Source organism: Neovison vison, chromosome 11 (assembly GCF_020171115.1).
Source record: "Neovison vison isolate M4711 chromosome 11, ASM_NN_V1, whole genome shotgun sequence".
Taxonomy (NCBI): domain Eukaryota; kingdom Metazoa; phylum Chordata; class Mammalia; order Carnivora; family Mustelidae; genus Neogale; species Neogale vison.
In genome coordinates, this window is record NC_058101.1 from 70,785,118 (window position 1) to 70,857,206 (window position 72,089).

At 39.8% G+C, this 72,089-nt stretch overlaps 1 pseudogene; it reads left to right on the forward strand.

Annotated features, from left to right (window-relative positions):
* Positions 1-17,110: 17,110 nt before the first annotated feature.
* On the forward strand, positions 17,111-39,907 carry LOC122890247 (annotated as a pseudogene).
* Positions 39,908-72,089: the final 32,182 nt, after the last annotated feature.

Below are 72,089 nucleotides of genomic sequence, written 5' to 3' on the forward strand. Positions count from 1 at the left end.
ATGACATTTATCCCATGAGCTTTATTTTCCCAAACAGATAAGAAGTAATAAAAAAAATTTAAGTCTTCTTTTCAAAGACATTTAGATAATGTCTTCTTGTTTGACAAGCTCTGAGTTGTTAAAAGCTTTTCTCTAAGCCATCTAATTGCCATAAAATAGCTCTATTTGAATTACTTTTCCTGGAAAGCCAAGGCCTAGTTCCAAGGCCATGGGAAAGTCAGATTCCTTAATGTGAAGTTAAAAAATAGTAAGAAACAATTACAAACAATATGACAAATTTTCTTCTAAGGTACATATGCGCTTCATCTATTTCTGTGAATATTTTTTTTTCCTTACTCTCCTTCAGTCAATAGTACATTCTATTTTGAAAAAAAAAAAATAGGGAAATAACAAGAAATGGAAGAAGGAATGTTCAAGCTATCCCTGTTGGCTTCTATTCTGGGTTGTAAGGTCTTAATTATTAGAAGACAAGTGATGGAAAATATACCAGACATCAGAGGTTCTTTGAAAAACAGCCAGAATTTTAGTATTCTTTTAAATTAGACTAAGTTCAATTAATTCATGAACCTATAATATAAATTCAACCATCTAAGATGTTACCTGGCAAAAGTAAGGAGAAAACCCCCCCAAAGACTGTCAACATCTTATTTAAAGGACCATTGTCTATATATTCCCATGCTCTTAACTTTTCAGTTAATTTTAAGAATAGGATAAAAGTCTTTATGTTTTGAAGACTATCGCTAGATGTTGTTAAGGGGAAAAAATGAAGTTAAGAGGAAAAATACAGGATAGAAAACTATATAAAATATGATCAAAATTTTGCTTTTGAAAATCAAAATATAGAGAGAAAGAAAGAAGAAATCAGTTTAACTAAATATACAGTAGTAACAAATGAGCCTATAGTCTTAGGACCCTACAACAAGAAAAAGTTTATTTCTTAATCATGTTATCTATCTTTTACAGCTCATGATTATTGATCATAACTATTACAGGTCTTTTTTGTCCTGGGACATCAGCTGATACTAAGACGGTCAGGGGAGAGACTGAATCATGAATGGCCTCTCATTTCGACTCACATTTTCTTGTCCTAATTAAGTAATGTGCCCAACCCTGACATAAATGGAATGCAGAGACAAAATCCTCCCACAGGGAAGCAATGAATATTTGAGGACAATAATACAATCTACCATAGTTTCCCCTTTTGGTCACAAATGTAACTTTCCATATGCAAAATGCATTCATCCTCTCTCTCATGAAGAACCACATGATCAAAGTCTAGAACCTCGTGAATGTGTCCACAAGTGTGCAGATGTGGCTCCTCTTGAACTGGAAACTTAGGAGCTAGCCAAATTATAAGTTATGTAAGCCAGACATAGTCAACATACAATGTGTAGAATTCAGCCAGAATCATGCCTTTAATGTTCACATCTGAAAAGAATCGTGGAAAGAAGGAAGCAAACACTGGTCTTTAGCAACTCTAACATCTTCCTGGGCGTATACTGTGACTTCTCCATTGTCCACATTTTCTATGGCTCTTGACTCCACTTCAGGATGTCCATCCTCTTCCCTTATCTCCCTTAATCACCTTGGAAGAGATCATTGGGAAATGCTTTCATTAGGCTGTGAGCAGATTTCCTCACATACTTCCATCTTGTAGAAGACCAGGAACCAACCATCATTTTATATCTTGACCAGCTAGGGATTATGTATTTGTCTGTTTTATAGTCCAGGTTGCTAACTCCTTGGAACCAAAACAATTGGTTTATCTATTTGTAATCTTGGAAAATTCAGGGGACAAGAAGAGAATAATCCAAGTTTCCACTAATTCTCTTGCCAATTTAACTCATATCCAAAGGTATTCTTTGAATCCACACACACAACACACATACACACACAGTATCATGAAATGTTAACAGTTGTTACCTCTGGATGGTGTAATTCATCTTTATTTTCTTTTATTGTTATATATTTTTGAAATTTTCCAAAATAAATCTATATTATTATTATATTCAGAAAAAAACTGCTATTTAATGACTAGAATGATTCTGTTAAGTAATTACCCCACATGGAAGAATAACCCAAAGTTTTGGGATCTAAAAGGTAGTAGGTTATAATTCTGTTTTATACGAACATATTCAGAGCCTGTTCAAGACCAATTAACTTTTTCAAGTTTTATCCTTTTCAGGTTATACTTTTGAGAGAACTACTGTGATTACACACAGTATGAAGATTACATAGAGATGTTGGAAATCTGCAACATCCAAGCTTCACCTTACCATCTTCAGTGTAAATCACATTAACTGAGACACTGCTGCACATGAAAATCAGGAAGGGTTGAAACTCTGATAGGTAAAATAATTGCCACTAAAGGTTGAAACTCTGAAGTTGCCTACATTGTTAGTGATCCTCTTCTTTCCATGCAGGACATTATTCCTTATTTTAAGTGTCTTTTGCTCTCTCCAGGTACTCACTCCCCACCCACCTTTCTACAAAGGAACAGAGCTCCTAATAATTCACAAGCAACCTGCTGAGAGCTGACTACCACCATTCTGTAACTATTAGGCATAGAAAACACAAAATTTGCCTCTCATTTGGAATTGCAGAGAGCAACACCTTTGTGTAGGCAAAAAGTTTTAGAAAGCAGCCCTCTCATCACTCTTAAAATTATATTTACAGGAGATGGCCATATCTGCCCTTCTCTAAGAGGGACCTCAAATACTTGATTCAAATTTCAGATTCAATGTCCTGTCTTATCATAGCCCCACAAAGCAATTTACACCGCTATGTAGGAGCCAAGGACTCAAGCCTGTAAGCATTTTGCTTCTCCTATTAAAAAAAATAACTCCTTTAATTCTTCCTCCTTGAGAATCACCACCCAGATTGTTTGGTAGACTATTAGAAGGCTTATAACCTATTCCCACAATTCTATATCCTTTGTATTCCTAAGTTATTTTAGACTTGTATAAAATACAATTATTTATCTTTAAGGACCCCCTTTAGTTCAGACCAAATTTATCTAAAATTGCCCTTAATGGACTGAACAAATTTAGTGTTTACCAATCTATGGTTAAAATTATTTAGAAGAGCACTATATAGGAAGAACGATATTAACGATAAAAATTTTAGCTATTAAAACAAAACCTCTTCTACATAATGTGAACCTCAAGCACCTACTTTCATATAAACCTGAAAGTCATGAAACTGCATTTCTTTGAAAACATCTTGTAATTCAGAATCCGACTTTTCTTGATCATTATTTTTTTTTAAATCAATGAGATTTTACAGCACTGGTTCAGTGCATATTTTTATGTGATTGCCTATTTGCATGAGGAACTCCTGAAAGATGTGCTAAGGTCTATTTAACTCACTATATTGACTAATCGGACTGTAGCTTAATATATGTTGTGGATAACAAAGTAAATACAAGAGATTAAAGTGATTAAGCTACCCAACTAAATAGGTAATTGATCCCCAATCTTACTAATATTTGTTTTTTTAACATCTCTCACATTATGCCCTAGTATTCCTTCTGCGGCACACCCAGTCAAGGCTCGCATTAGTCCTATAAGACTTCACACTACATCCCCTTAAATAAACCCTCCTGCACAGCTTCTAGGATCAACCTGAATCTATACTGTGTAATTGTCTTCCACAATATTATTCCCTTTGTAGTCATCTTCAGTTGCTCTTCATGGCCTATAGGATACATTCAGGCCCCTGAGTCTAGCATCTCTGGTCCTCAATTATTGATGCCGCAATCTACATTCCTAACTTTATCTCACTGCTACAGATGTGACTCAGCTGGTTCCTGGGTTACAGCACCTTGCGAATAGATCAAAAGCACTGCCTGTGACACTACAGGATTTCAGCCCTTCTTCTGACTAAGGTCTTTATGAATGTCCCTGTTTTTTGGTTGAAAAGAGTGGGGAGGAGCGCAGAACGGCTTCACCTGTAATTTGTGCTGCTACTTGTAACTCTGGCATCCCCAACCATCCAATATTGCATTTGTTATCTCTCTAAATCATACTCCACAATCTCTCACCTCCATCTGCTGAAAGGTTCAGACCCACCAGACTGCTGGTCAGACCCACAGCCCACTTTCTGTGCGGGCTTCCTACACTTGGGACTGACCTGCTTTTAATCACCAATAACACTGTAGCATCAGACCACTCTGCCACAATTCCCTCGAGCTCCTCAACATCCCCTGTATTTGTGTCCCTGATCAGAAGAAAAATTCCTCACCTTCTATGCACCCCATTCTTTCACTGGCAAACAGAGAAAAAGATTCTCAGTAGAATCATTGGAAGATATATTTTGTCCAGTTTTACAATAGTATCCAGGAAGCACAGGCCAGTGTCAGGGTAGGATCAAGTACAAACTTGTGTTATGCTTTGAATGACTATGCCAGCCTCCTTTCTTATGATGAATTTGTATCTCTCATGGGCCACATAGCTCCTCCTTGCTTCTCCTTGAGCCCACCAATCCATACACACAACACTTCTGTCATTAAATCAATAAATTAAATCCTGGAACTCTAATTTAAAATGGTATGACAACTTGATTTGCAGAAAGAAAAAAATCTAAAGACATTCTTCAGTCTTACTACATAATGAGTTAGACCTTCAACACAATTCTGTAGATGTGTCCTTAATGTTGCCCTTTGTTTTCATTTGTGTTCTTTGGTTTTGTGGTTCCAAGGAACAGAAACTCACTCAAATATCAGAAAGCCCATACATCAGGCCCCAGAAAAGACAGGAAAGGATGATGGGATGGTTTCGGACTCAAGGTGGCTCCAAAGGCTTTAGCAAAAGCTACTCACCAATCTTCATTAAAACTCAGCCACTGGTATGACTCTGCACTTCTCCAGCTGCTTCCCTCTTCCTATATCCTGACCCACCCACTACTTCTAATCCAGTGCTTTGCAAACTATCTGTGGTCCAGGAATGCTTCCCCCCACCACTCCCCTTAGCTTCTTCTTTTTTCTTCAGCTTATTGGAATGGTAAATAACAGCACACAGACCAGTACTGATGCTCATATCGCTCTTCTAGCAGCACTGCACCCATGTGCTTTCTCTTAGTTTCTGACTTCTCATGCTGTTGGGTTACAAGTGGCCATCAATGTCTCCTCACCCTTTCTTACTTTCCAACTCTTAAATTCTGTCCCTCCTGCACCTCTTAACTGCCCTCCTTCTCTCAGATGACATTCTAAAGAAAGGAAATTGTATTGGCTCATCTTTTCTGTTGTGCCTATGGCTGCTCCAGGTTCACTAGCCTACCCTTAGCCAATAACTTGGGAATGGATAAGTGGCATCAGATGGTATGACGCATGGATGACCAAGAAGCAGGGACACAGACATGGTATGGCTACCCTGATTGGCACATCATTTTTAGAGTTTTTTTAAATTAGTGGAGTTTCTTTTAAGAGAAAAATAAAGAACAATACAAAATATCTGCATGACCAGACTGAGTTCTAGTTAAGTAATAAATGTAATTTTTCTCTCTTTGAAAGAGCTAACAGTTCAGCGCCTTCCCCAGGCAGGCGGGGATGCTGAGCTGCTGTGGTCAGTGACTGTCAGAGCAGTGTTCACATGCAACTCCTAGTGTTCACCTTAATTGGATATTCCATTAATCTCTGCTCACTAATACGACCTGAATTCAGGAATGAGTAAACACATTCTTCCCAGAGAGCACAATAATTTTTTAATCTACTTTCTCTGGGGTAGGTTCCAGAGAGACTGCTTTAGAATTAAGTTTCTCATAAGAAAACAATAAGTAAAACTGGTCTCAAGAATTTTCCTCTTACTTGCCCCCTTCTGGTCTGTAGAGTCATGGAAGGAAAGAGAGGGTGGCAAGAAAGCTCAGAAAAAGCAGTGGAAAGTGCTTACTAAGGACAAAACATCCAGAATTTAGAAACTCACCCACAGTCAACTATTGGGTCCAGGGTCTAGAAGACCTGAGGCTCTATTAGACACAATGCAAAAGTCTTCAATAAGATTGCAGTGACTCACAAGCAAGTTGCTCACTGGAATCACCCCCCGCCCAAGCCTATTAAGTCAGAATTTCTAGGAATGTGTAGGGAGAAATACATTCCATATTCCCTGGGGAAAGTCCCATTTGACAACTTTTACGGAACTCTGGATGCCTTGTCGCTATTTCCAGGTCTTTCTTCTAGGCTTTAAGCTTGCTAATTTGGATAATAAATCATATGGTCATCTTGATGTGAGCACTGTATTTTTCTGGATACTTGCCAGGTGATCTTCAGCTTACAAACCACTGATTTAGTCCAAATTTCTTACCTTGTTGAAGGAAAAAGCAATAGTATCCAGGATTTTTTAAATCTGACTACAAAGTCACCAGGCAGTTAGCGCCTCATATTCTAATATCATATTTGCCTGACAGATTCTACCTTCCCCCCTCCCCAGGATGACACTGATAATTCCCCAAGGAGCAAAGAAAATTTCCTCTACTACCTCCTTCTTCCTGACCTCTCTTCTCTGTCTGGGTATAAAATCAGCCAGCTAGCTCCAGAGCAGTTGCCAATAGATAGGTGGAAGGAAACTAATATTGGCTGTGTCCATGTGCTAGACACTAGTCACTTTAAATGCAGACCACTGAGGCTAAGCTCAGGGTACATCCCAACCATCACACACTTCCCCCAGCCCCCATTTCTCCCTCCCTAGTCTTTATTTGTATGCTAGGGCCAATTATCCTCCAGGGCAAAGAACCTGTATAGCATTCCACCATGTTTGTCTGTTCTACTGAAACAAGCCAGTTTAGTTGCAAGAGGAGATGAACTTCTAAATGAATTCACATTTAGGGGAAAAGGAAATCAGGCAAATGGGTAGGACTCGACAACAAAGTGAGTACAGAAGGAGGAGTGAAAGGTGCCCTGGAAGGTGCTATGAGAAACCTGAGCTCAACAAGCTGTTTTGCTACCTACACCTTCTGTCGGTTTTTATGAGGTTAGAACAGCTGACCCCATTATGTGCCCCTGGTAAAGGAGCACTTGCATGGAAAATGGTTTTATTCTCTTTGGCGTGGCACTGGCAAAAAAAAATCAAACACCTTGGCCTCATAAGATTCCTCCATACGTATTCAGTGTTATTGCCACAGCATACCCTTTGCCAGGAAAACTAGATGGCAGGGTTTCAGCCTGTGCCATATACTAGACAAAATTTCTAAGGGTGATCCAGGCCAGCAGTTGGGCCTCCCCTGCACTAAATGATAGTTCCCTTCTGAGATATTAGGAATCTGTCTGCAAAAAGGGGTTAGTCATGACTATATAATCCATTATTCAGGCAGGCTTTAGTTATACAGAAATGTCTAATAACTCACACTGAAGAATCTTAATTCTCTTCCTCAAGGGAGATGCCTAGGTCAGTGTAAACATGCCCAATTCCTACTCAGCCACCTTCTCTGCTTACCACAGGTCTTGAGAGAAGTGGCCTTTGACAAGCCATAAAAAAATTCCTATGAAACTCTGTGCCCACAGTGCTGGTTCCTACTCCCCTTTTCTTTATACCTGATTATCTAAAGGGGGCTGATCAAACATCACTGTGCAAAAAAACAAAAACAAAATAACATCAACAAATGTCCACAGCAAAACTCAGAAGGCTTTAAGTAACAGCTTCCTCCATTAAAGTTCTAACTAAATAAAGGTTGCAAGATAAAATGCAGTATGGAGGTTCCTCAAAGAGTTGAAAATAGAGCTAACCTATGGCCCAGCAATTGCCCTACTGGGTATTTACCCCAAAGATACAAATGTAGTGATCTGAAGGGGCATGTACACCCAAATGTTTACAGCAGAAATGTTCACAATAGCTAATGGAAGGAGCCCAGATGTCCATCAACAGGTGAATAAATAAGATGTGGTGTATATATACAATGTGATACACACACCCACACATACACACACACACAGAGGAATATTACACAGTCATCAAAAATGAATCTTGCCACTTGCAATAATGTGGATGGAACTAGAGGGTATCATGCCAAGTGAAATAAGTCAATCAGAGAAAGGCGATTATATGATCTCACTGATATGCAAAATTTAAGAAAAAAGGCAGAGGATAAGGGAAGAGAGAAAAATATTAAACAAGACAAAACCATAATGGAGGTAGACAAACCATAAGAGAGTCTTTATCTTAGGAAACAAAATGAGGGTTGCTGGAGGGGAGGGAGGTGAGGAGGATGAGGTGGCTGAGTGATGGACATTGGGGAGGATATGTCTTATGGTGAGTGCCGGGTATTGTGTAAGACTGATGAATCACAGACCTGTACCTCTGAAACAAATAATTCATTATACGTTAATTAAAAAAATACAAGGGGCTCAGTTAACTTGAAGTGCAGATACATAAGAAAAATTTTTTACTGCAATATTTGAGACATACTCTACTAAACAAAGCATTTGTTATTTCTCTAACATTTGAATTGAACTGGGTGTTGTGTATTTTTATTTGCTGAATCTGGCAATCATAAACTAACTGATAGTTCCACCACCACATACACTCCCCAACACCATCCTTTCGTACTGGTCCAAGTAATTTGAACAAGTTCAAGTTCAGATGGCAAACTGTTCTCCTCTGACTTCTGGACTGTGGTTTGAAGACTTCTGTTATGAAGAAGATGAAGAGGACCATGTGTAGGGGCAAGGGAATGTCACTTTGAAAGGTTTGCCTGGGTGCATGAGCACACCCCAAATTCATGATTTTCACCCTAAATTCTACCTTTGGCTTCCCCATAGTAAGTTCCCACTGAAATCCTCCCTCAGTGGAATATCCTCCATTGAGGTATTATTTTATGCAACAGTCTACTACCAACCTCTACCTAGGCAAACAAAATAAAACAAAGCTAAGTGAATCTATCTTATGCTTCATAAAACATAGTGATAAATATTTTAATAATACTATTTTAAGGGTGGAACCTCATAAAAGCACATCTGATACAATTAATAGTTACAGTATTTGAAAATTTAATTTAAACAACGCAACTTGATGTTATACTCTGTTTTTGTATGAAGGCACATGTGTGCACACCCACATAAACATGTAATTGCTGATCTTTGTAGCCCTGAAACCAAATCTTCAGGTTTCACTTAAATTGTGAATTGCACCAAACTGTGCTCAATGGATATCTTTAAAAAGTGTTCAGATCAGGACTTGGATTCATATAGAGCATATGCACACATAGCATGTGGACAGCTCTGACTTGCTGCCTGCCATTATTCAGGAATATCCTGGATCACATCCCAGATGCTGGCCTTTACCTTGATGGGTGCTCTGGTTCTAATTGCACAACATAATGTAATCTCCAGTCCATTTCACAAACTCATCACATTCATGTGTTCTTAGGTAACTGTCAAATATTGGATAACATGTTCAGGCTTGTATTCCCAGACTTTGTTATAACCCAAATCCTTCTAATTAGAGATAGAGGACTTGTTAATAATCACTTCTAAATTAAATTTGTCATTATTAAAATTGCAGTAAACTATGTTATATTCTTTTTTTATTTTTTTTTTTTGACAGACAGAGATCACAAGTAGGCAGAGAGGCAGGCAGAGAGACAGAGAGAGGGAAGCAGGCTCCCCGCTGAGCAGAGAGCCTGATGCGGGGCTCGATCCCAGGACCCTGAGATCATGACCCGAGCCGAAGGCAGCGGCCTAACCCACTGAGCCACCCAGGTACCCCAACTATGTTATATTCTTAGGGAGTAGAAGCTCATTCACTGAACAGAAAATTGCTCTCCTTGGGGCACCAAGGTGGCTCAGTCGGTTAAGCGTCTTGATTTCAGCTCAGCTGATGATCCCAGGGTTGTGGTATCAGGCCCCATGTCAGGCTCCATGCTCAGTGGGGAGCCTTCTAGGGATTCTCTCTCTCCTTTTCCCTATCCCTCTGCCCTACCCCTGCTCGAATGCTCTCTCTCTCCCTCAAATAAATAAATCTTTAAAAAATTGCTCACCTGTGGAAATGCACCAATTCCTTCATGCCATGAGAAGAATCCCTTCTCTCTCCCTATCCCTATACACACACACACACACACACACACACACACACATACATATATAATATACATATATGTAACTACATATATATATGATAAAGTAGTAAGTAAGTGGCACTTAACACCTGTGTGAAGCTCTTCGGTTTCCTGCAGAATACTCTTCTGAAAATCTGGTAAATACTGGCCTGCAGAAACTTCCAGGATGAATGGGGTTGGAGAACGCCCCCCCATACCTAGAGATACTACCTTCTCATCCCTGCTCAGGTTCATTGGGCTGCAAGAGCCTCTGTTCTCATGGCACATTATTCCTCAAAATCTGACATTCCCATTTCCAAGCAGAGGGAGCTGGGCGTGTAAACATCATGATTTTCATCAGCTAAAAACTGGCTCAATGTCCCCAAAACATCCAAATAATCTCCCACTCCTGTTAATGTTCCTTAAGTATAACCCAAAAGACAACTGTCCTTTTATCATCTTTAAGCTATGCTCAAGGAGCCTATTCAAATTTCCATGAAATCCATCTACCAAGCAGAGACTCTGTGGAGTGCCAGAGTACACTATGAGTGGGGATACAGGCTAGAATGTGTCTGGTTTGTTGGCATTGTTTCGCTAGCATCTACCATAGTTCCCAGCACATCGGTTCTCTAGGCACATTGAAGAAAAAAAGAAGAAACATATTTTTGGACCCTACACACATATATTCAAGTCAAACAAATTACCTTATTTCAACAATTACTATTACTATACTCTTCAGATAATCTTTAGAAATACACAGGTCTAGAAACACATTCTAATATCAATAATTCTGCAGAGTTCATAATAAAAGGTTTTTTTTAATCTCTCATTCTCTTTTCCTTTCTATATTCTGTTATTCATTTAACATTCATTGAATATTTACTATATATAAACAACACTGTACTAACTGCCCTAGATGCCTAGTTAATAAATTGCCCAAACATTCCAGTAAAGGCACTCTCTTTTCTTTGAGCAAACATGTTAAGCCACACTAAGAAGTTAGCCAATAACATTTACACAATTTTAATCTTTTCAGCTGCTAAATGCAAAATATTTCTAAGCTAATTTCATAGCCTACTACAGAAATTATTTTTCTGTACTAAAGGATAATGTTTCCCAATTATAATAAATTTAAGAGATTTTAGGGTAGAAACTATAAAAATACAGTTTATTTCAAGAAAAATTACATTTTTCCCATATTGGGTTGATATTGTATCTTTTGGCCACATTCTGGGACTAAAAACAGGAATATATTAGTAAGTTTCTAGGACATAGTCCCCAAGCAGTTTTACATAGAAGTTCACCTAATCCTAACTACAAATCTATCAAATAGGTAGATGGTATTAACAGAACACTGGGGGTATGGAAAACATGGTGCAGACATATTAAAGGTTTCTCCACCATCAACAGAAAAATAATGAAAAAACCTCTTTGGAAGGCAGCCTAATAACTGTGAAATAAGAATGGTTTGAGAGTCATAAAACCTGGGTTTAAAACTGTATGATTGGAGAAAACAACTTAATCTCTCTAGATACCAGCTTTTTCATTCCATAAAAACAGAATATTAGGTTGAATCATTTGAAATTACCAATATGCAGTCATTTTTTACCTACAAACATGACAACTTCATTTGGTCCAACCTCATAATAATGTTAACTTAAAACTTAAAAGAGTTGTTCTAAATATTAAATGCTATGTTCTATTTAAAGCACACCTACATGGAGTCTGGAACAGAGAAGTACTAGACAAGTGCAAATGTTCTTCGCCCTACCAGGGTCAGGCCTACAAGATCAGCACAATTCCCTCCCTCACGTACCAGCCATTCATCTCACCACATCATTTCTCTATCCCTTTTTAGCCTTTACACAAAGAAAAATACATTATCTAAATGTATTTCATAATATATTAGCTAAAATGTTAGCACACATTGAAATTTCAGAAGATAAGTCAAATAAAAATCAAATAGGATTATAATCATTACTGATTTTCCAGTTTCACTCAATGGCACAAGTTTTCCTTTTTACTCCTACTTCTAAATGAAGATTTTATGTTCTCCAAAATGAGCACATATATATTAAACAGGGTCATACCTGTTTGCAACTTACATATTCAGAATCCTTTAATTTGCCTTTAATTACAATTTCATATCTTTATGGATTGATGGTCAAAGCTTTGTTTGAAATATTCAATAAGAACTAGGCAGTATTGATACAGTAGCTGGGTCATTCAGTAATCTGACAATTTTAGATAAGCAGTGAAGGGGGTTGGAATAAAACACTGTAATGAGGAAGCTTTGAGGCTTCTTGATGAAGCTGATGCAGGTGTAGACAAACAGAACACCATAATTTTATCATATTCTTACTTTCTTCCTTCTCACACCAAATGATCCATAGAGAAAGGGACTCTAGACCAAGTTCTTCTCTGTCTGGTGACCTAGGGTTATTTAGACCAGAGGTTACTTAGATCAATGAGGAAAATAAGAGACTACCCAGGGAAATCAATCAAATCAGTGCTGATGATCAATAGGATAACAAGCTTTCTAACCACTCATATCCATAAAGGTAATTAGGAGTTTTGAGCATTTGGAAACACCACATTTTTTTAAGACATGTACAAGAATGTCTGTGTTAATTCATCTATAGCACTTCATTTTTATTTAAATTATTTCCATTTTTCTGTTAAGCTTTATCTCCCTTCTCAACAACCACTCATTCTTTTTTTTTTTTTAAGATTTTATTTATCAGAGAGAGAGAGGGGGAGAGAGCGAGCATAGGCAGACAGAATGGCAGGCAGAGGCAGAGGGAGAAGCAGTCTCCCCACCAAGCAAGGAGCCCGATGTGGGACTCAATCCCAGGACGCTGGGATCATGACCCGAGCCGAAGGCAGCTGCTTAACCAACTGAGCCACCCAGGCATCCCACAACCACTCATTCTTAATGACCTTCTACAGTGTAATAGTTGCAAAGCTAATCTGTCATTGGATAACTAATTATGGAATGCTAACATGTACTCAACACTGTATCAGAGGCCAGGCAGACATTAAAGAAAGCCTTTCTAATACTTTCTGAAGTCTTTTTCTTTCATTATTTCAAGAATCTCAATGTTTTACAAATTTCCAATGTCCTCTAATGACTCTTGCCTAATCACCTGTTGCCAAATCAAAGCTTAATTAAAATGCAGTCATGGTGTGATGACCTTTCCCTCAGCAGAAGCTTCATACTGCTCCATATTTGAAAAGGTGAGAGACACTACGATTTTATATGATGCCCATGCTCCATCCAAGCTCTATTCCTGAAACTTAGAATAAGTGATCCTCAAGGATTAGTAGGCACTCTCCTTGCTTACTTCTGTTCACACAGCCAAAGGATGTCGTCTTATCACATGAGAATGGCAAACAGCTATCTCTGAAGACCATGTGAAGTCAATTAGGAGAGGCTCATCTATGAGGGCCATAGTTATAAGCCTGCCTCTAAACTACTACCTATTCAGAACCTAAAAATGTAAGACTCAAATTGTGTGGTTTTGAACTGCATTAGTCTGAGCTGACTGTACCCATACATGTTCCGTACTGTGTAGAAGTTCATTTAAGCAGAGGAGAGTGGAGGACATATAGAGAGCAAAACCACCTAATTATTACAATACCACACTCTCAAGTAACCAGTTAGTATTGTATTTTTACCATGTATAAATTTCCCATCTATGCAAAGGACAATAGAACTCCCTTGTTTGACAAACCATTTACTCAGGATCATAGGTATCAACTTATAGTGAGTCAACAAGACTGCAGAGTTCACATTTCTCTTCCATTCAGCAGAAAACACTGTTTCCTTGGCAACTCAAAGTGTTTGGTTGGGCTTTTACTTTTCTTTCTGCTTCTGAAGTGCAAGCAAGAAAGGAGTCCCACGAGCTGAGATTTGGTTCAGAAACAGGTTTCTCTGCCTGGGGTAACTGAAATAACCCATTTGGTGCCTAAGCATAACTCTGTCCTTTATTAGATTTATTGTATCTTTACAGTCAAGTCTCAGGCAAATAATAGAAGGTAACTGAAATAGACAAGGTAGTTTTTTGTTGTTGTTGTTTTTGTTTTGTTTGTTTAAATATTTTATTTATTTATTAAGAGAAAGAGTGAGAGAGAACATGAGAGCTGAGAAGGTCAGAGGGAGAAGCGGACTCCCTATGGAGCTGGGAGCCCGATGCGGGACTCGATCCTAGGACTCCAAGATCATGATCTGAGCTTTATAAAGGCAGAAGCTCAACCAACTGAGCCACTCAGGTGCCCGACAAGGTAGTTTTTAATGTTTAAATTATTTCCTCATTAGGAAGCCCCTAAAATTCAAGCAACTAAAAGTTCTTACTCTTGGGAAACCTGGGTGGCTCAGTTAGTTGTCTAACTCCTGATTTAAACTGAGGTCATGACCTCAGGATTGTGAGATCCAGCCCTGCATCAGGATCCCTGCTGTGCATGAAGCCTACATCAGATTCTCTTTCTATTCTTCTAAGAAAAGATAAATAAATAAATAAATAATTCTTACTCTCTAGCCAACATTATCCTTTTTCTCTTTTTTTAAATTTTATTATTTATTTATTTCAGAGAGAGACAGAATGAGAGAGAAAGAACATGAGAGGGGAGAGGGTCAGAGTGAGAAGCAGACTCCCTGCTGAGCAGGGAGCCTGAAATAGGGCTTGATCCCAGGACTCTAGGATCATGACCTGAGCCAAAGGCAGAGGCTTAACCTACTGAGCCACCCAGGAGCCCCTATCCTTTATTTTTCAAATCTAATTACCTATGTATGTAATGAGACAATGGAGTAAATACCTTTTCTCTACTAGGTAGAGTTTTCTCAGCAGCTCTGGGGTTTTGAAAAGAACTCTAAGCTCAAGCAAAAGTCAGAGGATTCAAACTCCTTTTCTACATTAGCACAGGTGATTAGCGATCAGGGTGAGAGGACAGTGGCCAAGGTAGCATCATGAATGTTTACTTTTCTGGAGACAGAATGTCCAGTGCTGGGATTTGCACTGTCCTCACCACTTTGCTCTCTCCTACTTCAAGAACCCACCTCCTCCCAAGTCAGGTCCATGCAAGAGCTGAAGACGAGGCTTCCTCTGCTGGAGGAGAGGCAAATACAGCTCTTGACCTGAGGCTGTGGTTGAAGAGACGCTGCTTCAACCCGAGGTACTTGGAAAGGCATTATGCAAAGCAATAATATCCAACCACTTCGGTTTCCTTATATATTTGCTACAGAGAAGCAGATCAGGCTCTAAGCTTCCACTTTTATACTTGAAGAAAAAAATGGGCTCATTGTGAAATCGAGTGTCTTTTCTCCTCTAGCACTCCTCTTGAGCATTCCCTCACTGACACTATTATACTCCATACCTGAGATAACTCCTAAGCAAGTTTTGAAGGCACACTGGGTAGTCAAGTGTAGAGAGAGGATAAACCACGATTTCTAATATTCCTTCACTAGTACACTACTCAAATACCAACACTTACATACTTCTTAGTCCTGGGGGGGTTCAGTGTCTATACACTACATGCCCCCAATCCCTACTTACTAGATTGAATAGTATAGCTCCAAATTCATGTCCACCCAGAACCTCAGAATGTGACTATATTTGAAAACAGGATCTTTGCAGATGCAATCAGTTCAGTAAAAAGGAGATCATGGATTATAGTGGACTAATAAGGCCCTTGCAAGAGGAGAAACAGAGAAACAGAGACAAACAGGAAGAAGACCATGTAATGACAAGATTGAATGAAGCAGCTTCAAGCCAAGGAGTGCCAAGGACTGCCTGAAGCTGGGAAGAGTTAAGGAAGATTCTTCTCTAGTGTCTTCAGAGAGAGGATGGACCTGCTGACATCTTAATTTTGGATTTCTAATCTCCGGAATCATGAGAATAAATTTCTGTTGTTTCAGGCTACTTGGTTTGTGGCAATTTGTTACCAGCAGCCCCAGAAAACAAATTCATATACTTCAGGACACTATTTGCTAGACACGCCCAAGCCAGGTTCCTTGTTTTATATCACAGGGGAAAAAAAGATTTTTAAATAGAACAAATCCAGAAAGACAGAAATGAATCTTCTATAAAATTACTTTTCAGTATATTCTGGGTCAAAGAGGAAAATATATTTTTAAAAGAAATGATACAAGCTGCCTGAAGAATCTCCTAAAAGATCTTAACCATGACCACACACAATTTCACTACCTCTGAGGCATAGGATAGGAGTCATATGAGTAGGACAGACGTAATGAAGACTACAATAGAGAAGGGTTTTTAAACTATCCACAAAAGCAATTTTTATGAGAACTTTTCAAGGAGATTAAACACAGGCAAGTAACCTACAGAGAAAGATGGTAGAGAGACCTGAAACATATAGCATATGACATTATCCTCCAAAAGGAAAAAGAACAAAGAACAGATCATCAGTTGTGGAACAAGTAAAGGAAGCTTACCTCAAACAGTCCTTTAAAAAGTTCCTAACAGAAACAGAACAATTAGGGCTCCCAGAAGCAACACAGTGATTTCTCCTGACAACTGAGGAAGAGGGCAGCAGCAGGGGAAAAAGGGAATTCATGGAACCTCCATTGATATCCCCAACTTAGAACAAACTCACCTCAGTGGTACAGGGGCAGACGTATGGAATGTCCTTCTAAACACTCTTCTCCACTGCCTCTGACTAAAGAGTGACTCCTGGAAGCCAGAGGACCACCCGACTCACCCAACATATACACTCCCATTGCGGTGGAGAAGCATTCTCAAACTGAAAGTGTCCTTCACCAGAGAAGAAGAGCCCCCAGGTATGTCCTTTACAATAACTATGGAGGGGTGCCGGGGCAGCGCAGTTGGTTAAGCCTGACTCTTGGTGTCCACTCGGGTCCTGATCTCAGGGTGGTGAGATTCCCCTCCACCAGGCTCCACACTCAGTGCTGAGTCCGCTTCAGACTCTCCCTCCCTCTCCCTCTGTCCCTCCCTTTATGCTCACTCTCTCTCTCAAGTAAATGAATCTATGACTCAGTCAATCAATACTATGGAGAAGCGTCCACTTGTCGTCCTCCAGGCATCCTCATGCGGCCCTCAGCTCCATGGCCGCCATGGAAGGCTGCCAGGACACTTTCAGGCATATGGCGGGTCCCGCCTCACTACGGAGACCTGGCGCACTTCCAGGGCCAGGAGTTCCAGTACCTGATGAAGAAGCACTTGGTAATCATCAGGCGCAACTTGCTGCAGGGCTCAGTGGACGAGACCATAGGCCACTCGAGCTTCACCTCTCTGGGCCACCACCATTGCCTCACGCCCCCGCCGGCGGCAGACGCTTCCCACACCGCCTCAGCGAGAACAGCGCCTTCCCAGGCTACTTGCTCCAGAGGCGTCAGCGCCTGCCGGGGCAGCTATCACGCATGCGCGTTTAGGTGCCCAGGCACAAACACCGAGATCAGGTTCGCTGAGAAGAGGGAGTAGCAGGAGGCTCTGCTGTGGTGCCCGCCTACATCTTGCCCCTGAGCATCAACATTCCAGACACCGTGGCCCACTGCATCAGTCCCCTTCCCTTCCCCACAGAAGGCGTCAGTGCTGCAAGCGCCTGCTCATCCAGCCCTCGGGGAGCGGGCCCTTCGGGGTACAAAATGGGCTGTGTGATACCAGCCGACCTCAATTTAATGGCCGACAACTTGCAGCCAGAAAATGAAAAAGAAGTTCCGGTGGAGACAGCTTAGAAGAGGAGTCAAAGCCACCTTGTTCCTATGCACAATTGATCGTACAAGCAATTACAATGGTTCCTGATAAACAACTCACCCTAAATAGAATTTATACATCACTAAAAACTATCCATACTACAGAACTGTGGACAAGGATGGGGAGAATTCAATTTGCTGCAATCTCTCTGAATCGTTATTTCATCAAAATACCAGGTTCCTGGGAAGAACCAGACAAAGGCTTATTCTGGAGCCTCTGAAAGCAAATTAATAGAGCAGGCTTCTAAGAATAGACGGCCTAGGGGCGTGGCCTTGCTTCAAAACACCTGGGACCTCTCATCTAGAAGTGCCCCAGCCTCTCCCAATCACACTGGAGTGCTGTCTGCTCACTACAGTGGTGCCCAGACCCCTAAGAGCCTGTTAAAAGAAGGTTCACCAGCCACCCTGGAGCCTGAGTCCAAACTGGCTGTCATCCAAGAGGCCCTGTCTGCCCAGAGCACACTGGGCTGTCTAGCTAGCGCTTTTTAATTGCCATGCAGCAGCAGCTGCCACCAACCATCAGGCCTGTCACCTACACAGTCACAGCCCTGTGACCACCTCGGCCTCCTGGCAGCTTGTTGTGCAGAGTGCATGTCATCCATCAGATCCCAGCGGCATCTATCACCAGCAGGGCCAGCCTGGCCCCAGAGAACACACACACTGTTGCCAGCCAGGCAGTGGTCGCTCAGGCAGCCATGCTGGCCCCTCCTAAGGCAGAGGCACAAGAGAAGGGAGATCACAAAGAAGTAAAGGTGAAAGGAGAACCTATTCCTGCGATTAGCCATGTCATACCAGGCACTGCTGGCCAGATCAACCAGACATCACAGACCGCCCCTGTCCAGACAGTCACCGCAGCACAACAGGTGCCTCCAGGTCAGCACCAGTTGCCCATTAAAAACTGAAACACAAAACGGGACTCACATGGTGCCAGTCCCTGCTGCCATCCACGACCCAGTGAACAATGCAGTGTTGAGTCCTATGCACAAGCTGGCAACACGTGAATACGTGTTGGCCTCTTTGCCCACAGAGCACAGGAACAGCGACTAGAGTGGCCAGAGCAGAGACTGGTCAAGACGGAAGACAGCACAAACATCAACTTCACCCTGAGTGTGGACTGCAGCAGGCAGCAGGCAGGGAGAAGGACCTCCCAAAGGAGAAACTGAGACTATTCCCACTAAGAGAAACTGCACTGTGTGAACGGAGGTTGCAGTTCTTGGATTCCCCACAAAAGATTTACATGAGGACCCACGCTCCAAGAAAGACAGCCAGAAGGAAAGGAGCAAGCACAAAGCAGTTTCTTAAGGACAGTACATTCTCAAGAAGAGAGAGTGGGCAGGCCCAGAGGTAGCAATTGCCCTGAGGCTACAAGGGTACTTTGTTTTTATGGGGGTGAGAGAGTCTTGGGTGCTGGACAGGGTGATCTCTAATAGAGGCTGCTTCCAGTCATTTGGGGCACTCCTCCCACAGGTTGGGAGGGGGAGGTTTTGACCCTACCAGGTTTCTATGGGTACCTTCCAGGCAGCAGTCCCACAAGGTGGGGGAGCTAAAACCACAATGCAAATACAGTATAATGAGTCCGATTTACCGAAGGAGAGGCTTAAGAGAAGAGGCTTCCTCTGAACCAGGGCTCTTGGTATGTTAGCCCCAGGGTCTTGGAAGCTACAGAGTCAGGATGTTGTGTGCCCAGGGCTTCTAATGCGTAACCTATTAATTCTTGCCTCCAGTTCCCATGTAAGTGTCTACTCCATCAGGACAGTTTTTCTTACTTTTAGATTAACTCTGTGATGCCAAAATGAGACATTGTCTCTCACCTGCACTGGAAGCATGTTATCTCTGTGGGTAGAGGGCCATGTGGTTGGGGTTCACCTCAGCACCGAAATCACAAAAACACAGGTGGTCTTAAAATTCCTTAAAGAAGTCACACCTTTTTCAAAACACAAAACCACTTGCAACAAAGCCTGGTTCTGGAAAGTCTCCCCACTCCAAGCTTAGCTTGTTAACTCCAAGCAGAGGAGCTTAGAGACCTGTGGGCCTCCCTAAGGGAGGCACCAGGGGCAGGCAGAGCTGTAGGGACAGAATAATCTCCTTTTGACTGTCCTGTTGAAGTTCAGTTGGAGGGACTTGAGGACATCTCCAGGTCTCTCTGTGAGAGCAGGCCCCTAATACATATAGTGCACCTCGAGCTCAGTGTGTGGGATGGTTGCACAGACAGATGCCCACGTGGGGCTGTGGATAACCATGACCCAAAGAAGTGCTGGAGTCTTGGAGCTGCACTTAACTGGTTCTCTTTCCCGCTACATTTTGTGGTTTCTTTTTTTTTTTTTTTTTTAAGTATTCTTACTTTTTTTTTTTTTTGTAAGATTTTATTTATCAGAGAGAGAGAGAGCACGTGCAAGCAGGGGGAGCAGCAGGCAGAGGGAGAGGCAGGCTCCCCACAGAGCAAGGAGCCTGATGCAGGACTCCATCCCAAGACCCTGGGATCAAGACCAGAGCTAAAGGCAGATGCTTAACTGACTGAGCCACCCAGGCGTCCCTGTGTTTTTTTACTTTTTGTTGACTTTGTTCCTAGCATAATTTTCCACTTTAAGTAAAACAAGCCTCCTAAGTGTTGTGTGTGTTTAAAATGATAGAACTATTCTACCTCATGTGGAAAAAAGATTCAGTCTTACCACACAATGCTTTTAAAAAATAATAACTATGGAGAAAGAAATAGAGACATAAAATCGAGGTCTCTTGTAGGTATGAGTGTTCTTTCCAGCAACTATCCCCCAACTCTCAGAAACAGAAGGTGACATTACACCATCAACACCTTGCCTCAAGCTCACATTATAAGATGAGGGTGCAAAGAGGACCCAATGAGATTATGCTGAGTGAAATAAGTCAAGCAGAGAGAGTCAATTATTATATGGTTTCACTTACTTGTGGAGCATAAGAAATAACATGGAGAACATTGGGAGATGGAGAGAGAAGTGAGTTGGGGGAAATTGGAGGGGGAGACAAACCATGAGAGACTGTGGATGCTTGAGAAACAAACTGAGGGTTTTGGAGGGGAGGGGGGTGGGGGGTTAGGTGAGCCTGGTGGTTGGTATTATGGAGGGCACATATTGCATGGAGCACTGGGTGTGGTGCATAAGCAATGAATGCTGGAACACTGGGAAGAAATAAAATAAAATGGGGGGAAAAAAAACAGAAGGGAGCAAAATAGAAACCACTCAGCCAATTTGGGGAAATGAGAAGGCCTAAACAGCACCATCCCCTTTCTTTTTTTTTTTTTTTTTTTTTTTTAAAGATTTTATTTATTCATTTGACAGACAGAGATCACAAGGAGGCAGAGAGACAGGCAGAGAGAGAGGCAGAGAGAGAGGAGGAAGCAGGCTCCCTGTTGAGCAGAGAGCCCGACATGGGGCTCGATCCCAGCACCCTGGGATCATGACCGGAGCCGAAGGCAGTGGCTTAACCCACTGAGCCACCCAGGCGCCCCACCATCCCCTTTCAAAAATGAAAAGCATAAATACAAAGGCTCATCAACAACACAAAAATACTAAAGCAGGAAAAAAAGTTAAAAAATGGAATATGTTCTAAAAGATTTTCTAGAATAAGCATACTCAAAGGAATTAGACTTTAAGACTTTGCTTTAGACAGAAAATTATCTATGAGATAAGATGTGAGAGGAAAGATAAATGATAGAATAAAAAGTTTTAAAGGGAAAGGTAATGAAAAAAGCTGAAGACCACAAATAGCTAGGAAACAATAAATAAATATGAACCAGGAAGTAATGAAAATGAGGGAAAAATAACAGTGATATGTGGGGGATAGTTTTGAGAAACTTATATACCAAACACAGAGGAAGCAAATATAGGGAAATACTTAAAACAAAAATGATAGCAGGAGGACAAACACCAGCATTTCAACAAACAGATAAATGGTGCCCCTGAAATGTCAAATAGTAAATGAAATTGAGAAGATATGAAAAGGTAATACAGAAGAAAACTTACCCCAAATAAAGAAAGAGCCAACTTTGTAAGTCAAAAGACATAGTATGTTATTTTAAAAGAGAGTAATATAAAACCACTACAACTCATATGAATATGCTGAGAAAGTTTTTATACTTCAAGGATAAATATATTTTAAGTTTTCTCTGAGTATCCATGAGAAGAAGACAAACAACAACAAATTTAAAGTCACCTACAAGTGGCCAGACTACTTTGATTAAATCATTAAGTCAGACCCTGTCACTCCTCTAATAAAACCCATCCAGTGTTTTTACCTCTCGTTGTGATATAAATCAAATTTCTAAAATGTTCTATAAAGCTCAACCTGATCTTAACCTCAGTTAGCATTCTGACCTCATCTCTTCTATTCTTCTTTTCACCTCATTTGCTCCAGGTAAAGAGGCCTCCATACTTTTCCTCATATATGCCAGATATGGTTACCTCAGGGCCTTTGCACATGCTGTTCACCCTGCCTAGAATGTTCTTGATGCATTGGATATGAGGATGATGAGTCTTGATGAGGATATGAGTCGTGCTCACTCATGTCCTTCAAATGTCCACTTCTCATGGATTCTTTTCCTGACTGCCCCATTTAAAGTAACCCTCACTCTGGCACTCTATATCCCTTCTTTTCTTGTTAAATTATATTTATTTATCTATACAATATAGGTAATTTGTTATTTATTCATTCTGTTTATTGTGTGTGTCCTCCCACTAGAAGTTAAGCTCCAGGAGAGCAGAGATATTTGTATGTATGTTGTTTATTTCTGTACAATCAGTACCTAGAATAGTGTCTGTCCAATAGTAGAAGCTCAATAGATAGGTGTCAAATGAATGAATGAATGAATGAGGGAAAAAATCATCTATCTCAAAACTCTCCATAGGAACATTCAATTCCAGAAGACAGTAGATAAATAGAAATATGTGACTGAATAGTTTATCTTCACCTTGTTCATGTATAAAAGCAACAGAAGGGGATTGTTAGATGTAAATGATCTTGGAAAATATAACACGTGTGCCTATGTTTTGCAAACTTATTCAATAACACCATTTCATTAAACTAAGAGGTAGTACAAAATACACAATCTTTGGAATATAGAAGCTACTTTATGGAAAGATTAACAGTATGTATTAATTCCTTTTTAGTTATGACTAAGGGTTAAAAAAAGAACTATTAAAGTTGCTTTAATTAAAGTTAACAATTATTGGGCGCCTGGGTGGCTCAGTTGGTTAAGCGACTGCCTTTGGCTCAGGTCATGATCCCGGAGTCCCGGGATCGAGTCCCACATCGAGCTCCCGGCTCCATGGGGAGTCTGCTTCTCCCTCTGACCTTCTCCCCTCTCATGCTCTCTCTCTCTCACTCTCTCTCTCTCAAATAAATAAATAAAAAATCTTTTTAAAAAAAATTTAAAAAAATAAAAAATAAAGTTAACAATTATTTATAAAAAATCATGTAAACATCATAAATCCTAGGAAAACTGTACAACAGAAAAAACAACACCTATAATAAACTTACCTGTTGCTAGAACGAAATAGCAGAAATCAAAAGGAAGGGAGAAAGGTCATTAAAGTGAAATTGTCTAATGTTCCTAATTGGGAACTTCACTCTGGGAAAGTGAATTTTGTTGCCAAAACACTCTTATATACCACTTGTTGTGGTAAAAACAAATTAAATTGTGTGGGACGGCAATTTGGCAGTATCTATAAACTTTTTAAATATGTATAGAAATTGATTGCAAAAATTATCTTAATTTTCCACACCTTTGCCAATGCCCTCCCACTCATATCCCATAATCTCAGCCATGTAGCTTGCTTTGGCCAGCGGGATAAAAACAAGCTTGACGTAAGAGACTTGAAGAAATGTTTACATGCTTCCACTCCCTCTCATTGACCTGCCTTGCCGTGACAGAACTTGCCCAGATTAAGCTTCAAGGAAAAACACTGAGGCTATCAGACCAGACAATAGCTAGCCAACCCCGGACATGTGAGAGAGCCCCACCAAGATCAGCAGAACTCCCTAGCCAACTCACAGCTGACTGCAGGCATATGACTTGTTTTAGCCAAGAACTGCAAAACCAATACATCATCTTGTGAGTAATAATAAATGAGGGTCTTAAACATTTAGGATTTACCCTGCCATACATGGAATTACCTTTGAAAGCAATTCTTCCTTTAGGAATTTACATTAAAAACACACTTCCTTTCTCCAAAAAGAATTGTAATAATTCTTTTCTAATTGTACAGAAGGCCACAGGAATGTTTATTGTAGTATTTCTGCTCATAAGAATATTTATTGTATCATTGTTTGCAGTATGAAAATATTTGGAAACAACATAAATGATCATCAGTAGGAGATACGTTAAATATCTTTTCCTCTGAAAAGAAGGTATGTGGTGATTAAAAGCATAACTTAGATTTATAGATCTTACAGATTTATAGATTTTATAATACCGCAACATGCATTACTCAATGATGAAAATGAGTTACAGAATGATATACAGACCTTTATATTTCATAAATAATATATAGACTTTATATTTTATATTTCATAAATGCACATATGTGCATATGTAGGAAAAAATGTTTGCAAGAATACACAAGCTGTTAATTATTATTACCAGGGAGTCTGGAAGAACATAATAATGAGAATGACTTTCACGTTTTCTTGTGTGTGTATATTTTGCATATTTTATTTTGTGTATATTGTGTATATTTTACTTTTACAGTTATATGTAGTCTTCTTGTCCTTTAAAAAACAAGAAAGACTTTTTTAAATATAAGGAAGGAACTTTCTATGGAGTCACACATTACTCCACATAGAATTAATGTTTCTGAGGCAGCAGGTATTGGACAGATCCACTGTCATTCTTTTTTTTTTAATTAACATATAATGTATTATTAGCCCCAGGGGTACAGGTCTGTGAATTGCCAGGTTTACACACTTCACAGCACTCACCATAGCACATACCCTCCCCAATATCCACAACCCTACCACCCTCTCCCTACCCCCCTTCCACCAGCAACCCTCAGATTGTTTTGTGAGATTTAGAGTCTCTTATGGTTTGTCTTCCTCCTGATCCCATCTTGTTTCATTTTTTTCCTTCCCTACCTCCAAATTCTCCAAATTGCCTCTCAAATTCTTCATATCAGGGAGATCAAATGATAATCATCTCTCTCTGACTGACTTATTTCGCTCAGCATAATACCCTCTAGTTTCATCAATGTCGTCACAAATGGGAAGATTTCACTGCTTTACCTGGCTGCGTAGTGTATGTGTGTGTGTGTGTGTGTGTGTGTGTGTGTGTGTGTATATCACCTCTATATATCACCTCTTCTTTTTCCATTCATCTCTTGATGAACATCTAGGTTCTTTCCATAGTTTGGCTATTGTAGACATTGCTACTATAAACATTTGGGTGCACGTGTGCACATACCCTTTCGGATCACTACGTTTGTATCTTTAGGGTAAATACCCAGTAGTGCGATCACTGGGTATTGGGTAGCTCTATTTTCAACTTTTTGAGGAACCTCCATGCTGTTTTCCAGAGTGGCTGCACCAGCTTGCACCATCCACTGTCATTCTTGCATTTGCACACAACTCTCCATTCAGTGAGTGCCCCAAAGTGAACTCATTTCTCTGACTTAGCTAGTGCTCAGAAATGATCATCACAATCTCTATAAAACTGGGTTTATTAAGAGGATCCATACTGTTTATGAGTCATAGAAAACATGTTCATTTTCCTATCTGTGTTACAGACTGCTTGGAGGATTGATGGAATATCGCTTAGAAATGTTCTAGAATTCAGATGACGATGTGTTCGGATAAATCATTACTGGTTACTATATACTCACACATACTTAGAGGCTAGAGCTCAGAAATTTATTAAATGTACTGTCTCTTCTTTGATCTTTCTGTCACAGCCCCTGGACAAAATTCTCCTGAGTTCTTGGCAGGGCAGCTAAGAGGAGAGCCGCTCCTTCTCTTGCTGCTACAAGCTTGTAGAGTGGGGACCAGCCAGGAAGGTAAGTCAGTTAACAGCAGTGCTCACAGAAGGATTAAGAGGTGTAGGGCTTTATGTTAGGTGCTGTGGGAAGGAAAAAAAGAAGTGCGCCATAATGGGGTCCTTGACCTCAAGGAATGGCTGCCGGCAATCACGCTGTCTCTCTTCTTTTGGTAAATATAAATTCTGATGTGAGGAACAAAGACAGACACAGGCACTGTCTGCACGCTGTGAGTAGACATGCATCATCCCAGAGCTTTCTGTGGCCAGCTGAGTTCTGAAGGAGGGAACAGAGAAAGTGAGAGAATTCTCCTGTCCAATTACAGTCTACTACACAGTACAAAGTTTTGCAAATTCCACAGGTCTCTCTCTGATTGACAGAGCATGTATAAAATCTGAGACACCTTGGTTCTTGGCTTGGCATCCCAAACAAAGCAGAACTGTTAATTAAATATTGCTTCTCAAAAAAAATTTTTTTAATAAATACTGTTTCTCTTCTTGTTCCCAAATTTATAGCTACAGCAAAGTTGTCAGCTGGAAGGTTGTCTCCCACTTAGCATTTTGAGGGGCATCAGGTGGTGGTATGGCGGGGACAGGAGTCCTGTGAGCCATTACTTCACCGGGATTCCAGAAGTCATGCCAGTTGGGGGAGAGCAGTGTGTTGTGGGTTGGCACATTTACCTCCTCTTCAGGGTGGATTTCACCCTAGTTAGTGAATGAGCCTTTTCAAAAGGGCTTGAAAGGTCCTAGAGTCTGACTAGGAAACAAAAGTCTAGAAGTGAGATGGCAGGAATACAAATTCTGACTGAGGACTGACATGGACGCTCATGGATTTGATGATGGGAGTGCAAAGTCTTCTTCACCAGTCATGCAGTCCTCCCTTGGCACTAACTGCTGCTATATTCTTTTTCAAATCACTTGCTTCTCAAGGCTTCAACTTCTTTATTTGAAAAATAAATTCTGGAATCTCAGAATTCAAAGAAGCCTTAAGGGATATTTAGTTCAATTGTCTCTCCTGAGGATTTCTACATGATCTCAGATGCTTCTCTACACTATGGTTTTCTGGAATTCCATTATCCTTGTAAGAATGTAGAGAGAATGACAAAGAGATTTGAAGTCCCTAAACTCCCTCTCCACCTTGAGCGCCAGCACTGATATCACCCCAGTAAGGACTGCTTCAGGCTGTCCTCAGAGGGCAGGAAGGGTATGACAAGGTGAGAGGCTTGTGTCTCTCCCTCTGCACCAGGTGGTGACATGAGAGAGGAGAAAGGTGCCAGGCAGGGGGCAGGCAGACAGCAGGATGTGCCACACTGCTCTACACACAGGTCGCCACTATCAGATTCCATCTTGCTTTATGCGCCTCTCTAGCTTTCAAAATCCTGCTGCTTTTATGTCAATGGTGAAAAAATATCAGCCATGATAATCCCTCAAACACTTTTATCGAGCTGTGGAATGAATGCACCAAGGCAGGTGCCAAAGGAACCATCTCCAATTAGGGACAAAGTCCATTAAAAAGTGTTTAGGATGTGGGGCACCAGGGTGGCTCAGTGGGTTAAGCCTCTTCCTTTGGCTCAGGTTATGATCCAGGGTGCTGGGATCGAGCCCCACATCAGGCTTTCTGCTCAGCAGGGAGCCTGCTTCTCCCTCTCTGTCTGCCCACCTCTTTGCCTACTTGTGATCTCTTTCTCTCTCTCTCTCTCTGTCAAGTAAATAAATAAATAAAATCTTTTTTTTTTTAAAGTGGTTAGGATGCAAAATAATGTGAAACAGCTTCAATCCCACAGTTAAGACACAGGTATATACATTTACCAGCACACCTTTGTATTTGTAAACAGGATCTGTGCAGATGATCGAGATCAGAGGAAGTAGGCTCTAATCCATCCCGTATGAGCAATGTCCTTGGAAAAATAAGAACTCAGACACAGTTAAATATATACAGAAGGAAGACAGTGCGACATATGGAGAAGACCATCTACAAATGAGGAATGTCTAAGACTACCAGTACTGAGAGAAGGACCTAGAACAGATTCTCCTGCAGAGTCCTCAGAAGGAACCAACGCTGCTAACACCTGGATTTTGGACTTCTAGCCATTAGACTAAGACAATAAATTCCTGTTTAAGCCATCTGGTTGGTGGTACTTTGTTACTACAGCCCTAGGAAACTAAAACAGAGACCAAAAATACATCTTCCTAATGAAATTGTTAGGCAAAACAAATGAGTTAATAAATGTAATATACTTAGAACACTGTCTAGCATATAGGAAGTCAATAAACACTGCTATTAATTATTTTGCACTCCATTCAACACAACTATAACATAGAATCATGTATAATGCCAAAGGCTGGGACCAATAAAACAAGGCAGTTTACTCAAAATTGCTTTTCATTGTTTTCCCAATTGGCATTCATTATGCCCAGTTCTATGATTGAGAAAGAGTTTTCTCAACTTTTTCTTAAATCATACCTTATTTCTAAGCCTGGCAAATTTATGATATATATTTTTCCCCACACTAAAGCGTCTCCTTTTTTCCCCCCACTAATTGTAGTATCCAAGCCTCTCAGATCTCTCTCAGTTCCCAAATTTCTCAGAAAGATCTAAAACATTTTTATTTGAGATCCTTTTTAATCACTAAGAGTTTAACATGTTATTACTCTCAGGGAGAGTACAACCTGAATAAGAATCAAAGTCTTAAACTCAAGAATGGACTGTACTATTGGAGGATTTAACCATAAGCCAGCAGTTGAATAGACTCTTAGAGAGCTGAAAGGAAGAAAGACAAAACTCAAGGCTTTCCTGAGACTTCTCAAGCCCCCCATCTTCCATAGGTCTAGGCCAACACAGTCTCGATTTTGTTGCTCTGACAAACAAACTTGATAATGATTCAGTCAAAAGACAATGGTTTACCTTATTACCATAAGTTTAGAGAAGAGGGACAGAATATCTCTCACAAATGGAAACCCACTGGATAGAATTCAGAATCAAAGAATGTGATCGAGCCACCAGCTACTTATGTATCAACTTGAGGAAACTGAATGTAAAATTCCACTGCCACCACTTGACTCTGCCGTGTTGTCCCTACTTTGACTCCTGCATCAATGCCTTAAAAACAGTTAAGCCCTATCGACAATCAGAATTTTGTTAACCTTAAGTACAAACTGGTTTATCAACCCCCCCCCAGCAGACGTAACAAATCAAGTAAACTGAAAATCATTCTATAAGCTGTATATCCCTCATGATCCCAGCAGAAAACAGATGGCATGTTAAAATAGGATTATTTAAGGAAAATTTAATTAAAGAATTACTTACAAAGATATGAGCAGCACATAGGGAAACCCCGAGGAAAAATCTAGAACCGGGGTTTAATAACTGTAAATTTCCTCTGCCACCTGTAGTCTAAGGAACATGCAGAAGGAGTGGTAATCAGAATCTGGAGCAGGCAAATCCTATGGAGAGGACTCCCTGACATCCCAAGCAGGCAGCCAGCTCCAAACACCACAAGGGAAAGAACAGGAGGCTAAATACCCTGACCTTACTTTCCTCCTCATCCTCTGATCTTTGAGCTGTGCTCTCCATGGGTGTTCTAATCTCAACTAGAAGCCAGAAGACTAGAAATCTTACTGATAAAATGTCTCTCAAGATCAGCATCCAGAAGTACAGAGCAGAGAATGTGGACAGTGGGTCAAAGAGGAGATATCTAGCATAACCTGTGACCTTGGATACATCCCAGGACCTCTCCAAGCCTACATTTTTCCATTTTTGGATCCCAACAGCCTACCCAGTGCTAACTCAGGGTCAAAAGTTCTTAATGAATGAAGCTGAGTCTGTAAAATTACGTATTTAAGATAAATAATTTCCGTAGCTCCTTTCGACTTTAACCTTCTCTGATTATGAATTTGTTCAATGTCTTCAAATATTATTCGATAGTTATGGCCTGACCATAATGAAGAGGTCACAACTGCTAAAGATTAATTTCACATCCCAGTCTTTAACTCTGTATTGTTACCTCTTCCATCGAAAAATGCAAAAATAAATTGCTAGAGTGTTATTCATTGAGATGTCTAAAGAAAAGAAAGACCAAAATATTTAGTTGGACACATGATTGTGTGATAGTAAAGGAGAAAGAAATAATTTTGATTATAAAGGTAGATACACTGAAGCTATCTTAGGCTTGTAAAGAAAGGAATAACTTGTGATATGCCATCATAATGGGAAATTGGGAATATTTCTGTAAATATTCCTGCAATTTTTAGTGCTGTATTTCAGTAAATATTTTTGAGTACTGCTCCTGTTACTTAAATTAGTACTCCTAGTAGAGACTCACAAGTGTTTATTAAATTGAGAAAACGCTACCAATATATTATCAGAAATATGTGATTTTGCATTTAGGTATATAGGTACGTAATTAGAAAAAAGGTTGCTACTTATTTTCCACCCATGTTTTACTTAGAAATTTGCAATAAGACCTTAATTTAGGATTATATATTTCTAGCAACAATTTAATTTCTCAATAATTGTTACACACACAGGTACAAGTTGAATTGCTTAAAGTTGTTAGCAAAACGTAAGCCAAGAAGGGCCCTGTGTTTCTTTCCAGGTATTTACCTCAAAACCACTTTCTATTTCTATTCCTAAAGCTCTTTCACTGGTAAAAAAAAAAAAAAAAAGCACCACAAAAATATTTTTTGATTCATCCAACTCGTTTTGCAATCCACTTTCCAACCCCATAAATCTTAAGTGGGTACTTACTAATTTTTCCTCAAGGACTTAACCTTAGGGATTTGGATCCTGAATTTACCCTATTTGATTTTGTCATCTTTTCCTTAGTGAGTCCAATTCACCTGCTCTCTGAAGTTCTTTTATACTTGTTGAGTGTTTGTATTTGGGGGGGCGGGGGAGAAGCTTTCCTTAATACTCTTCTAATTGCTTTTCTGCTTTCTCCTCCCCCTTCCTTCTTCATTTAATTTGTTTTTTATTCTTTTTTTAAGAAGACTTTATTTATTTATTTACTTATCTATTTATTTATTTGAGAGAGAGAGAGAGAGCACGTGTAAGAGGGGGAAGGGAGAGGGAAAAGCGGACTCCCTGCTGAGCACAGAGTCTGATGCAGGGCTCAATCCCAGAACCCTGAGATCATGACCTGAGCAGAAATCAAGAGTCAGACGCTTAATCAACTAAGCCACCCAGGCACCACGATTTGTTTCTTTATTCTTATAAACTTTTTTTTTGGCAGGTCTTCAATGAGGTATTCAATAGAATAAAGGGTCATAGAAATAACTGTAAGGCTGCCAGAATTTAGCAAAGTTCTTCTAATATGTTCTTCCACTTAGTGCTCTCCTCCCCCTCACTGTTTAAACTTTTTTCCCAAGGACTCTCTTTTCCAATGGGAAAATGATGTTCCAAGAACCCTAAAATGACTTCATCTGTCTCTCACGGTATTTCAGCAGCACAGCTGAGGCTAGATCCCTGGAGTCCTGTTTTGCAATTAGATGATTTAACCTCAATTCTATTCCTTGTAATAAACAGCAAACAAGATCCATATTTCACTTAAATATTATAATTTGAAAAGAATTACATACCTGATATTCTTTCCTTGAAACACTTGGTTTCTAAAAACATGGAAAGAATGTTCTATTCTGAGTGTGTCAGGAGCTCAGAGATGAAAGCGGATAAATTGTCCCCTGAAATCATTAAAAATGCTGTTAAAAAAGTGTGTTTGACATCTTAATAGGAAAATGACAAAATAAAATGTCAGTAATTCTGCTTCCGTACCTGAGGCTCTATTAGACACACTCTAAATGATGGTGACTAACACCTGCTGTGAGGCATTGCTTTCACATGATATAAAAATTACTGCTCTAAATATCCTAAACAAAGTGGGACGTGTGCATTGGCCATCTGTCTGCTCTAATTGGTTTTTCATTAGAACCCTATGATTTTTTGAGCTATATCCCAGTTTTGTCCCTCTGTTTCCTTAAACTGGTCTGGAAGGGGCGGAGGACCGGCCACCTGAACATGTGTGGGGCACTCTCCTTCAGAGATCCCGTGAATGAACTTGGATAGTTTCAAGTTTTTGATGGCTCAAGTTCCAACACGGACCAATTCAAATCAGCAGCCTCAAACTGTAGGCAGCACTTGTGGCAAGGCCCCCGACTGGGCCCTGAGTTAACGCCCCTTCCATGTTCACAGGCAGAGGCACACTTTGTGCTCCCCCAGAGTCCTGTGAAAGACCTGGAAGGGAGGAAATTTAACTAGCACTCGCTGAGATCCAGCGAAGACTTGGGCTCTCCGCTCAGTGTTTTTTGGGTCCTACCATCACACTCAGCCACCACCCTACCTTCACCTCTAAATAGGAAGGGGAAGTGAGGCAGCAGAGCCCCGAGGCACTGCAGTGGGGGGAACCACAAAGAAAGCTCCGGCACTTCCGAGTAAGCATCACATCGCTGCACAAATCTGAGCTCTGCTTTCTTTCCATTTCTACTCCCGGCTTACCAGAAGCACTTCCAGACCTCTCCCATCTCAGAGCACAAAAGATCAAAAGATGCTGAAGTTCAAAAGATCCCCAGAAAGTGAAAACAGATGCAAGAGAAAGGATGAAGGGCACAACCAGAAACTTACAACTCCCATGTTCATTTAGAAAGTCCTTCAAGTAAAACCTTATCACACAGAACAAGAACAGTGTGAAACGTCGCAGAGATTCACACCAGCTGGAAAGCAGACCCTTAGCCATACTGTTGAAGGCGGTGGTAGCGCCAGTTTCTTGGTGACAAAGAATGAGAAACGGAAAACCCAACCTCCTGTGTTTCCTTTGCACTTTGTCATATATCACTGTACATAAATATTCATAGTTCTCTTGAAAGAGTGCATTTCTAACATTCTCAATAAAACCTTTAGTGGTCCTTGTAAATGCCATTATGAAAGATCCCTTAGTATTGCCATATACAGGTATTTGGGGTCAGTGGATCTTATCTGAATATTTTATCCAAGTAGAAGACAGGATTCTGGTATCTATCATGGACCGAGTCAGGTCAGCCACCTGCAAACTGTCTGCCTATGCAACACATTATCCCACCATCTTCCAGGAGAAAGTGTAGAACCAGGCTTCTCTCTAACTCCTAAAGGAGGAAACAATCAACACACCTGTAATTGCAAGGTCACTTCACCATATTATGTACTCCCCTCTCCCTGGCCAAGACACTGTAGGAAAATGAGACAAGGAAGAAAGGGTGGAAAAGGAACAGGAAATCAGAAGAGGCCCACGGGTGAGCAGTCTGGTTTTTGAGCAACAGCCAAAGATAGGGAGAGTGGTTTATTTATGGAAAGGGAGATGAGAGGCATTATATGCTTTCAAGTGTCTGAATGAAAAGGAAACGTGTTTAAAGGACACTGGAGGTGGGGGTCTTCCAAGTGTATCCCAAACCTAAGATCTGTGATGGTCTGGGAGAAATTTTAGATTGGCTGGAAAGATAGAACTCATCCTCATAAAAGAATATTCATTATATTTTAAAGTATCTTATCAAAGCCTGCGAACTAATGAGTATGAGTAGAAAAAGACCCAGGTATCAGGGAGATGGATTTTGGTTAGAGTTTTAATGACAGCAAGGGGGCTTGAAAAAGATCTTTGCCTATACATCAAATGCACTTTTCTTTGTCCTGTGTTACACAAAGAATGGGTGACACTCATCTCCTGAAATGCAATGGAGGTGTGAGGAGGCAGAGAACCCTGGATTCAGAAACAGGCAGCACCACCCTTTAGTTGTAAGACGTGGGACAGGTTACTTATCTCCTGTAAACAAAGATATCTACCTTCTAAGGAGAATGAAAGCAGGGAACAAATGTGATGGCCCACAGCACCATGCTGGAACACAGTAGATCAATACACATTTATCCCTTTCTTTTTAATCTCAGAAATTGTATTTTAATCTCAGAAATCATAAACTTCAATTTAGTAAGTATTTATGAAGCTTTCAGGAGGTGCCACGCTATGGGCCCCTGGGGACTAAAGAGAAATGAGTATAACAATATAACCCTTTTCACCAGCTTGAGCTACCCATAGAGTTGGCTTGACCCTGTATAATCACATTGGCAGGAAGCCCAGTTATCCCTCTGGAGAACTCTCACCAGCCCTATCACAAATCATATAAAGATCCTGGAGGCTCACTGATCTCAAAAGGGGTTAGTCCATCTGCCAAATGAGTATGAAACACTGGGATGCATGATCACACCACCAATGCTTGCTGATCTCTGGTCCAACATTACCCAGAGTATAATCTATGGCCACCTTCCTGCCGATGCTGCCGAGCCCCTGAACAGCCTATGAGGTTACCCCACACAGGTGCCATGGTTACAGTTCTCTCTCGAACACTAGCTAATGTTTTTCAAAGCGCAGCCTTACTTTCTGTGTGCTGGAACAAGTCCCTCCCTCAACCAAAGGAATCCTTGGGCTGTCCTCTACCTTGGTAATCAAGAATTCAAGAGCAAATGTCAACAAACTACACTTCTGTGGGTCAATTCCAGGCCACTATCTACTTCAGTATCACTCATGAGCTAAAAAACGTTTTCACATTTTTAATGGTTAAATAATGTGTTATCAAAAGAAGAAGACTATTAAGTGACATGGGAAAAAATTACGTGAATTTCAAATTCCAGTGTCTATAAAGAGAGTCTTGTTGGAAAACAGCCATGCTTATTCACTTACATATTGTTTATGGTTCAGTTGGCATTACAATAGCAAAGTTGCTTCCTGAGTTATTATAATATAAATTATATGGCCTGCAAGTCTAAAGTGTTTGCTGACCTCTAAGTTAGAGACTCAGTCCCTTCCCTGTCAAGCAGCCTCGGCCCCTTATCCAAATTAATCCATCATTCCCTCCAGAGTTGTGCAAACATAGAGAAGACAGAAATTTTTGCTGTGCAGAAACATCCCAAAGGGAATAGTGCACTTTTTGCCTAAGGCAACAGCATCAACCCACCTCACATTTTTCTGACAAAGATGGCAAGTAGAACACCAAAGTGTTTCCAGGGCTCACAATCTCTGCTTACTTAGAGAACCAGATTTTTTTTCTACAAAAAAAAAATATATATATAAATAAATAAATAAATAAATAAATCCCTTTCTATTCGCTCCCTGAAGCTATTATCAAGAGAGTGAGCACAGATAGAAAAGAAGAGAGGCCACACGTCTATATTTCTGGTCCTCTGCCAGAATGTAGAGTAGCTTTAAAGATTTTATTTATTTATTTAACAGAGAGAGAGAGAGAGAGATATCACAAAGTAGGCAGAGAGGCTGACAGAGAGGGTAGGGGGAAGCAGGCTCCCCACTGAGCAGAAAGCCCAATGGGGGACTCGATCCCAGGACCCTGAGATCATGACCTGAGCCGAAGGCAGAAGCTTTAACTACTGAGCCACCCAGGTGCCCCTGTAGAGCAGCTTTAAACCACAGCCACTCCTTACCAACACTATCAATGCCACACTTATCTAGTAGCCGCAAGTATTGGGGAAATTCTTGAAGGAAGGAGTAGAGCAACCTCAGAGCTCCTAGAAGATGTCTCAAAATGCATTCACTACAACTCACAGGAGAGACCCTTGGTTCATCACTCAGGACTTAATTAAAAAAAAAAAAAAAAACAACTTAGGGGCTCCTGGGTGGCTCAGTCGTTAGGTGTCTGCCTTCGGCTCAGGTCATGATTCCGGGGTCCTGGGATCGAGCCCCGCATCGGGCTCCCTGCTCGGCAGAAAGCCTGCTTCTCCCTCTGTCTGCTGCTCCCCCTACTTGTGTGTGTGCTCTCTCTCTCTCTTTCTCACTATCAAACAAATAAATAAAATATAAAAAAAACCAACAACAACTTAATTATCAAATTGGACGATCTCATTTCCAGCATATGGTTAATCAGAAGGTAGCAAGAGCCTATGAGAGACATGTACAATGACAACAGCTAGAAGGGACTGAGAAACATGAATCAGATATAGCCTAAATAGTTATGAAGACTCAAGTCTGGACTTCCTGATGCTTAGCCCATTTCTCTTCCTGATAAGTGATTCTCCCACCTTGTTATGGAGGTATAGGTATATGTAGTCCCATCTGGACCAGCCTGAGCCATGGTTCTGTCAGTGCTTCTTCGAAGACTACTATTTTTATTTAATGTGTCTTGGAAAAAGGACTGAGTGCTACATGGAGAAACGTGCCAGGGTCAATGCTCAGCTTCTCCTTGAGGATCCAAGCAGCTCCCCTCCAGCCCTGGGCTTGCACATTGCACACAGGACCACCAAAGCTGTAGGTGAGCCCTCTACCCCAAGAGGGGGTTCAGCAACCACTGAATGTTACTGGAACATGATCTTTGAATAGGATGATCATATGACTTAGCTTCTAACCTGGGACACCTCTGAGAGTAAAAGGGAGGTGCTACTACAGTGAGATAGCCATTGAGGCTGTCTCGGACACAGAAGGATGCCTGGTCTCACCCATCAGCACAACCCTCCTCCACTCCACTACCATTCCAGACCTCTCATGAAAGAATCTCTTCCAACCCCATAAAATACTCCTTGAGATGACTTCCGGTAGTCCCATTTTTCTCTAACTCAGAGCATTTCCAGAAACATTTTAGCACCTCTTACAGATTTAACACCCTGTGCAACATACTGGCTGGGCCTCTCTGGCTTTATTCAGTGAGCACCTGCTATATCCCAGGATCCAGGAACATACATTTATAGAAAGTACTAGTTCACTCACAAAACCAATGAAGAGTTAACCCCACCTCGACTGATAATTTCTGAAGGCTCAGAGGGGTTGTGGAACTTGGCTAAGTTCACATAGCTCAGAGGCGGCAGCACCAGGATTTTATCTCACAACTGCCTGCCCTCTAAGCCTATTTCTCTTTCCTTGTGCTACCTGGGGTTGAAAGATGGCAAAAGATCCGTGAAAGACATGAGCAATTTCGCGCTCCATAAGATGACTGAGCCCATCTGAGAGACCAGGACCCTTCCTCTTCTCTTTTTCCCAAGCAACCAGATGACGACAACTTATGTGGACATTTTCCATGTGAACCACTCCAAACCACTGAAAATACAGGAAATCTCCCAAAGGCCCTAAAATGATTTAAACTACTTGCTAAGGAATCTTAGGTGGCTAGCTCTGCAAGAACCCAGCACATAATCACTCACGCTTCTTTTTAACAGCCAGTAGTTTGCTTCCTAATTAAGAACGTCTCTCTCCCCACTGTGGGTTTGACACTTAGTCTGAGATCTCCCAATCAGCTGGCATTTGCCAGTGCTGCCCAAACTTGGCTGGGCATCAGAACCACCCAGGCGCCATTGTTAAAAGATTGCTGCCCACACTTCACCCACAGAAAGGTTGGTTCTGGAGGTCTGGGTTAGGCCAGGGAGTTGTTACTTTTTTTTTTTAAAGATTTTTTTTAAAGATTTTAAAGACAGAGATCACAAGTAGGCAGAGAGGCAGGCAGAGAGAGAGAGGAAGGGAAGCAGGCTCCCCGCTGAGCAGACAGCCCAATGCGGGGCTCAATTCCAGGATTCCAGGACCCTGGAATCATGACCTGAGCCAAAGGCAGAGGCTTTAACCCACTGAGCCACCCAGGCGCTCTGGGAGTTGATACTTTTAACAGACTCCCAAAGTGACTCTGATGCAACCAGTCCAAACACTTGGCTTTGGGGAATCAATAAACACCACAAGGGAGAAGATTTGTATAGGGGGGAAAAAGTCACAAGTGAGACTTCTGCCTTTTCTGCCAAGCCGCAATTTTCTTCAAGGTTCTTTGTCTTGGCATTGAAGCAAGACAGTCAAATCCAACCAAAACTTTCTGCAATGTTCCTGAAGCCCAATGAAATTCAAATCTTAATCAAGCTGGATATATATATTGGCAAAATAGAGTATATGTCTCATCAAAAATGTTAATCAAGAATGTAGCCCATTATGCCATATTTATAAAGTCCTCATGCATTTTTCAACTTTAATAATTTGGGTTGTAATCTTCTCACACCTCAGTGTAGGACACAGCTTAGATTCTTGTATATTACCCCCATACATTTTTTAAAGCCTCTTGTAGAGTTAGGTAACACACAAGTTGTTTTTTGTTTTGTTTTGTTTTGTTTTGTTTTGTTTGACAGAGAGAAATCACAAGTAGGCAGAGAGGCAGGCAGAGAGAGGAGGGAAGCAAGCTCCCCACTGAGCAGAGAGCCCGATGTGGGGCTCGATCCCAGGACCCTGAGATCATGACCTGAGCCGAAGGCAGAGGCCTTAATCCACTGAGCCACCCAGGCACCCCATACACAAGTATTTTAAAGTTTAAAATTTACTTTTAAATCTGTAATTTGTACATGAGCTCGTGAAGGAGTTCAAGGATTACAAATACCCTGGAATTCACACATAAAATTATTTCTGGGATAGGGAAAAGTCTCTTGATTATGATCAAAATGCAATTTCATTTTTGTCTCTGTTTGGTCACGCATTGAAATCACATGGGGAGCTTTAAAGATTCTGATGCTTAAGCCTTACCCTCAAATGTTTTTGGTTTTTTGTTTTTTTTTTTTTTTTTTTCATCTAAGGCATGGCATGGGCCTTGGGATTTTTGAAAACTCCCCTGTGACGCTAATGTGAAATCAAGATTGAGAATCCAGCTTTATCCACTATGCAGTGGGAGCACTGTGTGCCTGAATGAAGGTTTGGGTGAATCCCTGCCTTCCTGGCAGCTCTCAGATGATAGGGCCCTTTGGCTCACTTTGGTGTAAAATACAGTTTTGATTCAGTAATTTGAAGATCCAGTCTTCTACAGACAGCAAGCATCTCAACATCCCTATTTACCTTAGCATTTAATCCTTGCACTCCTTCAGCTCACGTGGCTGGGAGTTGAGGAGCGAGGGTGGGGCCAGCCCCTGCTCTTACTTGCTCTGCCCACCTGCTCCCACACTTCGTTCTGGTTGCACAGAGGCGGGGGTAGATGGGAGAGGTGGGGGACGATGAGGAGCTAGAATGGTTCTGATTTGGCTGGGGGGTTTCTTTGGAGTCTGAGGGCCTGGCAGATGGTAAAGCCCCCACTGGGCCCAGCAGATGTTGAGCTGTCTCTCTTCTAAATGAGGCTCTTTTATAGTCTCTGAGATTTCCATGTTGGGATCCCTCTGTCCTGAGGTTTTCCCGGTTTTAAACTCCTTCCCCCATTTTTTTGCATCCTGAAGTCCATGCCAGCCTCTTCTGTCTGAGGATTCTTTGCTCCGGTGTGAGTCTCAAGATGAAGTCTCTCCCCTCTGGCCCCTTCTGGTCCAGGAAAATGTTGGCACATCCCCTGAAGCATGCTCCCCAAGCTCTACCATATAAGCACTTGGGCTTTTTATTGCTCTTTCAAATTCCTGGCCCCAGTCACACTCAGTGCAGCATCTCTTAACTTTATCAGGCCACACAAGGCTGAGAACACATTTCAGAGCCCTCCAGGGCTTCAAGTAGATGCTTGATGCGTTTAATGGCAGAATGAGGGCCGTGTGGGTGGAAGGAGGACCACCGGGTGAGTAAGACATAAGGTCACAGGAACAGAAGTCAGGGTATAGAAGGACCTAATGAGCCAAAGTAGGGACTTTGGATTTTATTCCAGCTGCATGGGGGGTCCACTGGAAATCTTTCAGCAGGGGAGTAACCTCATCTAATGTACAGTAGAGTGGATTTGGGGGGGACAGGAGCAGAAATGAGGCTGAATCAGGAAGCATCTCTATAAGACCCTCTCCATGGCCCTACCCCAGCTGGGTGGAACTTCCCCTACCCCATCCCACCTGCAGATCCCGAAGATTCTTGGCCCCTTTCTTTATTCTAACCCTCTGTTCACACCTGAAAAAGCATGGCAGAGGCTCATCACAGCTTACAAACTCTCCACACCGGTCCCAAGAATCTCATTTTTAAAAAGAGTTAAGTGATCTAATTCGCGGGAAGGAAATTCAACTACGCAAACAGAATAATCTATCGGCCCACTCAAGTCTGGGCCCACAGAATCCTTTCAAGACTTTCTTCTGGTTAGGACCACCAGACATTCTGATGTCCGCACAGAGCAAACAAGCACTCCACTGTGAGACAGACACCGGCCTGGGTGCCGAGTCCTTGGTGTTGAACAATGTAAATGACTTCAGGGGTCTCCATCTCGACAGCTGGAACTCTGTAGAACTCAGTGAATAATAGCAAATCGAACACTTAACAGACTTCGTCAGGCATGGAGTGAGCTGCGGTCACCACCACCGTGGTCACTGGACCTCAGTGTGAAGGGTTGTCTCTGGCAGCGATCACTCTCCCTAAATGGGTCAGACAGGTTTGTCCCTTCTCGGTAAAAACAAAGAGTGCCCTCTTCTGCCCAACAGCGGAACTTCTCCACAAAGCCAGAGCCTCACAGAGTAACTGGAACTTTAGTTAGGTCGCAATGGGTCTTGCAAAATGGGCCAAAGAAACTGAAAAACACCACTGATGAGCCAGGGAGCCATTTGTAGGAAAGCTGTCACTCTGACTCTGCCCTAAATTCATGTCCCAATTTTATAAGTATCCTATTTTAACTGTAGAAAAGATGATGAAAAGATTTAAATCATAGGGTAAGTTCCATCTATCAAAATGGCAAAAAAAAAAAAAGAGAGAGAGAGAAAAGATAAAATTAAAGTGCTTAAATTTTATATTGTTGCAATGAAGAGGAAGTATTATTCTTGGCATGGCATAGAATATTAGTTCAAGTTCTCGGAGAAACAATCTGTCAATACATTACAATTTTTTTAATCTCTTATTATATGTTAGTCCAGTAATCTTATATTTGGGAACATTTCCTAAGAAAACAGACCCAAAGGAAATAAAGTAGTATGTATAAAGATGTTTAGAGCAGTGTCACACTTCATTATTTTAGAGTATAAAACTGTAAAAACTCACATACAAGTAGCAAGCAGGAAAGAAATGGTTATATGAAGTATAGCATGGAATTACAATGCTTTACTAAAAAGCCGTTTGGCAGTGTAGTTTCAGGAACAAGCATAATGTCTGTGCTGTGTATATGACTCTGGGAAAATACAGAAGACAAAATGCTGTTCATCCCCAAGTATAGTGCAAGTGAATACAATGGCAAAAGATTTTAAAGTAAATAGAGTTTAATATTCACTCTTATCTATACAAATGATCAAGTATAAAACAATAAAAATAGAAAAGGGAGAGAAAACCAGACAAAAAAAACTGTTAGCTATTATCTCAAGCTTTGGTCTTCTCAAACCATCATCTTCTGCTTTGGAAGCCAAGGAAATTTATTTTATTATACTAATAATTTGTTAATAGAGTATATTTGCTTACTAATATATAAGAAAGCAAAATAGCCGTTAGAAAGCTATGCCAAGTTTCCTTTCTCATCTCTTAAACACACAGCTTCACACTTTTGGCTCATTGAGACATAGCCTAAGAAAATTCTAGGTCCATGTGTTAGTATTTATACGCTCTAATCTAAGGCTAAAACCCAAGTTTACGCAGAAGGTTCAGTAATATGAAAATCAATCTGAAAATGACAGAGAGTTTCATGAAACCCCTGATAAGGCTCAAATATGACAGTTTGCTGGAGGCATTCCATATTGAGCATTCAGGCAAAAACAGTAAGCTTTTTTACAATTCTCATTATTAAGCTCACAATATGTTCTCAGTTCTGGCCTACAGGGATTTAAAGTGTGAGCTCAAAATGCCTAACAAGACACAAGCCTTTGTGAGGGCTCAACTATCTCTCTTCTAGAAGGACCAGGCAGTAGTTCAAAATTTATCCTGCATAGGAATCTACATGAGGAGTTGTTAAAATTTCCAATTCCTAGACCTCTTTTGCCAGAGATCCCATGGAGGGGATTTCTTGGCAAGGCCAAGAAATCTTCATTTTAATGAAATACACAGGGGGTCCTACCGCAGGCGACCCACCCTGCACTTGAACAAACACTTGTGCAACAGAGTGTAGGGCTGCTTCAATTAACCCTGTGAAAAGTTGTGGATGAGGGGCACCTGGGTGGTTCAGTCAGTTAATCATCTCCTTTCGCCTCCTGTCATGGTCCTGGGATCAAGTTCAGCATCGGGCTCCCTGCTCAGCGGAGAGCCTGCTTCTCTCTCTCCTTCTGCTGCTCCCCCTACTTGTGTTCTCTCTCTGTCAGATAAATAAATAAAATCTTAAAAAAAAAAAAAGTTGTGAGTCTCCTTTGAGCTAGGATTCCAGACACTATGCTAAAGAACACAGAATCCAACCAAGTTTTAATATCTCCAATTACCAAAATCCTACTCTTAGCTTCCACTGTCTCTTACCTGGACTCTCTTGTACTGCCCTCCTCGAGGGTTTCCCTGCTCCAACACAGCCATCACAGTGACCCTTTTGAAGCCCAAGCCAGAAGATTATTCCTCCGCTGCTCAGTCCCCTCCCAATTCTTGACCATGACCTACAAGGCCCCAATTACCTTGTTCCTAGCTACCTCCCTCACCTCTTTCCTTCTCCCTCTCCACCCCACACACAATGATGTCCTTGCTGTACTTCTAAGATACTCAGTGTGTCCCACCTCAGGGCCTTTGCACTTTCTGATCCCTTAGACTGGAATTCTCTTGCAGCAAATACCTTCCTGCTTATGCTTTTACCTCATGATCACCTTAAAGAGATGCTCTCGTTGAGTGACCTAGACCCTGTCACCCTCTTTCCTCTATTTTTGCTTTGGCACTCGCTGCATGACACCTGCTATATATTTGTGTGTTGGTGAGAGCAGTGGCTTCATCTGTTGCCTGCATTACTCAGTTCCAGCAGCTATGGGCATATGAGGCATATAATACTAAGGAATGAACACGTGTGGGGATTTCACAGGTGGGGACTATGGGAAATATGATATAGGTAGAATCCATTGGAGTCTACTTGGAGATCCAACTTTAAATACAAAGGAGGAATGTCTACTCTGCCGGTTCTGCTACATTACTGGATGTTGAATGAGATCATCATTTAAAAAAATAGATCAATGCAGAAAGAATTTCAAATATATTTTTTTGAATGTTTAAGATTCCTTGGTGTTGCTGGTATCTTTTACAGTTTTCTTAATGGCTATTTAAACGAGGTATCTGCAGAGGTTGATGTAGTAGTGAAACTAAAACCCCAGAGTTACTCATCTGTGCAGGCCCTTGTGAGAGCAGGGAAACCCTGGAGCTGTGGAATGTTCCAGGTGGGGAGGGAAAGATGGGTTGCACTCAGGAAGCTTCCCTATGTAAGCAATTCTGGCAAATTTCCTAGTAAGTTCTCAGAAAAAAAAAAAAAAAGACTCCTAAGTCTCTAAATTTCCAATAATTTATCAGAATTTTCTTTTCTGGTTGTAAGTATTGATCTTTGTTCCCAATTTTGTATTTGTAGGGTTTTTTTTTTTAATTTGTTATTTTTCCTAAAGGGGTCCTGTGTTATATGTATGTATCTTTGTGTATGTGTTGATCTTGACTTCTCACTGACGTTAGAAACTCCTCTGGAGATGGGATTATGTTTTATACTTTCTCTATCTCCCAGGGGTAGAACTGAGTTCACAGGAAAAACCCAGCTAATGCCATGTCCCTCAGACCCCTGCATGGACCATACTGCAGGCAGGGGGTGGGTATTGTAAAGGTTTTAGCGAGAAACAAGGGTTCCATTCCCAACTTACTGCTTTAAAACCCAAAGAAATTTCTTTAACAGTCTACATTGACATCATTATATGTATCTTAAAAGATAATACATTTTTATTTTAAAGATTTAAAAGTTATTGCTCTCTGATTCCATATGTTTTTGAGTGAATACATATCTACAAAGTAATTATAGAAAAACACAGGGATGGGGTTTTTTTGTAAGAAGTGAGAAGAAGTCATAAGTGTTTTATAAAGATCCAGTTCAGACTTAGCTATTTATAATGGAGACTCATTGGCTTGTATCTCTTATTTCATACAATTTTATTTAGCAGTAATGGAACTTAATGAAGAAAGGTTCTTCTTATGCACTTAGGGTTTCTTTTTTTTTTTTTAAGATTTTATTTATTTATTGGACAGACAAGAGATCACAAGTAGGCAGAGAGGCAGGCAGAGAGAGAGAGGAAGGGAAGCAGGTTCCCTGCTGAGCAGAGATCCCAATTTGAGGCTCTATCCCAGGACTCTGGGATCACCAACTGAGCCGAAGGTAGAGGCTTTAACCCATTGAGCCACTCAGGTGCCCTGAGTTTTGTTTTTTTTTTTTTTTTAATTTGAGAATTAAATTGCTTTTAGTTAATTAAAAAAAAGAAATCTCTCCAATTTTCACATCAGGGCAGAAAGAAAAAATTAATCACTACTTAAATGGAAAACTTCAGCAGGTCCACAGAAATAAAACTTCTATATTTCTTTTCACAAATATGTTCTCTAGAAAAATGAGGAAAATAAAATATAAAACATGCCAAATTGAATTTTTCAAATTACGAAATTTTAAATAAAACTGTATAAAGCTATTAAGGCACAAAACTACAAATAAAATCAATCATAACACCAAATAATTTAGACTAGTATCTAACAGAAATATGTTAATTTCAACCTACATTTCAACATCATGTGTGTAATAGACTATTACTAAACCAGAGATGATTATCTTTTATGACCTAAGGATAGATTAGAGCATTAATAACCACAATAGTTTAAAATTATGATAATTCAATCCATTAGGACAAAATTTAAAATTTCAATCAGATAATAAATCTGGTCAGGAAATTTACTCTTGACAGAGAAAGCAATGTGACTTCATAAATTGACTAGCAATACAAACAATATAGAGCTGATAGAGAAAAACAAAGTATATTCTAGAGTACATATTCTAAAAATCATAACTCAAACTCTAAAACAGTTTATCTCAAATACATTTCTTCCAGACCCTATAGTGCAACAGAAAGATTGGCTGAGTCTTAAGTCCTTTATGTTTTGGGACAAATCAAACCATATCATCTATACAGAAGGCAATAAAGTACTTATATTTAATTCTGTAGGAGCACCTGAGTGGCTCAGTGGGTTAAGCATTTACCTTGGGCTCAAGTCATGATCCCGGAGTCCTGGATCGAGTCCTGTATCGGACTCCCTGCTTAGCAAGGAGCCTGCTTCTCCCTCTCCTACCCACTTGTGCTCTCTGTCGCTATCTCTGTCTCTGTCTCTCTCTCTCTCAAATAAATAAATAAAATCTTTAAAAACAAAATTCTGCTCAGTGGGGAACATGCATTTCATCAATCCCAAAGCAAGTCATTTAGAATCAAATTTGAAAGAAAAGGTACTAACTTCATCTCTGATCCTTATGAGAGGTCAGGCCTGATCCCAACTAGCTAATGTTATTAAGATGCAACTTCTGGAGAAGCATTAGTAACTCGGGTTTAATTAGAAGCCTGTGAAGCCTAGACCATGATATCTATTCTCCACAAAGTCAAAGGCTCCATAAATATCAATGAATGTTGAGAACAATCTTATGTCATTCCAATAGTTTTTTTTTCTCCACAAAGTGATAAGGTGCAGAGCAATAATCAATGGTGAAATAAGTTCCTATGTGGAATTTAAGAAACAAAACAAACAACCAAAGGGGAAAAAAGTCAGAGAGAGGTGGGGGGAGGGGCAAACCAAGAAACAGACTCTTAACTACTGAGGTCTGGTGGTCATCAGAGGGGAAGTGGGGATGGGATTCATGAAATAGTGATGGGGATTAAAGAGAGCACTTGTGATGAGCACTGGATGTTGTATGGAAGTGGTGAATCACTACACTGTACACCTGAAACTAATATTACACTTTCTGTTAACTAACTGGATTTTAAATTAAAAAAATTTTTTTTAAATAGTGAAGTAAGCCATAGTGCCTCTGACCCAAGTTTTCCCTTGTTACTATATATATTACCAGAACCTCCTGCAAGGTTTTATTTTACCAGAGGGTTTGGAGAAGCAATAATAAACTTGTAATAACATTTATATTTCATAAGCTACCTGGTGCCCTCTATAATATTTCCATCTGGCATCTACTTCTAAAAGTTGGCCAGAGTATATTCACCTAATTGTCGTTTCGAACAAGGAGTTATAAATGAAATGCCAGGATTTGTTTAATACACAACTCAAGAAATGTAGCTGTCATTCTTCCACAGTCTGCTGATATGAAAGGAGGGGTGGTGTGTGGGGGGTGTAGGTGGGCAGGGGTGTGTGTATGTCCACATGGGCTCACATGTACACACCCACTTCTCCAGAACAAAGTAACTAATGGAATTTGACGACCTCCACTTCATCTCACTCTCCAATGACACAAACGCTTTGGTCAGATTATAAAGATAAGATAATTCTAGAATAGTTCTTTCAAAGCTTAAAGTGAAGGTGAAAGATTATTTTTTACCCAGCTCAGAATATTCACCCTGAAATTGTCGTTGGTTAGGAGAGCCTGACAGGATTCTCTCTTGGAGATTGCCATGAATCAAAACTATAACCAGAGGCCCCATGGTAACATGAGGAAAGTGGTATGTCTGAGATGAGGAGTTTCCTCAAATTGTGCTCTGCCATGAGGTCAGATGGGCTCCTTCTGGCAATCTCTGGTGCATTCCCATTACTCACTGCCATCCCTAATCGACTATTTCCCTCACTTTCACTCATCTTTCTCCTCTGGCCTCTCTTCATTACCTAGCTTAGATCTTTGTCTCTGTGTTTTCTTTCCCCTCTGCCTGAGGGTTGACATTGTTACCTGACCTCAAACTGGCTTTTAGCATTGTAGCTTCTGAACCACCTGGTTCAGTCATTCTGAATCATTTTCTATTCTGAAATATATGAGGGAAGTAGCAGTCATTCCCCAGTATTCATGGCCCTACTCAGCACTGAGTTAAGCATGGGAGATTCTTCTAAGAAGAGGAAAATTCTTTCAGCTGAAAATATCTAAATGCTTTCAATGAAAGGCGGAAGGGCATGTTTCCTAACATTCCTGCCCTGCCATGTTGGGCATCTCTGCTCTATAGCTTGCTTCCCAAAGTATGGTTCATCTGCCTGCAATACAGGAATCACCTGGGAGCTTGCTGGAAAGGCAGGATCTCTGGCCCTCACTCTAGACCCATCAAATCAGAATCTACATTTTAACTAGTTGCTCACATTCAACTCTGAGAAGCTCTGCTTTATCACGATAGGAATTCAGTAAGACACAACACACCTAATGGTATAGATGTCTATCATTTAACTATCAATAACAACACATGCAATCGCATATCATGATCCCTGGAGTAAAGCAGGTTGCTTTTTATTTCTAACATTTAATAACTCTGAATCTTCAGCAAATTATTCAACCTTCTGGAACCTCAAATGTCTCATGTGTAAAATCCAGATAATGTGTATATAATTTTTATATATTTTATATAATATACACAGAGTATATTTTATATAATATTTACAGAGATAATGTGTATATAATTTTTAGCACAGTGCCAGGCATAAAGCAGGTGGGGAATAAATAGGTTTTGTATTTAATTGTTAAATTATTATTAATATCATTATTGCCATCATCATTTAATCTAACCAGGCTTCATCTGTATGATCTCCTCAGATCAAGTTATACAGACATACCTCTCATATTCCTAAAGCTTACAACATAAAATAGGCAATAACTATATGGGCAATTGCACAAAAAAAGCAATGCGCTGACAAAAGATGTGATAGCACATTCATTCAAATCTGTTTATGTTGAGGTTTTAGTGGGCATCAATTTGGGTTTATTAGTCAGGCCTACTGATTAAATAGCATTATCTGAGTCACAAATTACAAAATCAGGAAACCACAAAGAGCTGATAAGATTAAGACATTCACCAAATGCAAAAATACATGAGAGTCAAAAATTTCATAACAGGTTTTATCCTGTTAGATAAACTTTTAAAAAAATCAGAACGTCAACAACAATCTCTAATGGAATTTTTAATGATCTATCACAATCTAACTAAAATAAATAGAAGTTCCTTATAAGCTCAAGCCAAACATTTAATTAAATGTACCAAACATAAATGGCATACTTTTTAATCTAGTCACCCAAGCAAAAAATCAGAAGAGGACTTTCACTCTTTGTTAACTGAAAAAATAAACAGATCTCCAAGAGAACAGTCTCCACTTTTTAACAATCCACCCACCAGGCAATGGTGTTATTTATACCTAGTCTACATATAAGACTTTGCCATTGCCCAGCCTGAACATTAGAAGTAGGGATAAATTAAAAACACTATCTCTTGAGATATTTCAAGCTCTGTCCTTTAGTACTTCACATCCAACCCCTCATCCCCAACATACTTTCATTATGTTTATAAATATTTTTAATAGAAGATTATTTATATTGCTGTCACAAAAACAAATGTCCTTTGGTAGTTGCTTTACCAGTAATTAAGAGATAACTGTAAGTCTTCTAAATCTGTCCCCTTTGCACTCTATTTGCATTAGTTGAATGCAGATATCTAAATAATCAAAACTCATTTCAACTTTTACCAAGACCATTTATATTAAAATTATGAACATCATTTACCTCTTAATGTTTGACTATTAATAAATTTTATTAATTTAGCTAAGGCAAATAGCATTTCTGGTTTATAAAAATTAATTTGAAGTGCCTATTAATAAAGTAGTCAATCATTTGAGGCATAGAATAGATATTATAGAATTTCAGTTGGAAATTTCTGGCATATGTGGTAGAAAAGCTTTGAGATCTGGAAGTTTCAATAGAGACATCCCTTTGCTCATTATTTATTTAGGACAGGACCACAGGTAGTATCTAGATAACTTGAAAAAACAAGGGTTCCTGAAAACCAAGTCAAAGGTAGAACTCCAAGTTTGAATTGATTTATAAAGTAGAGGATAATCCATTTCAGGTACCAAACACTCCTTATTTAGTTTCCTCTTTACCTGTGTTTTTGCTTTGTTCTGGTGTTTTTATGTCAAATTTGAATCTGAAGGGAAGGGGTACGTTCTCAGCCAGCTAAGTAGATTTTAAGGGATTAGAAATAGAGCAAACAATACAAAGAACTTCCTTTTAGCCATTCATCCATCCATTCTTCCATCCATATTCCAGAGTGAATATGTGCATGTTTGTTTCTAGTCTCTGGAAATTAGAAAACAAAAAAGAAGTCTCTGGAAATTAGGAAAAAAAAGAAGCTTTTAAAATAGTTAAGTAAAACATATGTTCATTAGCTAGGGGAAGAAGATATTCACCACTGATTATGAAAAATCATGGTTTCCAGAGTCACATGGGTGGCTCAGTCAGTTGGGTGTCCAACTTTTAATTTCAGTTTGGGTCACAATCTCAGGGTTGTAGGATCGAGCCTGCATTGGGCCCTGCTTTGAAATTGTCTCTCTCCCTCTCGCTCTACCCCTTCCCCCTATGCTTGCTCTCTCTCTCTCTCTCTCTCTCAAATAAATAAATACATCTATAAAAAGAAAAAAATTAAAAATCATAGTTTTCCACACACACACATGCAAACACACTTCAATAATGTGTAGCCTATTTTTTAAAAACAAAGCAAACAAAAAAATCATGGTTTGGGGGTTTTATCAACAATGACTTTTTTAGGAGCTATGATGTGTCAGTCACTGGCATGTGATGAGCAAGACAGCAGGATCCCTGTCGTCACCAAACTTAAAGTCTAAGGAAACAAAAAGAGAAGTGAATTAGGGATTAGAATTAGTACTCAAAGCACAGAATTCTATGGGAAGATACGGGAAAGAGCCAACCCAGACTGAAGAAATCGAAACAGTTTCCAAGCGAAAAAAAGATGTCCAAGTTGAAACCTGCAGGCTGTTGACATATGTTTACTGCCATTAATGATCCAAGTAATTAAAAAGTAAAACAACAATAATATGCAACTAGTGTGTGTTATTATTTGCAATGATTTAGGGGGGCAATTAAAACTCTATTTTTTTTGTAATTTTATTTTTTTTCAGTGTTCCAAAATTTATTGTTTATGCACAACACCCAGTGCAATGATTTTTTGAAAAAAATAAAATCCTTGTATTGGTGAGGATTTGGAAGGAGAGAAAGAAGCCTGATTGAGTACTGGTGAGAATGGAAGAATTGGTATTATCACTCTCAGTACAACATGGCAACATACACTGAAAAATATAAAAATGTGTATACCTTTCAACATAAAATACAAATTCCAGACATTTACTCTAAAGAAAAATTAAAGATATGGGAAACATTATCTATAATACCATCTAAATATCCATGTATCTGGTAATGAGTAAATAAACAATAGTGTATTCATATAATAAAATACTTTTAAATCATTAAAACATTGCTAATAAAGAAATTTTGTTAACTGACATGTATTCAGTCATGATCTATTAACATTTAATAAGAAGATTACAAATTTAGGTATAGGAGGAATCCATTTTTGTTTAAAAAAAATACACACCAAAAAAATCCTGGGAAGGTACAAAAAATGTGTTGAAGTTATCACTGGGTGACAGGATTATGAATACTTTTTTTTGCCAGGGGCTATTTGTATGTCTTTATTTCCTAATGTTCAACATTGAAAATATGCTGCTTTTATAATTAGAAAAATAAAAATTACCAGGACAAAACATGAAATTATAGATATTTACACTTCCATCCTCCTCCTACTTCCTAAGGAGAATAGATATAAGGGTGCAGGACAAAATGAATGAGATGAGAGAAGACTGGACTTCTCTAGACAGACCCTTCACAGCACTACCCAGAGGAGAAACAGCTATGAGCCTGGAAAAAAACATACAGAAAGAGAATACAAGCCTGAGACAAAGGAAGAGAAAAGAGGGACAAGAGGAAAGACAGAGAGGAGTATTCAGCAACTGCTATAATCAGTAGAATTTTGGAGAAGGGAGAATTTTCAAGAATTTTCAAGAAGTTTCAAGAAGTTTCACTTTGTCATATGTGGAATATCTCTCCTAGGGGTTCACAAAGAAATCTTTATAAATTACCCACATACTGAAATAGAATTTATGTGTATTTTAGAGGAGAGACCCATGGAAATAACTATTTGCCTATTAAAATAAACACAGACTCCCAGAAGTGAAACAAAAATAATAACTTTTATAACAACATAACTGAGAACAACAAGAAAAAGCCTGAAGAGTAGGGCATGGCAGATTTTGTTTTTAACTTTCTCAAAGCTATAGGCACATGTGTGGGAATCTTGGAGCTAGAGTAGCTATTCATCGAGCCCTCTGATGGCTAAAAACAGTGTTCCATGTGGGAAAAGAAACCAAAGAAGTCCTGCCATCATGAGCAAAGCTAGGAGTCACATGGGTGTGAGGCACACGGCAGAGCAGGGTAGGAGAGGTTCTGCTGGTCTGGGAACAGGAGGAGCCTTGAATTGAGAACAGTCATAACATACTCGAAGTTTTTCACATCAAGGGAAAGCACAGATGACAGAGGAACAATACAAAAGAGCTCAAAGAAAAGTATTGAGGAAGCCTATGTATGAAGATAAAGCTCCACATAAAGATGAGGTTCTCATCAACAGAGCCAAAAAGATCTTTTAAAGAATATTGTACCTGACTATGCCACTCCTCCACTCAAATCTATTTCATTCATAGTGAATTAAATTCTTTACATGGCCCCTTGTGGTCTGATCCTCTGCCAGTCTCTCCTCCTTGGATCCCTATTTCTTTTCTTTTTTTTAAATATTTGATTTATTTATTTGATAGAGACACAGCAAGAGAGGGAACAGAAGCAGGGGAAGTGGGAGAGGGAGAAGCAGCCTTCCCGCTGAGCAGGGAGCCTGATGTGGGGCTTGATCCCAGGACCCTGGGATTGTGACCTGAGCCTAAGGCAGATGCTTAACGAATGAGCCACCCAGGCGCCCCTGGATCCCTATTTCTTCCTCCACCCCATCTGACTTCCTCACTATTTCTCTCATTTCACCGAGCACAATCTCACCTTAGAACTTCATGCCAGCTGTTCCCTCTTCCTGGAATGCTCCTCCACCAAATTTCCACTTGGCTAACTTCCTCCCTGCCTGCAGACTTTCGCTCATACGTCACCTTCCCTAAGTTTCACCTTGACCACTATTATTTAAAAACGCAACTAACTTTCACTAACCCCACCCCATGCTTCCAATTCCCTCTACTCTTCTTCATTGTTTCTTATAGCACAACCACCTTCCAGCTTCCAACTTATTTATTATGTTTATTATTTATTGTCTGTAGTTTTAGTCCCCTACAAGGACTAAACTTTTTGTTTAAAGTACTGATATATCCCAAGCATCTAGAATAACATCTAGCCTTCTATTTGATCTCAAAAGATAATTTTCTTTTATTTTTTTAAAGATTTTATTATTTATTTATTTATTTGCCAGAAAGAGAGAGAGAGAGAGCACAAGCAGGGTGAGTAGCAGACAGAGGGAGAAGCAGACTCTCTGCTGAGCAGGGAGCCCAATGCGGGACTTGATCCCAGGACCCTGAGATCATGACCTGAGCCGAAGGCAGAGGCTTAACTGACTGAGCCACCCAGGCATCCCTCAAAAGATCATTTTCAATAAATAAATGAGTAAATAAAGCTGCATTCTTGTTTTAATCCTCAGTGTTCACTCAAGAATCTGGATTCTTTAAGGGTAACCCTGCAAATTAAGAATAAGAAAACCTAGGGACGCCTGGGTGGCGCAGTTGGTTGGACGACTGCCTTCGGCTCAGGGCGTGATCCTGGAGTCCCGGGATCCAGTCCCACATCGGGCTCCCAGCTCCATGGGGAGTCTGCTTTGCTCTCTGACCTTCTCCTCGCTCATGCTCTCTCTCACTGTCTCTCTCTCTCAAATAAATAAATAAAATCTTTAAAAAAAAAAAAAGAATAAGAAAACCTAAAAAAAAAAAAAAAAGAATAAGAAAACCTTAGGGTACCTAATTGGCTCTGTCAGTTAAGCATCCGACTCTTGACTTCCAGCCATAATCCCAGGGTTGTGAGATCAAGCCCTGCCTCAGGCTCTGCACTGGGCACAGAGCCTACTTAAGATTCCCTCTCTCCCTTTCTCACCATCCCTCTAAAAATAAATTAATTAATTAATTGATAAGTAAGAAAATCTAAAATAATTATAGGACCTTAAAACAGTTCCATTGAAGTATTTACAGTTACACTATCAAATAAATATTAATATCATTAAATTGTTCCTATTAATGTCATTCTTTAGTACTCTTTCTATAAGGTCTTGACAGTAAAAATACCTTTTTTTAAAAGATTTTATTTATTTATTAGACAGAGATCGCAAGTAAGCCAAGAGGCAGGCAGAGAGAGAGAGAGGGGGAAGCAGGTTCCCTGCTGAGCAGAGAGCCTGATGTGGGGATCGGTGGGGCCTCGATACCGGGACCCAGAGATCATGACCTGGGCTGAAGGCAGAGGCTTTACCCACTGAGCCACCCAGGTGCCCCATAAAAATACTTTTTAATTCAGTAACTAGGTTTCAGTTTCCTCACCAGTAAGATGAGAGGATTGCACAGATCATTATTGCCATCCAAATGATGGCAATTCCACACATGATTTGCATTGTTTGGAATTATTAAAAATTTAAGATGATGACAAAAATCTATTGATAATGACCGTATCCGTATTCATAAAACAAGAATGTTAAGAAAAATTTCATGTGGCAAATAATGAATCATGGAAGAGTACATCAAAAACTAATGAAGAGGGTGCCTAGGTGCCTCAGTCCTTAAGCGTCTGCCTTCAGATCAGATCATGATTCCAGGGTCCCAGGATCAAGCCCCGCATCAGGCTCTGTGCTCAACAGTGAGCCTGCTTCTCTTTCTCCCACTTCCCCTGTTTGTATTCCCTCTCTTGCTGTCAATCTTTCTCTGTGTGTGTCAAATAAATAACAACAACAACAACAACAATAAAAACTAATGAAGTGCTTTATGGAGACTAACAATAAAAATATATAAATAAATAAATAAACAAGAAAAATTTCATTATTTCCTATGTCTTACTATTATTTTGATGATGTCTATTCTCAAGTTTGGACGGCTTCACACAGCGTGGCAAAAATGTGAACAGATACTAAATTCCCAAGTTCATCAGCTTGAAGCACCATTTGGAATCATTTAGAATGCATTAAAATAAAGAAAAAAACTAATCTGTAAATATATCATTGCCTGGATTAATGTATAACAAACTATGATCTTTTTTTCTAAAGATTTTATTTATTTATTTGACAGAGAGATCAGTAGGCAGAGAGGTAGGCAGAGAGAGAGGGCGAAGAAGGCTCCCCACTGAGCAGAGAGCTCAGGACTCAATCCTAGGACTCAGAAATCATGACCTGAGCCGAAGGCAGAGGCTTAACCCACTGAGCCACCCAGGCGCCCCAATAAACTATGATTTTATGAGCAAACCATACATATATAATACACCCCCCTGTATTCCAAGTAACCTCATGTCAAAAAAAAAAAAAGAATTAATGTTTTACATACATTTCAATATTCATCTTCCTCTGTCACTCAGTCTAACTCAGAAAATAACATTTTTTCACACCTTCAAAATTTGAGAAAATATTACATCTTAAAGTTGTGCATTTCAGAGTCACTGCTTGATCAATGAACAATTAAATCTGTTTAATAATGTTACAATGATCTTCACATTCATTTGCCTGGAGTAAAAACAGGAGCTCCACACAAGATTGATCAAATGACTTTTAAGTCTCCAATGCTAAATTGTTTCTGAATACAAATGGAAGTGCATTACAGCCCCATGAGCACACAGTGAATTCCTAATGAGCAGGTGCCATCATGGTGATTACAATATATAATGACACCACCCGCAGATTAAAGCACTGCCCAGCACTCTGCATTAGAGACCTGGCACTGCAACTATGGTACCTTCTTTGTTGGATCAATTCAAGCCTCATTTAGACTCTAAATGAATGTGCTTTGGATGAGTGTATTTTATAAACGGATTAAATGTATTTTATAAATGGATTTTTTTTTTCCAGAATTCTCAAGTGTCCCTGATTCTCCATTAGAAATTATCCTCTTTCTCTGCTTGGGGGAAATGCCAGACTAAGATTTCCAAAGACCTGATAAGAACTCAAATTAAGTGAAGCACTGTGTCCCCTCCTCCTCCATACACTATCTTGAATTCTTCCTTCCAGAGGCCACTTTCATACCAAGATTATAATGGCATAAAATAAGTGCCCACGGAAGGAGAATTTTAAGGAAGTCTGCACATCAAACTAGTGCTTCTTCACTCATTTATTCAAGAACAAAGAATTCTAGAAAAAGGAGAATGTCAAATCCTCACTCATTTTTATCAAAGCTAGACAAGCAGGCTGTTTCCTAATGGTTTTCTATTTTTTTCAGCAGTTTCAAAGTTCTCTGCTATCTAGTTGGTGTCCCATTCACTACTGTTAAAGTGCATTGTGTTCCTCCATAAAATCAATGGGAAAATGTCCCACAATGCTTAAAAAAATCTTGTTAGAGCCAACACAAATGGATTAAGAAGCATCGTATCTGGACACTATGTCTAGCCCATTTCATTTGAGAAAGTATAAGTGAAAAGACAGACATGCTCCCCAACTTCACACGCCTCAGGAAAAAAAGACAACTGATCATCAAAAACCAGTTGGAACACATACACACACACACACACACACACACACACAATTAAATTAAACTTAAAAAAAAAAAAAAAACCAGTCAGAGAGATGTATGGGAGAAACTGGAGTGACTACCAGTTAAGGTACAAACAAATTAAAAAGAAAAATGGCATCTCACGTATTTCAGTCAGGATTGGCTAGTTTATGCTGCAGTAACATAAATTCTAAAATATCAAGGGCTTAACACAATGCAAGTGTTAACCAAAGTCCTTTGTTGTCTGTCCTGGAGGCATGGTCTCAGTTTTGCAGACCGCCTTCATCTCATTGTTGAGGGAGGTCATCAAGAGGAGGTGACCACTAGTTGACCCCCGAGCTGGGTGAGGCGATCAGAACCTCCCCACCTCCATCCCTGTCCTTGGGACGTGCACTCTGTCCACCTTTCCCACAGTGGGAGATATCTTCAAAAATGTAGGCTTGAGAGAGCAATGTGCTATTGAGAGCATGTGGGCAGTATACCCAACTGAAACCCAGTGAAGGCTCTACATAAAATTTAAGGTTCTGGTGGGCCTGGGCAGAGATCCGCTCATCTTGCAGTAAGTTCCCTTGTTTATTAAACCTGCCATCTACCCATCGGGAGTGGTCTTCTCTCTCATACTCTCTTCGCTCTCGGTGTATGGGAGCCATTTTGCAGACCAACACTCATAGCACCCAAGTTCACAAAGCTGGAAAGGAGTGCACTGGCTGGGCAGTCTCATGACAATAAGAGTAACTAAGTACTTCTGCCCCAAAGTATCACAGAGTACCTCTACTCACATTTTACTGGCTAAAGTAGTCACAAGATCACACCAAATCTTGAGAGTACATAGAAATACATTCCCTTCCCCACCTCCTATGCACCAAACTCATGTGCCTAGAAAGAGTACAACCAGAAACACTAGGGAACAACCCAAATATGTTCCACAACATGGAAATCAAATTTCCCTACTAGATATCAAGATATACAATCCCCAGCCTATATACTCTGTCCTAATCTGTTCTTAACCAATGAATATATCTGGAATTAGGGGATATAAATCATCATGGAAATATGAATGGATGAGATAGGTAAACGAATAATGATGGGGTGAATATTTACGTAAAAGATAGTTAGGATTATTTCCTATCTACTATAAAGGCAGAAAAGAAGAAAGAAATTGAGAGATACTTATTTTCAATGAATTTTGATGGGTAAAATTATCCTCTTTTATTAGAGTGAACTAAGAAATAATTGAGTTGAAAAGTGTATAGAAATAAAAATGAAAAGCAATGTTCATGTTTCTATTCCTAAATCCAAAATTATGATTTTGATAAAATATATAACTCAATTTTAGACATTTATTAAGACAGATGTTTTATTCAACAATAAGATTACTTGTAAGAAAAATGTGAAATATATAATTTTACCACTAAGGCTAGCTGGATGACAAAGATATTTTAGAGCATAATTAAAAACAATAATCTTTGCATATTCCTCTGTATCCATCCAGTACCCTATAATTGATTATTTTATTATTCAGTGAGTAGTCTTAGAGGAATTAAAAATTATGTTATATCATCAGGAGCTTTAACAGAAGAAAACATTGGCACTATGTGTGTGAAATAAAAATATGGTATGAAAACAAAGGGTAAGAAACCCAGAATAAAAAATTTTCACTATGTACAGGGAGCCTGGGTGGCTCAGTTGGTTAACCGTCTGCCTTCGACTCAGGTCATGATCCCAGGGTCCTGTTATCGAGTCCCACGTCAGCAACCTGCTCAGTGGGGAGCCTGTTTCTCCTTTCCCGTCTGTTCCTTCCCCCCAACTCCTGCTCTTGCTCTCTCTCAAATAAATAAATAAATACATCTTTAAAAAAATTTTTTTCACTGCGTACTAAGACAAAAGTACTTCTGAGAATTTGAAAAATTTTAATTACAGCTTATGTAAACACCACTGTTAAAGAAATCTACAACTTCCATAAACATGGACAGAGCAGAACCTAAAAATAAAAAAGTCCAGTGGGATCAAAATGGAATAATTTGTTTGAATCTATTATTAATGAAAATTAGAGAAAGAACTAATAAATAGAGATGAAAAGCTTAAAACACAAGAACTACAAACTGTACCTATAAATTGATTCTTATTTTAGCAGATAAACAGTTATTCCCCACAATGAGTGTTATCCGTTTGCAGTGGTCACACTGTGAGGCAGGGTCCTCATTCCAGAAACCACACTCTCTCAGCCCCACTTTGGATTTCCTCTGTTAAAAATGCCAAGGGCAGTGAAAGCAGTGGTATTCCTGGACCTGCAAATTCTGCCTTTTCCTCAGTCCTGATTTCCAATCAAGAAAGGCATTAATAAGCTGGAGCTCAAAGAGAGAGAGGGTGGATGAGCAGGACAACAAAGGATTAAGAGAAACACTTTTAGGAAAAAATGAGTAAAGTTCCTGGGGATATTTAACCTAGAGGGGGAAAAAAGCCACAGGTATAACATGATGGCTCTCTTAAAATATTTCAAGAGCTGTATTCTATAAAAAGGATTTGATATAGCCTCTGCAGTTAGGAAGGATAGATTGTGATGGGAACATGGAAAAATACAAGAAATATTCATAACAGTTTAACTAACCGGAAAAATTATCTGATAGTAAAATTTTTTTATAGAAAACATTTTAAAAATTGGATGCTTTTCTTTTGGAGATGCTGTGAAGAGAACATTTATATTGAATGGAAAGTTAGATGAGATAAATCCCAGCATCCTTTCTAATGCTCTGATTTTTACAATCTATACATTTAAGCTTTGACACATTTCTTAGATGTAAATTTGATTTGGGAGAAAAAAAAAATCACTGAGAGCCAAATTGGGTGATTTAAGTGGATAATCAAACTGAGTTATAACAATGATTTTAGTGTGTGTGGGTATGGAGGGGTTGTATGTTTAACTCAAGCAAGACCTTAAATTAATGAACAAATTTTAATATACTGCTTTAAACTGGCTCTGAATAGAGTGCCAAAGGTGTTTTTTATGTTGTTTCATTATTTTTCTTGATTTGGATGTGGTTTTGTAAATGTGCAATTTGTCTTTCATCATAGTGTTATTATCTTATTTTTAAACACTTGAAAAATCAAGGAAAAGATGTAAAAACTTACATTCCTATCACTCTTTTTCCAATCTTTTCCTTTTGAATGTACTTTTTGCATATATTCAGTTATTGATGGTAATATGCTCTATTAAGTTATAGCAAACACTGAATTAACAAATACCAAACCACAGTCCTCAGGGAAATACAGGAACCTAAGTTCCTGTGAGCCTCTGGTCACCACATTTTCACCAGCCAAACATACATAACCTTGTTTTATGTGTGTTTCTGTTTAAAGATACTTTATTTAATATATATTGTTGATTCATTAATATTGGACTCATAGACAAAAGCACTAGAACTCATGCATGAACTAAGTTTATCTAACACATATTTTCTCCCTAAGGCACAACACAGCCTTCTTGTGCTGATGAATACTGGGCAGCACTTTCCCAACACACTCAGGGGCCACTTGAAACAGTAAAAGTACCAGCAAAAAGCACCCAAATGTGGAAACCATGTCACTAAACAGACCCTTGAAAGAGCACGTGTTGAGATCAGGAGCACCGAACCAAGATGGCAGAGCACCATCTCCCTCCAGCTCAGCTGGGAACGTGTGCATTAGGGGACTCCAGGGGTTCTCCACTCTGAACATGACCATGGATGACCACAAAAGATCTGCAGGTATTCACGGAGGTATTACAAAGAAATTTTTGTAGGTCAGCAGCTTTGTAAATATGGAATCCCCCAGTAATGAGGGTTGACTTCATTTTGCATATCCTGTCTCTTTCCATGTTGTTATACAGTCTGCATAAGAATGACTTTTAGTGACTCCCTACAAGCTATCAAGTAGATATGCCAAGATTTGTGTATCCATTTTATTTAAGGATTTTATTTATTTATTTATTTGACAGAGAGAGAGAGATAGGTCACAAGTAGGCAGAGCAGCAGGCAGGGGGTTAGGGAGGGAAGCAGGCTCCCTGTTGAGCAGAGAGCCCAATCAATGCAGGACTCGATCCCAGGACCGTGAGATCATAATCTGAGCCAAAGCCAGAGGCTTAGCGAACTGAGCAACCCAGGCGCCCCTATGTATCCATTTTTAAACTGTTGTACCATTAGCTCTGCATCAGTTGGGATCCCAGTGTTGCAAATGATAGACCACTTTTAGCCAACGGGTTCGCAGAAATGAAATCTCTTAATTTACATACCCTGGAAAGTCCAGAGTTACCGCTATTTGTCGTCAAACATGGTGAATTTGAGGATTCAAAGGACATCCCTGGGATTGAGTTTCCTTACTTGGTTCTTACCTCCTGTGAGTGGCTTCTGTCATGGGCTTCACATGGTAGATAATGGTGGCAGCTTTATACCATATTTTTTCTCAGCATTATATCCAGCATGGAAGAGAGATGATCCTTCCCAGGAATTCTACTGAAAGTCTTGCTAAATGGCTTTGGTTTGAATGGGTGGTGTTCCCCTCCCTGAAGGAATCGTGGTGGCCAGGGCAATTGGATGGCCTAATTATCTAAGTCTGGATCACGTGTATCACCTCCAGAGCTGATGTGGGGTCACACAAAGATTCAGAAGCACCAGGTACACAGAGGGTGAATGTCTGCTGGAAGTAAATGAAGAGATACCCACTCAAAAAGATTTCCCCCATGCTTAAATATAACAATACTATATTCATCTTTCTGGAAATAACTCAAATACATTTCTAAGTAATAGAATCACAACTGCAAATAGGATTATAGAATATTGATTTTGAAAGAGCCTTGGGCTTTATCTAATTCACCTGCCAATCCAGTGAGGAACAATTCTCAGCCAAAGATCATTCTGATTTGTCTAAACATCTCCAAAGACTGTTAAGATTTGACACCTATAAATTCCATCCACCTTTAGTCTTTAGTTCTGCCCAGTTCCACGAGATACCCCAGCATATTTAAATTCTGTTCCCATTATGTCCTTTAGGCTTCTTCTTTCTGGGTGAGATTACGACTGTGCCAATCCTTCCTCAAATGGCATCTCAGGCTCCCTCATCATCCTTGTAATAGCTTCTATTTCACCTGTATTCTTTGTAAAATGTGAGGTCGCAAATATTTTGGTGACTAAAGTGAACAGTCAAGCTGATCAGAACATTTTATATATATGGGGCACCTGGGGTGTTCAGTCAGATAAGCGGCCAACTCTTGATTTCAGCTCAGGTCATGATCTCAGGGTCCTGGGATGGAGCCCTGAGAAAGCCCAGGGCTCTGTGCTCAGCAGGGAGTCTGCTTCTCCTTCTCCCTTTACCCCTTCTCATGCTTGAGTTCTCTGTCTCTCTCCCCTCCTCTCTCTCTAAAATAAATAAATAAATCTTTAATAAGAGAATATTTTATATATATATGCTCCCCAATTCAGTGACAAACTCAGTGAAGCTCTTTCTGTTCTCTAACTGGACCCAGATTCCTACATAGAAGGCCCCTTTTCTGTTAGAATACCCTCACCACCATCTCTACGTGCATAAACCCTACCCATCCTTCAAGGTCTCTCATATTTACCACCCCTCTCCAGCAAGTCCTTCCTAACTAAAGAAAACTGAATCTCTCCCTTCTTTTAAATATCCATCTGGTTTGTTGTTCTGCTGTTGTTTTATTATTAGTTTGTTTATCCTTCTTTTAGGGAATATAACCCATATCATATATTGTCTTCAATAACTATCTTACCCCTAAACCAGACTATGAAATTCTCTACAGAAGACCAGTGTATATTGGTCACTGCTCAGCAGGGAGTCTGTTTCTCCCTCTGCCTCTGCTGCTCCCTCTGCTTGTGCTCCCTGTCAAATAAATAAATAATATCTTCTTTTTAATTTAAATATTTTTATTTATTTATTTGACAGACAGATCACAAGTAGTCAGAGAGGCAGGCAGAGAGAGAAAGGAGGAAGCAGGCTCCCCACTGAGCAGAGAATCTGATGCGGGGCTCGATCCCAGGACCCTGAGACCATGACCTGAGCCAAAGGCAGAGGCTCTAACCCACCCAGCCACTCAGGCACCCCTAAACAAATAATATCTTTAAAGAAATTGAATCATTATGTTGTATACCCAAAACTTATTTAATGTCGTATGTTAATTATACCTCAATAAAAAAGAATAGAATATTAATTTGTAAGAACTTACATTTTAAAAAATGAGAACAAGAATACCCTTTCATACATAGTTTAATATATAAAATATTGTAGGGGTTTAAAGCATTTGGGTTTTGATATTTTCATTCTTTTGTCTCTACATATTTATACAAATATTTAAAGTGCTTAATGAGAAGAGACAAAATAGAGACTTCATGTATAACATTGCATCCCACAAAAGCGTGTAGGGTTGCTCTCACTTTGTAGATGGAAAACTGCATCTTCAAAGAGAGGTCGTAACTTTCCAAGTTCACACAGCCAAAAAGAGACAAAATCAAATATTTAAGCCTGAACTAAGGTCCCTCTGATTACAAAACCCAGGCCGTGTCCCCTCTGCCCTACACCTCTCATGGAGTCAGGACTCCAGCCATTGCCCTGGAAATTTGTACAAGTTAAGACACTAAAAAAAGGGGGTTTACGGCCCCTTTGTCTCTTCTTATATATGTTTAATGCTTGAATAAATATTCATAGGCTGACTGAAATATAGAAGGCTTATCAAATTCTAAATATCATCAGAAAATTACCCACTTTTTAAAAAAATTAGGATGCATAAAACATGAAAACTCTGGTTAATCTAGTGTTTGTAATTTGTTGCTAAAAATCAAACATTATATATAATTTTAAAGACTGCTTTACAGGAGGCATCATACAAAAACTTTAAATCTCACACTTTTTTGCAGTCTTAAAAGAATAACAGGGAAATGGATTGATTGCTAAACTCTGAGAAATCTCTCTCAATTTTGCCTACATAAACGACTGAATATTTTAAAATAAGTATCCCAAAGAGACATTCAAATCAAACCTCACATCCTCCTACTCTTGAACTTGTCATTTGCCTTTTGTACATCTTCTGCGACAACACACAATTATTTTTCCAACAAGCAACATTTGGATGCTCATTTTCCTCCACTTCCTTCCTGATTTACCCAGAATGATAACAGTCATTAGAAACTCACTATGGTGCTCCATGCTTTGCAATCATTCCCATGTTCCATGGGGCTGCACCCACAGCCCTATAATTTACCTACGGCTCACAGCTCTGGTCAAGAGAGACACAGCACAACTGAGACTTAAGATCAGTTATTAATGCGGAAAATTCAGCCTCCGACACCAACAGTGTATCTTTAATTGGATGGTTATCATTTACGGCCCCGCCATAATGTTATTCAGTATAAGAAGAATGGTTCTAGAACGAGCTTGGATGAAGCTTCTGTACCTACTGAGGTGGATGCCAGATATATTTCAACGTGCCAGGAATGTGCACCGAGTCAGTTCTGTGGAAACCCATTCTTAGTGGGTTACCTTCTGAGCGGCTCAGTGTGGTTCCATAATTTTTTAGTCATTTTGAATAATGAAGGCAGTCTCAATTTGGTTACAAAGATGTCATCCTCTCCATTTTGAAGTTGCAATCTGTTGTTGGGAGCCCAGCCTAAGGAGCTCTCCTGGGAGTCAGAAGTCCCTTGAGACACTTGGTTACAACCTTTGGTTCCCACAGCACTCCACCAATGTAAGCAGTAGGCAGCTTCTGGTCCCCTGTAGCCCCTGCCTCCCTTCCTCAGGGCCTTTGTGCTTCAACAGCTCTGCGGTTTCTTACCCTGGCAATAACAAACTCGGAAGAGGCGCTCCTTCTCCCTTCAGGTTTGCTGTGCTACCATGCTTCTTTCCCATATATATATATATATATATATATATATATATATATATTATATTATATATTATATATTATACATATATTTTATATGTATTTTATATATATAATATATATGCTTCTTTCCCCAATATATATTATATTATATATATATTATATATATATATTTATATTTATTTTATATATACATATATTTTTTTTTCCCCCCTTAGGCTTTGGGAGTAGCAGAGCAAGCTACAAGCCTGGAAGCTCAGCAAACAACTGATCAATGGGGGAAAATGTTTATTACTCGTCTTCGCACAGAGTTTACCAATGACAGCCTTGTAACTTTCAGAGGATGAACAAGTTGAAAAGCACACCCTACTTTCTCCCCAAAATAGGTCTCCTCCTTCTCACTCCCTGCATTATTTCCTAATGTTGCTGTAAAAAATAAATAAATAAATACCACAAACAGAGGCTTACAGCAAAACAAATGTGTTATCTTACAATTCTAGAAGTCAAAAGTCAGAAGCTAAAATCTTATGGAGTTAAAATCAAAGTGTCAGCCAGGCTATGCTCTTTCTGAAGGCTCTAGGGATGAATCCAGGTTTTTCAGGCTCTTGGAGACTGTCTGTTTTCTTTACCTCACGGCCATGAGTCACTCAAGCCTAAGTTTCTCTTGTTTCTATTGCCCTATCCCCTCTGCCTCTCCTGACTGTTGTGCGTGTCCTTTGTGAATACATTTGAGCCCACCTGGATAATCCAGGACACTCTCCCCATCTCAGGATCCTTAAGTTAATTATATATGCAAAAAAACTTACCTTGATAATATAGTCACAAGTTCTGGGAGTTGGGGGGGCATAATTCTGTCTATCCCCCCTCCTATTTCCCTCTTATTTATAAAGTCATCAGACCATTATGGACTGTGGTACAGAAAGAACCTCAGGCAATTAGGATTCCTATGCCAATAATCAGAGCTCTCCAACTCGGCCTTGGAGAACTGGGTAAGTCACTAGGATAGCCAACCTCAGAGATATCCTTGATGACCCTTATCTCTTGTTATTTTTACTTTTGTGTGAAGGCTTCTCCTACACTGAATCAAGGAAGCTGTGTGACCATTGAATTTAAAAAAAAAAAAATCACTTCTCCTTTGCTCTCTTGGAATGTTAGCTTAGAGGAAACCCAGAAGACACTCAAGGAGTTCTGTGAGAGGCCCACGTGGGAGGAAAATGAGGTCTCTCACCAATAGTCACCACCAACTTGCTAGCCACATGAGTGAGACATCTTTACTATGGATCCCCCAGCCCAGGCAAGCTATCAGATGACTGCAACCCCAAATGATATCTGATTGCAAACCCATGAGAAACGTTCAGTTAAAAACATCCAAGTGAGGGCACATGGGTGGCTCAGTCAGTTAAGCGGCTGCCTTCGGCTCAGGTGATGATCCCAGGGTTCTGGGATCCAGTCCCACATTGGGCTCCTTGCTCAGCAGGGAAACTGCTTCTCTCTCTCTCCCTCTGCCTGCCGCTCTGCCTACTTGTGCTCTCTCTCTGTCGAATAAATAAATAAAATCCTAAAAAAAAAAAAATTCAAGTGAGCCAATCTGGAATCCCTGACCTACAGTAACTGAGAGATAGTAAATATTTATAGTTTTAAGCCACTAGTTTTGGGCAATTTGTTCTGCCACAAGAGATCATGAATACAGTCACAATCTCCACAGTAATCCTCAGAATTAACGCCTAGGAGTAGGAAAAATGCTCAGCCAGTACTTACTGTCATCCCATTACAGTTAATGATGTCATTAGAATTTCTTAAAAAGACTCACTTTTTTCAGAGCAGTTTTAGATTTACATCAAAATTGAAAGAAAGGCAGAGGTTTCCCATAGACACCTTGCCCCCCACACATACATAGTCTCCCCCATTGTCAACATCACTCACCAGATTGTTATGTTTGTTACCAAGGAGGACTCTTCACTGATCCATTATAACCACCCAAAGTCCATAGTTTACCCAAGGGTTCACCCTTGATGTCACACACTCAGTGGGTTTGAATAAATATAAAATGATCTATATCCATCATTATCATACAGATCATACAAAGTATTCCCACTGCCTTAAAAATCCTCTGTGATCTGCCTAGTCATTCCTCTCTGCACCCCTAGAAACCACTCATCTTTTTCCTGTTTCCATAGTTTTGCCTTTTGCTGAATGTCATATAATTGGAGTAAAACAGTATGTAGCCTATTCGGATTAGCTTCCCTCACTTAGTCATATGCATTCAAGTTCTTCCATAAGGATTTTGATCACAATAAGTTTTCATCCTGCTGTTCTGCCATTGCAGTCACTATAACCAAATTCAAGAGAGTAATCTGATGTGTGTCAGTTGCTCACTTTTTGCTACACTCAGAGATATAGCATTGACCCTTGGAGCCAGTGAAAGTGTCCCCTTGCTAGCACATAAAGGCAGCTCAATTGAATTTCAGAGTCCTGGTGGGCTTACTTGCTGGAGGCACACAGGTCTCCACAGTCTGCAACACTAAGCGGCCACAACTTCCTACCATATTCATACTCTAAGTGGGGCCCCAGGAAGTTGGCATTCTATGGAATAGAGAAGATGGGGTGAAGAACCTCAGTGCCACAGCACGTTCCTTTATCTCTGCCAGATTTTAATCCCTGCTTATTCTAACAGATAGGTTCCTTTTTTTTTTTTTAAGTTTTTTTTTTGTTTGTTTTTGTTTTTGTTTTTTTGGACAGAGAGAGAGAGATCACAAGTAGGCAGAGAGGCAGGCAGAGGAGGGGGGGAAGCAGGCTCCCCACTGAGCAGAGAACCCAGAACCCTGGGATCATGACCTGAGCCGAAGGCAGAGGTTTAACCCACTGAGCCACTCAGGCACCCAGGTAGGTCCCTTTCAATGAGCGTATATTGTAGAGATGAAAACCAACATAAATAAGGAAACTTATTGCTTTGAAAGCAGATATAGATGCTTGTATTAGAGGGTATGTAATAGATAGATTTGAACTAATCTTGAAAGGCAAGAGTAGTTACCTATAAAAGACACACAAGAGCTAAGGAAAGCATTTCAAGAAGAGAAAACAGCTAGGTAAGAGGTCCCAGTGTGCGAGGGATGTGGCCTAGATAAAAGATTAATACAGCTCATATGGCTGGAACAGAAAAATCAAAAGAGCATCACCTGGGTGACTCAGTCAGTTAAGAATCCAACTCTTGATTTCAGCTCAGGTCATGATCTCAGGGGCCTGCCATGGAGCCCTGTTTGGGGCTCCATGCTCAGCTCAGACTGCTCAGGATTCTTTCTTCCTTCCTCTCTCTCCCTTTCCCTTTCTAAAATAAATAAATAAAACTTCAAAAGAGAGAGAGAGAGAAACATGTTTCAAGAGGAGTTTGAAAAAGTATATGGGGTCAGACCATATCCTAGATTTGGGGTTTTGCCCTAAGAACAAAAATATAAAAGTGAGCTACATCAAAGTGATTTACATCAAAAGTGAAAGAAAGGCACAGGTTTCCCATATACACCCTGCCCGCCCAGGAGAATATAGGTCATAAAGAAGAAGGAGAGAGAAAAGTTTCATAAGGAAATTGAGTTAATGCATCAGTGTTGCTAAGGACTCCACTCAGTGGTGCAGTAGCCAGCCCCAGTGATGCGCCATGACTTCTAGCAGGGTCAAGAAAGAGCATTTGGCTCCACCTTATACTTTCTTGTCATACCTGCCGACATCACACAGTGGGAAGCCCGGCAGCCATGTGGGAAGACCACGTGTAGGTGTTCCCGCAACAGTGCCCCTGAGGTCCCAGCTACAGCCAGCACCAACCTCCAGACACGTGGGGGAGTATATCTCTGGATGACCCTAGTCCTTGGCTTTGGAGCTACTCCAGTAGATGCTGAGTGGGACAGAGAAAAACTATATATATAAATCCCTGCCCAAATTGCAAACCCATGAACAAAATGAGTATTGACCTTGTTTTAAGCCACTATATTTTGAGTAGTTTGTCAAGCAGCAGTGAATAGTTAGATCAGGTATATATTCCATATGGCACAGCTGCGGGATGGAGGGGGCCATCTGACCAGCATCAGAGTACGTGGTGGAGAAAGGAACATTTATTCTGTTATGCCACTGATACTGAGGAGTCTGCCCATTGTGCAAGTTTGCATTAGCTACCTTGACTGGTACAGATGGGAATGAAAATCCTCAACAGGGCTTAGCCACGATGAAGTCATCAGTGAACTGAGGGAGAGTTACTTGAATGGAGAGACGCTTCAGGAAGCCAGAGTTGAGAGGACTGAGTATGAGGACATCAAGGCAGATTTATAGACAACCATTTCCAGTAATTTGGTTATGAAGGACAGAGCAGGAGGGATAAGGTGGAGTTGGACAGGGATCAAGAATCTAGTGAAGTTTTCATTTATATTGGGAATGTGTAAATAGGGAAGAATTTGGCTCAGAAAAATCCAGCTGAGAGAGGGAAGTTGAAAGAGAGAAAAAAGCAGAGCAAGGATTGGGGGTGGGGAACGGAGGAAATTGGATTTAAAGCAGGCAGACGAATTAGTCTTAGTAGAGCCATTTTTTCTGTTTCCCTAAGAAAAAGGAGGAGCCGAGGAGTACATCTATTGGTGGGTTTGTTCATTCCATACTAAAATCTAAGACTGCTTTTTCTCTTTAAAGTTGATCAAGCTTATCTGCAGAGAATGAGGTGGAGCAAGGGTCCAAAGTTTGAGAAGTGGCAGCAATAAGGGGCGTGGTGGTGTAGGCTCAGGTTACCTGTGATGGTGACTGTTCCTCCCCTGTGTGACTCTAAAACCAGGGCCTCTCTCAACTGTCTGAATGGCTCATTCCCCACAGTGAAAGACCTTGCTCCTTCACTCACACTCCTCTCCTAGCCTCAAATCACCCACATCTGTCCTGTCAAAATACTTCATGGTCCACTCCCCCTCCCATCAACTTCAGTGTAGACATCTTTTTAATCCAGCCTTTGCACAGCAATTGTCGCCTGAATTTCTGACAGCCAGGAAACACCTTGTGTTATTTATGACCCATCTATTTCTTCATTAGGTTACGGGGTCTTTAAAGAGCAGGTGTCGTGCCTTTTTCTTGGTATCTCCCCCAGCGTCTGGTGTTTAGCGGGTGCACAACTGTCTACTTGATAATGTTGGTGAACTGTTTTTAACTCGAAGTTCTTAGCCACTTAGAATATTAAGATCTCTTCCTCTCATAATTTGTGGAAATGTTACAACTATATTTTTATTCTTATCAGTGGTAACAAGGAGGTAGAAGAGACATCAATAACGAATTGCCTACAAAAACAATTCTGTTTTACTCATGAAAGAAGATGCAATTTCTTCTGTTTGTGAGGTCAAAGCCTGGCTAGCTGTGTGGTAAAGTAGATAAAAATGGGACTCTGAAAACAAAGAGCCCTAAAATGAATTCTCAGATCCAAAATTGCTGGCTATGTTTCTTCAAATACACCATCCTCCTTTTTTTTTTTTTTTTTTTAAGTAGGCTTCACACACATCATGGAACCCAGTGCAGAGCTTGATCTCATGACCCTGAGATAAGACCCACACAGAGATCAAGAGTCAGATGTTAACCAACTGAGCCACCCAGGCACCCCTCCATTTTCTAATCCATAAAAGGGAGAAATGACTACATATATTTCAGAGTTACTGTGAGAATAACAGAAACAAAGCGACACAAAACAAAACATGTATGGAGCACCTGGGTGGCTCAGTTGGTTAAGCGACTGCCTTCAGCTGCTGTCGTGATCCTGGGGTCCTGGGATCAAGCCCTGCACCAGGCTCCCTGCTCAGCGGGAGCCGGCTTTTCCTTGTCCTGCTCCCCTACTTGTGCACTCAATCTCTCTGTCAAATGAATAAATAAAATCTTTTTAAAAATACATAAAATAGTCAGCATTTTATAGGGACTTAATGAATCATAGCTGTTAGTATTTGTTCAACAACTAATCTCAACATTTAATTGAGAATCAGTATGACTCAAGTCAATGTACAGACTATTACTAAAAAAAAAAAAAGAAAAGAAAAAAAGGATTCTCATTTGGATATTTATATTTGCCTCAAGGACATAACAGTTGTGTAAGAAATGAGAAGTTAAGTTTCTTCCAAATGAGAAATTTGATTTCTTTAAAACATATTTATTTAGTAAAAACCATACAAATGGTGAAATGATTGTGGCAAGAATTGTTCATTCTGTCAGATTTGTTTGTATTCGTGAAGTGATAAGCTAAACACTTGTTCCCCTTGCACTGTATATTGTTTGCTTAATTCCAATTTATATTAGGGTTCTTGTTGAGGAAGCATTGCCCTGAGGCTTCCAGAAAAAAATTTGCTCAGGAGCACAGCTCTGCAAGTTTTAAGACAGCCTCTGAGATAACCCTGGGCTATGTTTTCATTAAATTCACTCTCAACTCGATAGCCTCTGACCTGCACAGGTTGGTAATGACCATGAAGATAGCTGTCTGGGACACGGTGTTACTAAATGCACTCATATTTCAAAAGTAGACAAAATGAGGTGCAAATTTCCAACAAATTTGCAGTTAGCTAAAGTAATTTAGGGCAGAGGAAAGCAGTTTATCACAATCCTTCTAACCCTATCCACTTGGGATAACAAACTGAGTATTCTTAGAACTTGGCTCTTTAAAAAATAGTCACTTTGGCCAGAAACATGACCATTCTGGTAGCAATAAGCATCTCTAACACATCTAATAACATCTCTAATTGTGGTTTCAAAATATCATTTCTTCCTAGAGGGAGGTATCGTAGATGCAAGGCAGGAAATGTGCTAGAGAAGCCTGGAACATTCTATCACTCCACATAGCAAGAAAGCTATCAGAGAAAATGAGAGTCATACCCAAACAACTTGGGGGCCAAACTGAAGTGGTCCCGCTCGCCAGAGATCGGTTACTTTGAGCTTCAATAAGAGTAAGTAATGCATAGATTAAAACCTGTAAAATCTTTAAATCCAAAAGCTCACAATGATATATTTTTTAAAATTAATTTGTCAGTTTTGAAGGCTAACAGGGAATCAACTATTTGTTTTGGAAACTAGAAAATGAAGAGAAAGAATCAAGCATTTATTATGTATTTCTGACATGAACTGTACCACTGGTTAGCCTATTGTAAAGGAGGAAAATATCTCTTTATGAAACTAGTCCAGCAAATTAAAAAAAGAATTGCAACATCTAATGAATTAAATCTAGGCCATGTGTATCAATCACTACTGACATGTCCAAAAGAAAGACCAGCAAAAATATGTTTCTTGGTGAGAGAACATAAAGCCACCTACAGTCTTGCCAAAGAGATCGAATATCAGTCTGATTAAGACTTTTGATCCAGCTGCCAATTTTAGGAAACATCAAAGACACAAAAATATACAGAGCCTCACCAAGAATATGAAATCAGAAAAATCCAGATGGTCTGAAACTCTACGTGTCATTTGGCCTTACTTCTTCAACAGATAAGCTACCAACAAATAAAAGGAGTAGAAGAGGAGCCTAGAGATGAAAAGACACTTAAAAGTTATGTCAACGTTAAAAAAAATGGGCAAAGCAAAAATATAGTATGTAAGTATGCATGTTGGGATAATAAAATAACTTTCTAAAACATAAATGATTACCTACTTTGGGGGGTGGGAGCAAATTGTGATTAGGATGGAATACATGGAAGGGTTTTCTTGGGCAACTAGAAAAATTCTACTTTTTGACATGGTTGTTTGGTTTACAATAATCCATCAATCCACATATTTGATATGTGTGGTTTCCTGAATTTGTGTTGTATTTTTTTAAGGTTTTTTTTTTAAGGCCTTTTGAATGCATATGAATGCTAAAGAAAACAGTCTCCTACCTTTGGTCTTTGTGCTAAGTACTCTCAAGAAATACTAGTTTTCAGGTGCCTGGTTGCTTCAGTCAGTGGAGAGTGTGACTCTTGATCTCAGGGTTCTGAGTTCGAGCCCCACATTGGATGTAGAAATTACTTAAAAAATAAAATCTTAAAAAAAAAAAAAAACAGATAAGAAATACAAGTTTTCCCTCAGGATTTTGCAGACTATATATTGTTTGTTCCAATGAGAGACTGAGACCCAATCTGAGACCTTAGCTGAAGGTGAACTTTTTTAACTGTCAAGCAACAGTTAAGATAATCCCTAGCAATGGCTTGGTGACCAAACATAATCAACCTGAGAGATGAGCATCTTTTATTCACTCATTCACTTATTTATTTATTTACCTATTTTAGAAATTTTTAGAATGTCTAATTTGCTCTATACACTAGAGATGTAGAGGTAAAACTCAGTGAATTTGAAGAGATGGACAACAAAATCATGAATTACAACACTGAAATTAATGTTTATATATATGCATATATATAATAATGCTTATATATATTATGCATACATATATACATATATATGCATAAGGTTATATGGAAGCTTCAAAAAGTTGTAACTAATCCCAAATAAGGAATCAAGAGATGGAAGATACTTAGAGAAATTGTTGCTTGAGTTGAAATTTGAAAAATGAGTCCAATGTAGTCCAGTGGCTGAGGAAGGAAAAGAATTCTGGACAGAAGGAACTTCTGGAAGGAAACCAAGACATGAGAGATGGTAGCATATTTGAGGAACTGGACATAGGTCAATCTACCTGAAGATAGGGTGGTAGGGAGTAGGGGAATGAGAAAATGTAAGGATAAACAAGGTTTTACAAATAGAAAGAGAGACAAAATGGAACACCCAATAGTGAGTGGGAACTCTGTTTGATGGATAGAAAATGGATGGAAAATAAATGGATGGATGAAAATGCCATGTTAAGAAGTTTAAACTTCATCCTGAAGGTTACCTACAACTATGAAAAGATTTTAAGCATAATGATATGAGCAGATTTGCATTTAAGAAAAATCACTTTGACAAACCCATGGAATG